This window comes from Triticum urartu, chromosome 4A (genome assembly GCF_056163025.1).
Source record: "Triticum urartu cultivar PI428250 chromosome 4A, HENAU_Tu73, whole genome shotgun sequence".
NCBI lineage: Eukaryota > Viridiplantae > Streptophyta > Magnoliopsida > Poales > Poaceae > Triticum > Triticum urartu.
In genome coordinates, this window is record NC_141876.1 from 609,309,013 (window position 1) to 609,381,101 (window position 72,089).

Here is a 72,089-nt window from a genome sequence, read left to right on the forward strand (position 1 = left end):
TGGAAAGCACATCCTGAGCTGCTTCCGTTTTTAGTTCAGATTTTGGCAGCGAATTTCTAGAATCGGACTTTGCTGGGTTCACCCTTTGGTTCAGATTCTGCTGCATGACAGCGGAATTCGTTGATAAAAGCTGAACCAAACAGGGCCTTAGCAACCCTAATAAATTGGCAGCCGATTTGTTTGTTGGGGTCCAATTTTTGGCACTTCTTCAAATCAAAGACTAGGAGCCAATTTTCTTTTGGTGACCCTTATAAATTGGCAGCCGATTTGTTTGCTAGGCTCTAGTTTTTGGCTGTTCCTCTGATCAAACACTAGCGAAAATTTGTTAGATGTTGTCATTTCCTCAAAAACATTAGCCAAATGTTGGCTCTAGGTTTAGAGCTTCACCAAATTATGGCTCCAAACCAATCAACAACTTTTTTTTTTGCGATGAAACCAATCAACAACTTAAAGCCTATCGTCTAACATGTGACCAAAGGCGAATTCATGGTTAAGCACCCCTTATACTTTTTTTTTGCGAGAACATCCCTTATACTTATACTTGTTAAAAGAAAGATAACTCTGTTTTACCCTTGCAAAGAAAAAAAAGATAATTGAAATATACGCAAACCATATCCTCCATACAAAAGCAAAGGGATGCACATTGACGTTCATAATTTGCACACATGCGTTGATTTTTTTAGCACAGTACAGATATAAACGCTCATAAATACGTGCATATGCTCATCCTATGAACGCACACACGCACAACCTATCCCTATGAGCACCTTCGAGAGACCAAGTCGGCATATCATCAAGCACTTAGGGCATCTCTATCAGCAACCCACAAATTTCCTCCTACATCCATCGCGGACAGGGGAGGACCAGTCCAGGGACATGGATGCGGGAGACAGCCATCCAAAACTATAATGTATATGTTCGTCAGTAAATTTCTTCTAACCTTCTTCAGCAGTTCTTGGGTTGGGTCGGTAGGGTCACCGGTTTCCCTTGTTGGCTTGGGCGACGGTCTTGGCAATGAAAATGTTCCACTTAGGTTGTCCATTCAACTTCAACCAACAATGCATGACGGTGAAGAACTTCTTCTCCAACTTCTTGTACACAACACACGCACGAGTAGGCCACAAAGTTAAACATTGTCGACTGCATATCCGTCTAGTGAGCAACAAAACAATACATGTTCGGCTAGTGATCAATAAAACTAAGCATATCCGACTAGCGATCAACTTACTTGCTCTGTGATTTGCGCACCGCTAGGCCACCGTATGATGAGATGCTTCAAGTGCCCGCAATACTTAGATACGGCCTATTGGATGGCGTATGATCGATGGTTGAGGGACTTCCATTCACGATTACTGATGACCGCGTCGGAGTAGGGCGCGAAATGCTTGTGTTCATGGAACCATATGTGAATGTTCCTCCAAAAGGTTGTCCCCTTTTGCTCCATGCCATGGACAGGAACGAGGCTAGTGGCCAACCATGCATCACACAACAGCTTGTCCTCCCACGTGTTGAAGCTTTCTCCTCTACCCTTCTTCTTCGGATCGCCGCTTGTATCCTCCTCCTCCTTCCCCTCCGGCTGCTTCTATCTGACGACCCAATGCTGCTGTTGCCGTGTCCTGTATGCCATCACCGGTCTGGGTGTAGGATTGCTGCGTGGCCGTCTGAGTGTAGGACTGCTGCTGCTGGTAGTTACCGGACTAGGTGGGATCCGAGTCTTCCACCTGCCTGTCCTCATAGAGCCCTCCTCCTCCCTCGCCACCGTCGTGGATGATGTTGTGCATCCTCCTGTCCGGGTCATCGTACGCCGGCTCCCCCACTCTAGGCATCGCAACGAACAGCCTGCGGGAACCCATCCGCTCTGCGCCCGGACGAGCTGCGGCAAAGAATACTCGGAGAAGAGCGGCGTCGCTTTAACGTCAACGATGGAAGGCACCGTACCGGCGGGGTTTCCGAGCTGCTTGGAGGGGTAGTCGTACATAGGCTTGTAATGCCCCGTCTACGACGCCATCTGTACTGTGGGAATGCCCCGTCTGGCGGCGTCCGCCACGACCGCCTCGTCCGCCACGACCTCCAGGCCCAACGCCACCTCCAGGCCCATCGGAGCCCAACCATTTCTTGAGCTTCTCCTCTTTGCGGCCTTCGCTTTGACGCGATGGGTTTGCCGCGTAGCCGAGCTGATCTTCCGGGGGAGCATGATGCTCGGGTTCTCCGGCACCTCCATCGGCTCCATCTCCGACGATTCCATGCAGCGGCAACGGAAGGAAGGAGAGGGTGGGAGAAAAGAGCAGGAATTGGGTGGAGAGCGGCGGGGATGGAAGAAGAGAATGGGGGATTTTAGCATGGAAACAATGCGGGATACTCCAAAAGCGCGGGCTCTGTCTTCCTTTTGGGTGGGCTAGAAGGGCAGAGAGCAATGTTTCGCGTGCCCGGACTCCCACGAAGCCCCCACATTTGTCTCCGGTTTACGAGAGAAAACACGTCCGGACCGTGCCGCAGACTAATACAGGGTCATGTTGAATGGCTTTCTTTGTCCGGACATATGCGGGCAGTTTGCGAGTCGCCGTTAGAGATGCCCCTAGAGCTTGTTTGGTTTGGAGCCAAAAAATATTAGCGAGCCTAATAAACTGGCAGCCGATTTGTTAGGCTCAAAACTTTGGCAACTGTTTTAATCAAACACTAGCCGCAATTGTCAAATGTTGACAATTCTGTTAGAGCTTTACCAAAATTTGGCTTCAATCTTCTTCAGGTTGGGCAGAAATGGTGAGCGCTGAGGGCACTAGCGTTTTTGTGTGTGTGACATACTGGCCCGGACTGAAAATGCTCCGCTGGACTCGATGGGCACCTGACTTCTAGAGGCTAGCTGTTCCACAAGTGGCTAGGATCCATGAGGATGAACATGACAGGGAAGAGAAGAGGCGGATCGAACGGCTCACGCGTGTCCCAGTGAAGCGGCAAAATCGGGGCCGCACGTCTCTCTCACCTTATCCTTCTCCTCCTCTAGCCTTATCTTTTTTTTTTCTCAACCGCACGTTTTTCTCTCTCGTAGCAACTGCATCGTCTTCCTTCGCAAAGTCATTTTGCACGGTTAGGTCAGGTACCGGTACATCTAAAATCATCCACTTGTTTTGAGATTTGTGAGATTGTATGGCCCGCCTAAATGTATAGCACTAGTATATTTTTATATTTTTTAGTCAAATCAGTAGCAGCATAATGAACCCCAAAGTACACCATTTGGCGGGGAAGATACCCATACAGAACAAATCCATATACTTTATTTCCTCTAAGACAATTTAACTCAACTCTATCTTTTAAACTATATACTCGTTTTTAAAACTTTTATATATTTGCACTCTTGGCACCAAGAACATTAAAATTAGATCAATTTTGGATACATTTCAAATACATTTAATTTTTGACGATTCACATTTCATATGAGAAATAAATCCATTTCACTAGAAAAATCTGAAACAAACCTATTTCACCAGAAATATGTGAAAATAACAATTTTTACATAAACCTATTTAACCCAAATATGAAAGTCAAATGTCAACTTGTGAAACAAATTATTTGGAAGTGTGTAACATTTTATTTCAAAAGAGTAAAATATGTTATTTCAAAAATGAACAATTGAAATAGATGTGATTTTGTGAAACAAGCCAGTGAAAAGTAAAATGCACCTACTAAAAGTTAAAAAAGTAATATGAAACTAAAATCTGAACTTGTGAAATTGAAAATTATGAAATGTGTGACAATTTACTTCAAAAGAGCGAAATATGGTTTTTCAATAACGAGAAATTGAAATAGATGTAATTTTTTGAAACAAGCTAGTGCAAAGTGAAATGTAGGTTCTGAAAGTGAAAAACAATATAAACTGAAATGTCAACTTGTAAAACTATTTTTTTCCGAAATGTAATAGTTTATTTCAAAGAAGTGAAACATCAACTTATTTAAAAAATGTGCAATTAAAATATATCAGTTTTTATAAAACAAGCCAGTGGAAAGTGAAATGTAGGTTCTCTAAGTGAAAAATAATATGAAACTGAAATGTTAACTTGTGAAAGTGATTTTTTCCCAAATGTGTAACCGTTTATTCAAAAGAGTGAAACATGCTATTTCAAACATGTGCAATTGAAATATATGTGTTTTATGTGAAACCAGCCACTGGAAAGTCAAATTCATGTTCTGAAAGTGAAAACAATATGAAACTAAAATGTTAACTTGTGAAACCGATTATTTTTAAATGTGAAACAATTTATTTTAAAAGAGTGAAACATGTTATTCCAAACATGTGCAATTGAAATATATGTGTTTTCTGTGAAACGAGCCAGTGGAAAGTCAAATTCATGTTCTGAAACTGAAAACAATATGAAACTAAAATGTTAATTTATGAATCCGATTATTTGGAAATGTGAAACATTTTATTTTAAAATATTGAAATATGTTCTTTCAAAAATGTGCAATTGAAGTAGATATGATTTTTCTGAAACACGCCCGTGGAAAGTGAAATGACAGTTCTGAAAATGAAAAACAACATGAAACAGAAATGTCAACTTGTGAAACTGCTTGAAATCAATCATTTATTTCAAAGATTTCAAGCGGGTGAAATATGTTTCATGAATTTTAAACTCATTTAAAATGTATCAAAATCGTTCTTGTTTTAAAGGTCTTTGCGACATGACTTCAAATATATAAAAAAGTTTTTAAATCATAATATTGGTCTAAAAGATATGAATGATTTAAGTTAGCAAACATAAAATAAATGGGTATATTTGTTTGGGAGAGAGAAGGGAGAGAATGGGTGTATTTTTGTTACTAAGATTAGAACTTACACTACCTACATATTTCTAAATAAAGCTAATAGGAGCAAATGGGGCAGACTGACGGCAACCCATTTCAGCCCCACAAGCTCCTCTATTCGACTATTCTGAAAAAAAGCACCTCTAGTCGACTACATTAACACAGGTATCCACTTAAAGATGCCAAGACGTGAATGGTGTAGGTGTCAGGACCGACCTTAACCGAACCAAGGGTCGCGTGTTCGATATGAGGAGCCCTCTAATTTTTTTTGTGTTATAATTTTAGTATGTACACACAGGACCCACTGGCCGTAGAGTCGAACAAAAATGAAATGCCATCTTTCCAACGTCAACTGGGCTTTTTTGTGAGAAAAAATCGAGGGGGTTTTCAAAAAAAACCTGGCCACACGCCCTCTTTTGTCGTTGGGTCGCTGGCGGCGGGACCCATGTTGGCGCATCTAGTCAAGGGCTCAAACATACACAACCGAGATTTGCACCGTATTTGCACACCGGAGCCAAGTTATTACACCAGTTCGATGTATGCTGCGAGTTCTAACACCAAAGTGAGCGTTCGCGTCAAGTTCAAGCACCACCCGTGTAATTGACTCACGATGATGTATATATATATATATAGCCTGCGCGCATTAGTTCTTAGTGTTGGGGAACGTAGTAATTTCAAAATTTTTCTACGCACACGCAAGATCACGGTGATGCATAGCAACGAGAGGGGAGAGTGTTGTCCACGTACCCTCGTAGACCGAAAGCGGAAGCGTTAGCACAACGCGGTTGATGTAGTCGTACGTCTTCACGATCCGACCGATCAAGTACCGAACACACGGCACCTCCGAGTTCAGCACACGTTCAGCCCGATGACGTCCCTCGAACTCCGATCCAGCCGAGTGTTGAGGGAGAGTTTCGTCAGCACGACGGCGTGGTGACGATGATGATGTTCTACCGACGCAGGGCTTCGCCTAAGCACCGCTACAATATTATCGAGGTGGACTATGATGGAGGGGGGCACCGCAGACGGCTAAAAGATCAATGATCAATTGTTGTGTCTTTGGGGTGCCCGCCTGCCCCCGTATATAAAGGAGCAGGGGGGGTGCGGCCTGCCAGGAGAGGGGGCGCGCCAGGAGGAGTCCTACTCCCATCGGGAGTAGGACTCCCTCCCTTTCCTAGTTGGGATAGGAGTGGAGGGGGGAAAGAGGTGGAGGAGAAGAAGGAAAGGGGGGGGGGGGGCGCCGCCCCCCTCTCCTTGTCCTATTCGTACTAGGGGGGGGGCACATGGCCCTTGCTCTGGCCGCCTCTCCTCTCTTCCACCAAGGCTCACTATGGCCCATTAACCTCCCGGGGGGTTCCGGTAACCTCCTGGTACTCCGGTAAAATCCCGATTTCACCCGGAACACTTCCGACATCCAAACATAGGCTTCCAATATATCAATCTTCATGTCTCGACCATTTCGAGACTCCTCGTCATGTCCGTGATCACATCCGGGACTCCGAACAACCTTCGGTACATCAAAACATATAAACTCATAATATAACTGTCATCGAAACATTAAGCGTGCGGACCCTACGGGTTCGATAACTATGTAGACATGACCGAGACACGTCTCCGGTCAATAACAAATAGCGGAATCTGGATGCTCATATTGGCTCCCACATATTCTATGAAGATCTTTATCGGTCAGACCGCATAATAACATACGTTGTTCCCTTTGTCATCGGTATGTTACTTGCCCGAGATTCGATCGTCGGTATCTCAATACCTAGTTCAATCTCGTTACCGGCAAGTCTCTTTACTCGTTCCGTAATACATCATTCCGCAACTAACTCATTAGTTGCAATGCTTGCAAGGCTTAAGTGATGTGCATTACCAAGAGGGCCCAGAGATACCTCTCCGACAATCGGAGTGACAAATCCTAATCTTGAAATACGCCAACCCAACAAGTACCTTCGGAGACACCTGTAGAGCACCTTTATAATCACCCAGTTACGTCGTGATGTTTGGTAGCACACAAAGTGTTCCTCCGATAAACGGGAGTTGCATAATCTCATAGTCATAGGAACATGTATAAGTCATGAAGAAAGCAACAACAACATACTAAACGATCGGGTGCTAAGCTAACGGAATGGGTCAAGTCAATCACATCATTCTCCTAATGATGTGATCCCGTTAATCAAATGATAACCCATGTCAATGGCTAGGGAACTTAACCATCTTTGATCAACGAGCTAGTTAAGTAGAGGCATACTAGTGACACTTTGTTTGTCTATGTATTCACACATGTATTATGTTTCCGGTTAATACAATTCTAGCATGAATAATAAACATTTATCATGATATAAGGAAATAAATAATAACTTTATTATTGCCTCTAGGGCATATTTCCTTCAGTCTCCCACTTGCACTAGAGTCAATAATCTAGATTACACACTAATGATTCTAACACCCATGGAGCCTTGGTGCTGATCATTTTTCCTCGTGGAAGAGGCTTAGTCAACAGGTCTGCAACATTTAGATCCGTATGTATCTTGCAAATTTCTATGTCTCCCACCTGGACTAAATCCCGGATGGAATTGAAGTGTCTCTTGCTGTGCTCGGTTCTCTTGTGAAATCTGGATTCCTTCGCCAAGGCAATTGCACCAGTATTGTCACAAAAGATTTCCATTGGACCCGATGCACTAGGTATGACACCTAGATTGGATATGAACTCCTTCATCCAGACTCCTTCATTTGCTGCTTCCGAAGCAGCTATGTACTCCGCTTCACACGTAGATCCCGCTGTTGGGTTTCGTAGTAATTTCAAAAAATTTCCTACGCACACGCAAGATCATGTGATGCATAGCAACGAGAGGGGAGAGTGCTGTCTACGTACCCAGGCAGACCGACTGCGGAAGCGTTGACACAACGTAGAGGAAGTAGTCGTACGTCTTCACGATCCAACCGATCAAGCACCGAAACTACGGCACCTCCGAGTTCGAGCACACGTTCAGCTCGATGACGATCCCTGGACTCCGATCCATCAAAGTGTCGGGGAAGAGTTCCGTCAGCACGACGACGCGGTGACGATCTTGATGCACTACAGCAGCAGGGCTTCGCCTAAACTCTGCTACAGTATTATCGAGGACTATGGTGGCTGGGGGCACCGCACACGGCTAAGGAATAGATCACGTGGATCAACTTGTGTGTTTCTGGGGTGCCTCTGCCTCAGTATATAAAGGAGCCAAGGGGAAGGGGGCCGCCGGCCAGGAGGTGGGCGCAGGAGGAGTCCTACTCCTCCCGGGAGTAGGACTCCCCCCCCAATCCTAGTTGGACTAGGATTCCCCGAGGGGGAAAGAGGGAGAGGGGGGCCGGCCACCTCTCCTAGTCCTAATAGGAGTAGGGGAAGGGGGAGGCGCGCGGCCACCTTGGGCTGCCCCTTTCTCCTTTCCACTAAAGCCCATTAAGGCCCATATGGCTCCCGGGGGGTTCCGGTAACCTCCCGGTACTCCGGTAAAATCCCGATTTCACCCGGAACACTTCCGATGTCCAAATATAGGCTTCCAATATATCAATCTTTATGTCTCGACCATTTCGAGACTCCTCGTCATGTCCGTGATCACATCCGGGACTCCGAACAACCTTCGGTACATCAAAATGCATAAACTCATAATATAATTGTCATCGTAACCTTAAGCGTGCGGACCCTACGGGTTCGAGAACAATGTAGACATGACCGAGACACATCTCCGGTCAATAACCAATAGCAGGACCTGGATGCCCATATTGGCTCCTACATATTCTACGAAGATCTTTATCGGTCAGACCGCATAACAACATACGTTGTTCCCTTTGTCATCGGTATGTTATTTGCCCGAGATTCGATCGTCGGTATTCCAATACCTAGTTCAATCTCGTTATCGGCAAGTCTCTTTACTCGTTCTGTAATACATCATCCTGCAACTAACTCATTTAGTTGCAATGCTTGCAAGGCTTAAGTGATGTGTATTACCGAGAGGGCCCAGAGATACCTCTCCGACAATCGGAGTGACAAAACCTAATCTCGAAATACGCCAACCCAACACGTACCTTTGGAGACACCTGTAGTACTCCTTTATAATCACCCAGTTACGTTGTGACGTTTGGTAGTACCCAAAGTGTTCCTCCGGTAAACGGGAGTTGCATAATCTCATAGTTATAGGAACATGTATAAGTCATGAAGAAAGCAATAGCAACATACTAAACGATCGGGTGCTAAGCTAATGGAATGGTTCATGTCAATCAGATCATTCTCTTAATGATGTGATCCCGTTAATCAAATAACAACTCATTGTTCATGGTTAGGAAACATAACCATCTTTGATTAACGAGCTAGTCAAGTAGAGGCATACTAGTGACACTTTGTTTGTCTATGTATTCACACATGTATTATGTTTCCGGTTAATACAATTCTAGCATGAATAATAAACCTTTATCATGATTATAAGGAAATAAATAATAACTTTATTATTGCCTCTAGGGCATATTTCCTTCAGTCTCCCACTTGCACTAGAGTCAATAATCTAGATTACACCGTAATGATTCTAACACCCATGGAGCCTTGGTGCTGATCATGTTTTGCTCGTGGAAGAGGCTTAGTCAACGGGTCTGCAACATTCAGATCCGTATGTATATTACAAATCTCTATGTCTCCCACCTGGACTAGATCCCGGATGGAATTGAAGCGTCTCTTGATGTGCTTGGTTCTCTTGTGAAATCTGGATTTCTTTGCCAAGGCAATTGCACCAGTATTGTCACAAAAGATTTTCATTGGACCCGATGCACTAGGTATGACACCTAGATCGGATATGAACTCCTTCATCCAGACTCCTTCATTTGCTGCTTCCGAAGCAGCTATGTACTCCGCTTCACATGTAGATCTCGCTACGACGCTTTGTTTAGAACTGCACCAACTGACAGCTCCACCGTTTAATGTAAACACGTATCCGGTTTGCGATTTAGAATCGTCCGGATCAGTGTCAAAGCTTGCATCAACGTAACCTTTTACGGTGAGCTCTTTGTCACCTCCATATACGAGAAACATATCCTTAGTCCTTTTCAGGTATTTCAGGATGTTCTTGACCGCTGTCCAGTGATCCACTCCTGGATTACTTTGGTACCTCCCTGCTAGACTTATAGCAAGGCACACATCAGGTCTGGTACACAGCATTGCATACATGATAGATCCTATCGCTGATGCATAGGGAACATCTTTCATATTATCTCTATCTTCTGCAGTGGTCGGGCATTGAGTCTTACTCAACTTCACACCTTGTAACACAGGCAAGAATCCTTTCTTTGCTTGATCCATTTTGAACTTCTTCAAAATCTTGTCAAGGTATGTGCTTTGTGAAATTCCAATTAAGCGTCTTGATCTATCTCTATAGATCTTTATGCCTAATATGTAAGCAGCTTCACCGAGGTCTTTCATTGAAAAACTCTTATTCAAGTATCCCTTTATGCTATCCAGAAATTCTATATCATTTCCAATCCACATATAATATTAGAAATGCTACAGAGCTCCCACTCACTTTCTTGTAAATACAGGCTTCTTCGAAAGTCTGTATAAAACCAAATGCTTTGATCACACTATCAAAGCGTTCATTCCAACTCCGAGAGGCTTGCACCAGTCCATAAATGGATCGCTGGAGCTTGCACACTTTGTTAGCTCCCTTTGGATCGACAAAACCTTCCGGTTGCATCATATACAACTCTTCTTCCAGAAATCCATTCAGGAATGCAGTTCTGACATCCATCTGCCAAATTTCATAATCATAAAATGCGGCAATTGCTAACATGATTCGGACAGACTTAAGCATCGCTACGGGTGAGAAGGTCTCATCGTAGTCAATCCCTTGAACTTGCCGAAAACCTTTCGCGACAAGTCGAGCTTTGTAGACAGTGATATTACCGTCAGCGTCAGTCTTCTTCTTGAAGGTTCATTTATTCTCAATTGCTTGCCGATCATTGGGCAAGTCAACCAAAGTCCACACTTTGTTCTCATACATGGATCCCATCTCAGATTTCATGGCTTCAAGCCACTTTGCGGAATTTGGGCTCACCATCGCTTCTTCATAATTCGTAGGTTCATCATGATCTAGTAGCATGACTTCCAGAACGGGATTACCGTACCACTCTGGTGTGGATCTTGCTCTGGTTGATCTACGAGGTTCAGTAGTATCTTGTTCTGAAGTTTCATGATCATTATCATTAGCTTCCTCACTAACTGGTGTAGGTGTCATAGAAACAGTTTTCTGTGATGTACTACTTTCCAATAAGGGAGCAGGTACAGTTACCTCGTCAAGTTCTACTTTCCTCCCACTCACTTCTTTCGAGAGAAACTCCTTCTCCAGAAAGTTTCCGAATTTAGCAACAAAAGTCTTGCCTTCGGATCTGTGATAGAAGGTGTATCCAATAGTTTCCTTTGGATATCCTATGAAGACACATTTCTCTGATTTGGGTTCGAGCTTATCAGGTTGAAGCTTTTTCACATAAGCATCGCAGCCCCAAACTTTCAGAAACGACAACTTTGGTTTCTTGCCAAACCACAGTTCATAAGGCGTCGTCTCAACGGATTTTGATGGTGCCCTATTTAATGTGAATGCGGCCGTCTCTAGAGCGTATCCCCAAAACGATAGCGGTAAATCAGTAAGAGACATCATAGATCGTACCATATCCAGTAAAGTACGATTACGACGTTCGGACACACCATTACGCTGAGGTGTTCCGGGTGGCATGAGTTGCGAAACTATTCCACAATTTTTCAAATGTACACCGAACTCGTAACTCAAATATTCTCCTCCACGATCAGATCGTAGAAACTTTATTTTCTTGTTACGATGATTTTCAACTTCACTCTGAAATTCTTTGAACTTTTCAAATGTTTCGGACTTGTGTTTCATTAAGTAAATATACCCATATCTGCTTAAATCATCTGTGAAGGTGAGAAAATAACGATATCCGCCACGAGCCTCAATATTCATCAGACCACATACATCTGTATGTATGATTTCCAACAAATCTGTTGCTCTCTCCATAGTACCGGAGAACGGCGTTTTGGTCATCTTGCCCATGAGGCACGGTTCGCAAGTACCAAGTGATTCATAATCAAGTGGTTCCAAAAGTCCATCAGAATGGAGTTTCGTCATGCGCTTTATACCGATATGACCTAAACGGCAGTGCCACAAATAAGTTGCACTATCATTATCAACTCTGCATCTTTTGGCTTCAACATTATGAATATGTGTGTTACTACTATCGAGATTCAACAAGAATAGACCACTCTTCAAGGGTGCATGACCATAAAAGATATTACTCATATAAATAGAACAACCATTATTCTCTGATTTAAATGAATAACCGTCTCGCATCAAACAAGATCCAGAAATAATGTTCATGCTTAACGCTGGCACCAAATAACAATTATTTAGGTCTAATACTAATCCCGAAGGTAGATGTAGAGGTAGCGTGCCGACTGCGATCACATCGACTTTGGAACCGTTTCCCACGCGCATCGTCATCTCGTCCTTAACCAATCTTCGCTTGATCCGTAGTCCCTGTTTCGAGTTGCAAATATTAGCAACAGAACCAGTATCAAATACCCAGGTGCTACTGCGAGCATTAGTAAGGTACACATCAATAACATGTATATCACATATACCTTTGTTCACCTTGCCATCCTTCTTATCCGCCAAATACTTGGGGCAGTTCCGCTTCCAGTGACCAGTCTGCTTGCAATAGAAGCACTCAGTTTCAGGCTTAGGTCCAGGTTTGGGTTTCTTCTCTTGAGTAGCAACTTGCTTGCCGTTCTTTTGAAGTTCCCCTTCTTCTTCCCTTTGCCCTTTTTCTTGAAACTAGTGGTCTTGTTGACCATCAACACTTGATGCTCCTTCTTGATTTCTACCTCCGCAGCTTTCAGCATCGCGAAGAGCTCGGGAATAGTCTTGTTCATCCCTTGCATATTATAGTTCATCACGAAGCTCTTGTAGCTTGGTGGCAGTGATTGAAGAATTCTGTCAATGACGCAATCATCTGGAAGATTAACTCCCAATTGAATCAAGTGATTATTATACCCATACATTTTGAGTATATGCTCACTGACAGAACTGTTCTCCTCCATCTTGCAGCTATAGAACTTATTGGAGACTTCATATCTCTCAATCCGGGCATTTGCTTGAAATATTAACTTCAACTCCTGGAACATCTCATATGCTCCGTGACGTTCAAAACGTCGTTGAAGTCCCGATTCTAAGCCGTAAAGCATGGCACACTGAACTATCGAGTAGTCATCAGCTTTGCTCTGCCAGACGTTCATAACATCCGACGTTGCTCCTGCAGCAGGCCTGGCACCCAGCGGTGCTTCTAGGACGTAATTCTTCTGTGCAGCAATGAGGATAATCCTCAAGTTACGGACCCAGTCCGTGTAATTGCTACCATCATCTTTCAACTTTGCTTTCTCAAGGAACGCATTAAAATTCAACGGAACAACAGCACGAGCCATCTATCTACAATCAAACATAAACAAGCAAGATGCTAATCAGGTACTAAGTTTCATGATAAATTTAAGTTCAGTTAATCAAATTAATTAAAGAACTCCCACTTAGATAGACATCCCTCTAATCCTCTAAGTGATTACGTGATCCAAATCAACTAAACCATAACCGATCATCACGTGAGATGGAGTAGTTTTCAATGGTGAACATCGTTATGTTGATCATATCTACTATATGATTCAACCTTTCGGTCTCCGTGTTCCGAGGCCATATCTGTATATGCTTGGCTCGTCAAGTATAACCTGAGTATTCCGCGTGTGCAACTGTTTTGCACCCGTTGTATTTGAACGTAGAACCTATCACACCCGATCATCACGTGGTGTCTCAGCACGAAGAACTTTCGCAACGGTGCATACTCAGGGAGAACACTTCTTGATAATTTAGTGAGAGATCATCTTATAATGCTACCGTCAATCAAAGCAAGATAAGATGCATAAAAGGATAAACATCACATGCAATCAATATAAGTGATATGATATGGTCATCATCATCTTGTGCTTGTGATCTCCATCTCCGAAGCACCGTCGTGATCACCATCGTCACCGGCGTGACACCTTGATCTCCATCGTAGCATCGTTGTCGTCTCGCCAAGCTTGTGCTTCCACGACTATCACTACCGCTTAGTAATAAAGTAAAGCATTACATCGCGATTTCATTTCATACAATAAAACGACAACCATAAGGCTCCTGCCAGTTGCCGATAATTCGGTTACAAAACATGATCATCTCATACAATAAAATTCAGCATCATGTCTTGACCATATCACATCACAACATGCCCTGCAAAAACAAGTTAGACGTCTTCTACTTTGTTGTTGCAAGTTTTACGTGGCTGCTACGGGCTTAAGCAAGAACCAATCTCACCTACGCATCAAAACCACAACGATAGTTTGTCAAATAGACTCCATTTTAACCTTCGCAAGGACCGGGCGTAGCCATACTTGGTTCAACTAAAATTGGAGAGACAGTCGCCCGCAAGCCACCTGTGTGCAAAGCACGTCGGGGGAACCGGTCTCGCGTAAGCGTACGCGTAATGTTGGTCCGGGTTGTCTCGTCCAACAATGCCGCCGAACCAAAGTATGACATGCTGGTAGGCAGTATGACTTATATCGCCCACAACTCACTTGTGTTCTACTCGTGCATATAACATCAACATAAATAACCTAGGCTCGGATGCCACTGTTGGGTTTCGTAGTAATTTCAAAATTTTTCCTACGCACACGCAAGATCATGTGATGCATAGCAACGAGAGGGGAGAGTGCTGTCTACGTACCCACGCAGACCGACTGCGGAAGCGTTGACACAATGTAGAGGAAGTAGTCGTACGTCTTCATGATCCAACCGATCAAGCACCGAAACTACGGCACCTCCGAGTTCGAGCACACGTTCAGCTCGATGACGATCCCCGGACTCCGATCCAGCAAAGTGTCGGGGAAGAGTTCTGTCAGCACGACGGCGCGGTGACGATCTTGATGCACTACAGCAGCAGGGCTTCTCCTAAACTCCGCTACTGTATTATCGAGGACTATGGTGGCTGGGGGCACCGCACACGGCTAAGGAATAGATCACGTGGATCAACTTGTGTGTTTCTGGGGTGCCTCTGCCTCAGTATATAAAGGAGCCAAGGGGAAGGGGGCCGCCGGCTAGGAGGTGGGCGCAGGAGGAGTCCTACTCCTCCCGGGAGTAGGACTCCCCCCCCCAATCCTAGTTGGACTAGGATTCCCCGAGGGGGAAAGAGGGAGAGGGGGGCCGGCCACCTCTCCTAGTCCTAATAGGACTAGGGGAAGGGGGAGGCGCGCGGCCACCTTGGGCTGCCCCTTTCTCCTTTCCACTAAAGCCCATTAAGGCCCATATGGCTCCCGGGGGGTTCCGGTAACCTCCCGGTACTCCGGTAAAATCCCGATTTCACCCGGAACACTTCCGATGTCCAAATTGTTGGAAATATGCCCTAGAGGCAATAATAAAAGCATTATTATTATATTTCCTTGTTCATGATAATTGTCTTTATTCATGCTATAATTGTGTTATCCGGAAATCGTAATACATGTGTGAATAACAGACACCAACATGTCCCTAGTAAGCCTCTAGTTGACTAGCTCGTTGATCAACAGATAGTCATGGTTTCCTGACTATGGACATTGGATGTCATTGATAACGAGATCACATCATTAGGAGAATGATGTGATGGACAAGACCCAATCCTAAACATAGCACAAGATCGTATAGTTCGTTTGCTAGAGTTTTCCAATGTCAAGTATCTTTTCCTTAGACCATGAGATCGTGTAACTCCCGGATACCGTAGGAGTGCTTTGGGTATACCAAACGTCACAACGTAACTGGGTGACTATAAAGGTAGACTACGGGTATCTCCGAAAGTGTCTGTTGGGTTGACATGGATCAAGACTGGGATTTGTCACTCCGTATGACGGAGAGGTATCACTGGGCCCACTCGGTAATGCATCATCATAATGAGCTCAAAGTGACCAAGTGTCTGGTCACGGGATCATGCATTACGATACGAGTAAAGTGACTTGCCGGTAACGAGATTGAACGAGGTATTGGGATACCGCGATCGAATCTCGGGCAAGTAACATATCGATTGACAAAGGGAATTGCATACGGGGTTGATTGAATCCTCGACATCGTGGTTCATCCGATGAGATCATCGTGGAGCATGTGGGAGCCAACATGGGTATCCAGATCCCGCTGTTGGTTATTGACCGGAGAGTCGTCTCGGTCATGTCTGCTTGTCTCCCGAACCCGTAGGGTCTACACACTTAAGGTTCGGTGACGCTAGGGTTGAGAAGATATGTATATGCAGTAACCCGAATATTGTTTGGAGTCCCGAATGAGATCCCGGACGTCACTAGGAGTTCCGGAATGGTCCGGAGGTAAAGAATTATATATAGGAAGTGCTGTTTCGGCCATCAGGACAAGTTTCGGGGTCACCGGTATTGTACCGGGACCACCGGAAGGGTCCCGGGGGTCCACCGGGTGGGGCCACCTATCCCGGGGGGCCCCATGGGCTGAAGTGGGAGGGAACCCAGCCCAAAGTGGGCTGGGGCGCCACCCCCCCAAGGGCCCATGCGCCTAGGGTTGGGGGGGAACCCTAGAGGGGGCGCCCCCTTGCTTGGGGGGCAAGCCCCCCACCCTTGGCCGCCGCCCCCCCCTAGTAGATTCCATCTACTAGGGCCGGCGCCCCCCCTTGGCACCCCTATATATAGTGAGGGAGAGGAGGGACTTCATACACCAGCCCCTGGCGCCTCTCTCTCTCCCTGTTACGTCTCCCTCTTGTAGCATAGGCGAAGCCCTGCTACTGTGACGCCCTGCATTCACCACCACGCCGTCGTGCTGCTGGATCTTCACCAACCTCTCCTTCCCCCTTGCAGGATCAAGAAGGAGGAGACGTCTCCCGTCCCGTACGTGTGTTGAACGCGGAGGTGCCGTCCGTTCGGCGCTGGTCATCGGTGATTTGGATCATGTCGAGTACGCCTTCCTCATCCCCGTTCTTTGAACGCTTTCGCGCGTGATCTACAAAGGTATGTAGATGCAATCCGATCACTCGTTGCTAGATGAACTCCTAGATGGATCTTGGTGAAACGAGTAGGAAAATTTTTGTTTTCTGCAACGTTCCCCAACAATGGTATCAGAGCTAGGTCTATGCGTAGTTCTTCTTGCGCGAGTAGAACACAATTTGTTGTGGGCGTAGATTTGTCAACTTTCTTGCCGCTACTAGTCTTTTCTTGCTTCAGCGGTATTGTGGGATGAAGCGGCCCGGACCAACCTTACACGTACGCTTACGTGAGACCGGTTCCACCGACTAACATGCACTAGTTGCATAAGGTGGCTGGCGGGTGTCTGTCTCTCCCACTTTAGTTGGAGCGGATTCGATGAACAGGGTCCTTATGAAGGGTAAATAGAAGTTGACAAATCACGTTGTGGCTTTAACGTAGGTAAGAAGACGTTCTTGCTAGAACCCTAATTCAGCCACGTAAAACTTGCAACAACAATTAGGGGACGTCTAACTTGTTTTTGCAGCAAGTGGTTTGTGATATGATATGGCCAAAGTTGTGATGAATGATGAATGATCTATATGTGATGTATGAGATGTTCATGCTATTGTAATAGGAATCACGACTTGCATGTCGATGAGTATGACAACCGGCAGGAGCCATAGGAGTTGTCTTTATTCTTTTATATGACCTGCGTGTCATGGAGAAACGCCATGTAAATTACTTTACTTTATTGCTGAACACGTTAGCCATAGTAGTAGAAGTAATAGTTGGCGAGCAACTTCATGGAGACACGATGATGGAGATCATGATGATGGAGATCATGGTGTCAAGCCGGTGACAAGATGATCATGGAGCCCCAAGATGGAGATCAAAGGAGCTATGTGATATTGGCCATATCATGTCACGTTTATTATTTGATTGCATGTGATGTTTATCATGTTTTGCATCTTGTTTAATTAGAACGACGGTAGTAAATAAGATGATCCCTCATAATAATTTCAAGAAGTGTTCCCCCTAACTGTGCACCGTTGCGACAGTTCGCTGTTTCAAAACACCACGTGATGATCGGGTGTTTTATTCAGACGTTCACATACAACGGGTGTAAGACAGATTTACACATGCAAACACTTAGGTTGACTTGACGAGCCTAGCATGTACAGACATGGCCTCGGAACACAGAAGACCGAAAGGTCGAGCATGAGTCGTATAGAAGATACGATCAACATGAAGATGTTCACCGACGTTGACTAGTCCGTCTCACGTGATGATCGGACACGGTCTAGTTAATTCGGATCATGTAATACTTAGATGACTAGAGGGATGTCTAATCTAAGTGGGAGTTCATTAATAATTTGATTAGATGAACTTAATTATCATGAACTTAGTCTAAAATCTTTGTAATATGTCTTGTAGATCAAATGGCCAACGTAGTCCTCAACTTCAACGCGTTCCTAGAGAAAACCAAGCTGAAAGACGATGGCAACAACTATACGGACTGGGTCCGGAACCTAAGGATCATCCTCATAGCTGCCAAGAAAGATTATGTCCTACAAGCACCGCTAGGTGATCCTCCCATACCACAGAACCAAGACGTTATGAACGCTTGGCAGACACGTGTTGACGACTACTCCCTCGTTCAGTGCGGCATGCTTTACAGCTTAGAGCCAGGGCTCCAAAAACGTTTTGAGAGACATGGAGCATACGAGATGTTCGAAGAGTTGAAAATGGTTTTTCAAGCTCATGCCCGGATCGAGAGATATGAAGTCTCCGATAAGTTCTTCAGCTGTAAGATGGAGGAAAATAGTTCTGTCAGTGAGCACATACTCACTATGTCTGGGTTGCATAACCGCTTGTCTCAGCTGGGAGTTAATCTCCCGGATGATGCGGTCATTGACAGAATCCTCCAGTCGCTTCCACCAAGCTACAAGAGCTTTGTGATGAACTTCAACATGCAGGGGATGCAAAAGACCATTCCTGAGTTGTTTTCAATGCTGAAATCAGCGGAGGTAGAAGTCAAGAAGGAACATCCAGTGTTGATGGTCAATAAAACCACTAAGTTTAAGAAAGCAAGGGTAAAAAGAACTTCAAGAAGGACGGCAAGGAGGTTGCCGCGCCCGGCAAGCAAGCTGCCGGGAAGAAGCCAAAGAATGGACCCAAGCCCGAGACTGAGTGCTTTTATTGCAAGGGAAGCGGTCACTGGAAGCGGAACTGCCCTAAATACTTAGCAGACAAGAAGGCCGGCAAAACAAAAGGTATATGTGATATACATGTAATTGATGTGTACCTTACTAGTGTCCGTAGTAGCTCCTGGGTATTTGATACCGGTGCAGTTGCTCACATTTGTAACTCAAAGCAGGGGCTGCGGAATAAGCGGAAACTGGCAAAGGACGAGGTGACGATGCGCGTCGGGAATGGTTCCAAGGTCAATGTGATCGCCGTCGGCACGCTGCCTCTATATCTACCTTCGGGATTAGTTTTAAACCTTAATAATTGTTATTTAGTGCCAGCTTTGAGCATGAACATTGTATCGGGATCTCGTTTAATTCGAGATGGCTACTCATTTAAATCCGAGAATAATGGTTGTTCTATTTATACGAGAGATATGTTTTATGGTCATGCTCCTATGGTGAATGGTTTATTCTTTATGAATCTCGAACGTGATAGTACACATGTTCATAATGTGAGTACCAAAAGATGTAAGGTTGATAATGATAGTTCCACATACTTGTGGCACTGCCGCCTTGGTCACATAGGTGTCAAACGCATGAAGAAGCTCCATACAGATGGACTTTTAGAGTCTCTTGATTATGAATCATTTGACACATGCGAACCATGCCTCATGGGTAAGATGACCAAGACTCCGTTCTCAGGAACAATGGAGCGAGCAACCAACTTATTGGAAATCATACATACTGATGTATGCGGTCCAATGAGTGTTGAGGCTCGCGGTGGCTATCGTTATGTTCTCACCCTCACTGATGACTTGAGTAGATATGGGTATATCTACTTAATGAAACACAAGTCTGGAACCTTTGAAAAGTTCAAGGAATTTCAGAGTGAGGTTGAAAATCAACGTGACAGGAAAATCAAGTTTCTACGATCAGATCGTGGAGGAGAATACTTGAGTCACGAATTTGGCACACACTTAAGAAAATGTGGAATAGTTTCACAACTCATGCCGCCTGGAACACCTCAGCGTAACGGTGTGTCCGAACGTCGTAATCGCACTCTATTAGATATGGTGCGATCTATGATGTCTCTTACCGATTTACCGCTATCTTTTTGGGGCTATGCTTTAGAGACTGTCGCATTCACTTTAAATAGGGCTCCGTCGAAATCGGTTGAGACGACACCGTATGAATTATGGTTTGGGAAGAAACCTAAGCTGTCGTTTCTAAAAGTTTGGGGATGCGATGCTTATGTCAAGAAACTTCAACCTGAAAAGCTCGAACCCAAGTCGGAAAAATGCGTCTTCATAGGATACCCGAAAGAAACTATTGGGTACACCTTCTACCTCAGATCCGAAGGCAAGATCTTTGTTGCCAAGAATGGGTCCTTTCTAGAGAAAGAGTTTCTCTCGAAAGAAGTAAGTGGGAGGAAAGTAGAGCTTGATGAAGTATTACCTCTTGAACCGGATAATGGCGCAACTCAAGAAAATGTTCCTGAGGTGCCTGCACCGACTAGAGAGGAAGTTAATGATAATGATCAAGATACTTCTGATCAAGCTCCTACTGAAATTCGAAGGTCCACAAGGACGCGTTCCGCACCAGAGTGGTACGGCAACCCTGTCTTGGAAATCATGTTGTTAGACAACGGTGAACCTTCGAACTATGAAGAAGCGATGGCGGGCCCGGATTCCGACAAATGGCTAGAAGCCATGAAATCCGAGATAGGATCCATGTATGAAAATGAAGTATGGACTTTGACTGACTTGCCCGTTGAACGGCGAGCCATAGAAAATAAATGGATCTTTAAGAAGAAGACAGACGCGGATGGTAATGTGACCATCTATAAAGCTCGACTTGTCGCTAAGGGTTATCGACAAGTTCAAGGGGTTGACTACGATGAGACTTTCTCACCGGTAGCGAAGCTAAAGTCCGTCCGAATCATGTTAGCAATTGCCGCATTCTACGATTATGAGATATGGCAAATGGACGTCAAAACGGCATTCCTTAATGGTTTCCTTAAGGAAGAATTGTATATGATGCAGTCGGAAGGTTTTGTCGATCCTAAGAATGCTGACAAGGTGTGCAAGCTCCAACGCTCGATTTATGGGCTGGTGCAAGCATCTCGGAGTTGGAACATTCGCTTTGATGAGATGATCAAAGCGTTTGGGTTTACACAGACTTATGGAGAAGCCTGCGTTTACAAGAAAGTGAGTGGGAGCTCTGTAGCATTTCTCATATTATATGTAGATGACATACTGTTGATGGGAAATGATATAGAACTCTTGGACAGCATCAAGGCCTACTTGAATAAGAGTTTTTCAATGAAGGACCTTGGAGAAACTGCTTATATATTAGGCATCAAAATCTATAGAGATAGATCAAGACGCCTCATAGGTCTTTCACAAAGCACATACCTTGATAAGATATTGAAGAAGTTCAATATGGATCAATCTAAGAAGGGGTTCTTGCCTGTGTTACAAGGTATGAAATTGAGCTCAGCACAATGTCTGACCACGGCAGAAGATATAGAAGAGATGAGCGTCATCCCCTATGCATCAGCCATAGGTTCTATTATGTATGCCATGCTGTGTACCGGACCTGATGTAAACCTTGCCGTAAGTTTGGTAGGAAGGTACCAAAGTAATCCCGGCAAGGAACACTGGACAATGGTCAAGAATATCCTGAAGTACCTGAAAAGGACTAAGGAAATGTTTCTCGTTTATGGAGGTGACGAAGAGCTCGTCGTAAAGGGTTACGTCGACGCTAGCTTCGACACAGATCTGGATGACTCTAAGTCACAAACCGGATACGTGTATATTTTGAATGGTGGGGCAGTAAGCTGGTGCAGTTGCAAGCAAAGCGTCGTGGCGGGATCTACATGTGAAGCGGAGTACATGGCAACCTCGGAGGCAGCACATGAAGCAATATGGGTGAAGGAGTTCATCACCGACCTAGGAGTCATACCCAATGCGTCGGGGCCGATCAAGCTCTTCTGTGACAACACTGGAGCTATTGCTCTTGCCAAGGAGCCCAGGTTTCACAAGAAGAAAAGGCACATCAAACGTCGCTTCAACTCCATTCGTGAAAATGTTCAAGATGGAGACATAGAGATTTGTAAAGTGCACACGGACCTGAATGTAGCAGATCCGTTGACTAAACCTCTCCCTAGGGCAAAACATGATCAACACCAGAATTCCATGGGTGTTCGATTCATCACGATGTAACTAGATTATTGACTCTAGTGCAAGTGGGAGACTGTTGGAAATATGCCCTAGAGGCAATAATAAAAGCATTATTATTATATTTCCTTGTTCATGATAATTGTCTTTATTCATGCTATAATTGTGTTATCCGGAAATCGTAATACATGTGTGAATAACAGACACCAACATGTCCCTAGTAAGCCTCTAGTTGACTAGCTTGTTGATCAAAAGATAGTCATGGTTTCCTGACTATGGACATTGGATGTCATTGATAACGAGATCACATCATTAGGAGAATGATGTGATGGACAAGACCCAATCCTAAACATAGCACAAGATCGTATAGTTCGTTTGCTAGAGTTTTCCAATGTCAAGTATCTTTTCCTTAGACCATGAGATCGTGTAACTCCCGGATACCGTAGGAGTGCTTTGGGTATACCAAACGTCACAACGTAACTGGGTGACTATAAAGGTAGACTACGGGTATCTCCGAAAGTGTCTGTTGGGTTGACATGGATCAAGACTGGGATTTGTCACTCCGTATGACGGAGAGGTATCACTGGGCCCACTCGGTAATGCATCATCATAATGAGCTCAAAGTGACCAAGTGTCTGGTCACGGGATCATGCATTACGGTACGAGTAAAGTGACTTGCCGGTAACGAGATTGAACGAGGTATTGGGATACCGACGATCGAATCTCGGGCAAGTAACATATCGATTGACAAAGGGAATTGCATACGGGGTTGATTGAATCCTCGACATCGTGGTTCATCCGATGAGATCATCATGGAGCATGTGGGAGCCAACATGGGTATCCAGATCCCGCTGTTGGTTATTGACCGGAGAGTCGTCTCGGTCATGTCTGCTTGTCTCCCGAACCCGTAGGGTCTACACACTTAAGGTTCGGTGACGCTAGGGTTGAGAAGATATGTATATGCAGTAACCCGAATATTGTTCGGAGTCCCGGATGAGATCCCGGACGTCACGAGGAGTTCCGGAATGGTCCGGAGGTAAAGAATTATATATAGGAAGTGCTGTTTCGGCCATCAGGACAAGTTTCGGGGTCACCGGTATTGTACCGGGACCACCGGAAGGGTCCCGGGGGTCCACCGGGTGGGGCCACCTATCCCGGGGGGCCCCATGGGCTGAAGTGGGAGGGAACCCAGCCCAAAGTGGGCTGGGGCGCCACCCCCCAAGGGCCCATGCGCCTAGGGTTGGGGGGGAACCCTAGAGGGGGCGCCCCCTTGCTTGGGGGGCAAGCCCCCCACCCTTGGCCGCCGCCCCCCCTAGTAGATTCCATCTACTAGGGCCGGCGCCCCCCCTTGGCACCCCTATATATAGTGAGGGAGAGGAGGGACTTCATACACCAGCCCCTGGCGCCTCCCTCTCTCCCTGTTACGTCTCCCTCTTGTAGCATAGGCGAAGCCTTGCTACTGTGACGCCCTGCATCCACCACCACGCCGTCGTGCTGCTGGATCTTCACCAACATCTCCTTCCCCCTTGCAGGATCAAGAAGGAGGAGACGTCTCCCGTCCCGTACGTGTGTTGAACGCGGAGGTGCCGTCCGTTCGGCGCTGGTCATCGGTGATTTGGATCACGTCGAGTACGCCTTCCTCATCCCAGTTCTTTGAACGCTTCCGCGCGTGATCTACAAAGGTATGTAGATGCAATCCGATCACTCGTTGCTAGATGAACTCCTAGATGGATCTTGGTGAAACGAGTAGGAATTTTTTTGTTTTCTGCAACGTTCCCCAACACAAATATAGGCTTCCAATATATCAATCTTTATGTCTCGACCATTTCGAGACTCCTCGTCATGTCCGTGATCACATCCGGGACTCCGAACAACCTTCGGTACATCAAAATGCATAAACTCATAATATAATTGTCATCGTAACCTTAAGCGTGCGGACCCTACGGGTTCGAGAACAATGTAGACATGACCGAGACACGTCTCCGGTCAATAACCAATAGCGGGACCTGGATGCCCATATTGGCTCCTACATATTCTATGAAGATCTTTATCGGTCAGACCGCATAACAACATACGTTGTTCCCTTTGTCATCGGTATGTTATTTGCCCGAGATTCGATCGTCGGTATTCCAATACCTAGTTCAATATCGTTATCGGCAAGTCTCTTTACTCGTTCTGTAATACATCATCCCGCAACTAACTCATTTAGTTGCAATGCTTGCAAGGCTTAAGTGATGTGTATTACCGAGAGGGCCCAGAGATACCTCTCCGACAATCGGAGTGACAAAACCTAATCTCGAAATACGCCAACCCAACACGTACCTTTGGAGACACCTGTAGTACTCCTTTATAATCACCCAGTTATGTTGTGACGTTTGGTAGTACCCAAAGTGTTCCTCCGGTAAACGGGAGTTGCATAATCTCATAGTTATAGGAACATGTATAAGTCATGAAGAAAGCAATAGCAACATACTAAACGATCGGGTGCTAAGCTAATGGAATGGGTCATGTCAATCAGATCATTCTCTTAATGATGTGATCCCGTTAATCAAATAACAACTCATTGTTCATGGTTAGGAAACATAACCATCTTTGATTAACGAGCTAGTCAAGTAGAGGCATACTAGTGACACTTTGTTTGTCTATGTATTCACACATGTATTATGTTTCCGGTTAATACAATTCTAGCATGAATAATAAACCTTTATCATGATTATAAGGAAATAAATAATAACTTTATTATTGCCTCTAGGGCATATTTCCTTCACCCGCCACGACGCTTTGTTTAGAACTGTACCAATTGACAGCTCCACCGTTCAATGTAAATACGTATCCGGTTTACGATTTAGAATCGTCCGGATCAGTGTCAAAGCTTGCATCAACGTAACCATTTACGATGAGCTCTTTGTCACCCCCATAAACGAGAAACATATCCTTAGTCCTTTTCAGGTATTTTAGGATGTTCTTGACCGCTGTCCAGTGATCCACTCCTGGATTACTTTGGTACCTCCCTGCTAAACTTATAGCAAGGCACACATCAGGTCTGGTACACAGCATTGCATACATGATAGATCCTATGGCTAAAGCATAGAGAACATCTTTCATTTTCTCTCTATCTTCTGCAGTGGTCGGGCATTGAGTCTTACTCAACTTCACACCTTGTAACACAGGCAAGAACCCTTTCTTTGCTTTATCCATTTTGAACTTCTTCAAAACTTTGTCAAGGCATGTGCTTTGTGAAAGTCCAATTAAGCGTCTTGATCTATCTCTATAGATCTTGATGCCCAATATATAAGCAGCTTCACCCAGGTCTTTCATTGAAAAACTCTTATTCAAGTATCCCTTTATGCTATCCAGAAATTCTATATCATTTCCAATCAGCAATATGTCATCCACATATAATATCAGAAATGCTACAGAGCTCCCATTCACTTTCTTATAAATACATGCTTCTCCAAAAGTCTGTACAAAACCAAATGCTTTGATCACACTATCAAAGCATTTATTCCAACTCCGAGAGGCTTGCACCAGTCCATAAATGGACCGCTAGAGCTTGCACACTTTGTTAGCTCCCTTTGGATCGATAAAACCTTCCGGTTGCATCATATACAACTCTTCTTCCAGAAATCCATTCAGGAATGCAGTTTTGACATCCATTTGCCAAATTTCATAATCATAAAATGTGGCAATTGCTAACATGATTCGGACAGACTTAAGCATCGCTACAGGTGAGAAGATCTCATCGTAGTCAATCCCTTGAACTTGTCGAAAACCTTTCGCAACAAGTCGAGCTTTATAGACAGTAACATAACTGTCAGCGTTAGTCTTCTTCTTGCAGATCCATTTATTCTCAATTGCTTGCCGATCATCGGGCAAGTCAACCAAAGTCCACACTTTGTTATCATACATGGATCCCATCTCAGATTTCATGGCCTCAAGCCATTTCACGGAATCTGGGCTCACCATCGCTTCTTCATAGTTCGTAGGTTCGTCATGGTCTAGTAACATAACTTCCAGAACAGGATTACCGTACCACTCTGGTGCGGATCTTACTCTGGTTGATGTCACGCCCGAGATGCGACCCTATCCTAAAGGAACTCGAAGGTCCCACCAAGGATAGAAGCGCATCTTGAAGACACTTTTGCAAGGTAGATATCATTACATCGTACCATTACATAATAGTGGGGATACATCCAAGACATACAATGTCACATGAATACAACAATACATCATACATAAGATCAATATCCGACTACGGATGAAACATAAACAGAAACTCAAACGAAATCCACCCTGCTATCCCAGGCTGCCGACCAGGAACCTAACCCAAGATCAACAAAGAAGAAGAAGAACTCCAACACAAGTACACATCACTCTCGTGTCATGATCATCGTATAACCTGTACCTGCAACTATTATTGTAGTAATCTGTGAGCCATGAGGACTCATCAATCCCATTACCATGGGTATCAAGACTAGCAAAGCTTAATGGGTAAGGAAGGGGTAAAGTGGCGAGGTTGCAGCAGCGGCTAAGCAAAGTATGGTGGCTAACTTACGAAACAAGAGCGAGAAGAGGAGCTTAGCAAACGGTCGTCAACTAGAAATGATCAAGAAGTGATCCTGAACTCCTACTTACGTCAAACATAACCCAAAAACTGTGTTCTCCTCTCGAACAACCCCGAAAAGAGACAATCACGGTTATGCACACGGTTGGTGTATTTTAGAAGAGTTTACTTCAAGTTCACTACAACCGGATATTAACAAATTCCCATCTGCCACAACCGCGGGCACGGCTTTCGAAAGTTCAAACCCTGCAGGGGTGTCCCAACTTAGCCCATGATAAGCTCTCACGATCAACGAAGGATATTCCTTCTCCTAGGAAGACCCGATCAGTCTCGGAATCCCGGTTACAAGACATTTCGACAATGGTAAAACAAGTCCAGCACGACCGCCCGATGCGCCGACATCCCGATAGGAGCTGCACATATCTCGTTCTCAGGGCAACACCGGTTAAGCGAAGCGTACAGGTACCAATGTAACCCAAGTTGCCAAGGGACGGTCCCGCACGGTGCTCTAGTTCGGACCAACACTTAGAGAAGCATTGGCCCGGGGGGGGGCTAAAATAAAGATGACCCTCGGGTTAATTACTCCCAAGGAAAAGGTAATAGGTTGTTAGGCAAATGGTAAAACCAATGTTGGGCCTTGCTGGAGGAGTTTTATTCAAGGCGAACTGTCAAGGGGTTCCCATAACACCCAACCGCGTTAGGGACGCAAAATCCGGGAACATAATACCGATATGACGGAAACTGGGGCGGCAAGAGTGGAACAAAACACCAGGCATAAGGCCGAGCCTTCCACCCATTACCAAGTGTATAGATGCATTAATAATATAAGAGATATTGTGATATCCCAACATAAAACATAATCTAACATGGAGCAATCTTCATCTTCACCTGCAACTAGAAACGCTGTAAGAGGGGCTGAACAAAAGCTGTAACATAGCCAAACAACGGTTTGCTAGGAAGGGTGACAAAGGTTAGAGGTTCATGGCAATATGGGAGGCTTGAAAAGCAAGTGGTAGGAAACACGACATAGCGACAGAACGAAGCATCTAGCATAGCAATGATAGTAGTGAGATCGAAGGTGATGGTCATCTTGCCTGAAATCCCGCTAGGAAGAAGATCGAGTCCATGAAGAAGATGAAGCCACGAAGACGAACCAAGTGTAGACGAACGAATCCTCACGATCACAACGAAACGAGAACTATCGAGAAGAAGCACACAACATGGTAAACACACCACACATGAACAAGGCATGATGCTCAACCAAGTATGATGCATGACAAGGCTACATGAAGCTACTCATGGCAAGGGATGATGCATACAAGAACAACACAACAAGGCAAGTTTAAATGAGGCCGGAAACAACATGTAACAATTCCGGTAAGTCCCCATATGCAAAATTTCGACATTGGTCCAGATCTGAATAAACCTTATGTTCAAGTTGTTAAACAGCAAGTTAAGATGCACCACGATGATCTACACGAAATTCTAGTCAAGTTACATATAAAGTTCATTAGATTCGGAGCTACGGCCTAGAAGATATGAGCAAAACAAGTTAAACATGGCATTGATGCAAAATGCATTCAAACATCAAGCACACACCTCAAAACATGGATGCAACAAGGTAACATGAAGCTACATGCAAAACTAATCAAGTTTCATATAGAGCACACTCAAAACGGAGCAACGGTTCAACACATACACATGAAACAAGTTTAAAGGACAAGCTGTCCAAAACAGCAACTAGGCAACTTGCAAGTATCAAAACAACATTCTACAACACCTCAACATGAAAACAAAAGGCATGGACATGATTTACAGGTAAAGCATTACAAAACATGAACACTGAGCTATCTCCAGAAATCAGTAGAACATGCTCAAAAGGACATGGCAAGATTGCAAATAATAACAGTTCACAGACTTGGTGAAAATCACCGGGCATGGCAGAAATAACATCATGTTACAAAGTTCAGAGCTATCAAACAACATGCTACAGGAACTTATCATGGCAACCAAAAGGCATGGCATGAATCTACTAATTGCATATAACAAATGTCCCTTACTGATCATGAGCCAAAAAGGCACAACGGATATGATGGCACCCATGTAAACATAGCAAGTTTCATATACAGGTTCAGACTTAGCAGAAAAACTGAGCATGGCATAAACAGAATTATGAAGGCATCTTTGCGAGCTCAAATCACTCATCACAAAGCATTGCATGACAAGACAAGCATAGCATCAGCAAGAATACATGTTCATGAAGCTAACCATGGCAAGAGCAAGTTCATAGCATGCTTGGATCACTAACAACAACCATGGCAAAATTGATTAACATGTAAACAACCTGCCAGGAATATTTTATAGCAAAAGTAGAGCAAGATTAAGACATACTAGAGCATTCCAAAAATGCAGACAGGGGCATGGATGGATAGAGCATAACATGTGTAACAAAATTCCATTAGTGAACATCTCCAGATAATGCATAGAACTCATGGTATCAACAGGTTTACATAGCATCACAATATATCATATTCAGCATAGCAAAACAGTAACAACAAGTAGCCCACTTCACAAGCTTGATGCACTCACTACAGGGCATAACAAAATACATGGATGGAACCACTGTAAAGATGGCATGTTACAGCTCATAACACATGTAGACTTCATGCTCAAAATAAAATCACACAAAAGGATACAAAAATAACAAATGAGCAAGTTCTGTTAAACTACAACAGACAACATCACATAGCACTCTTGCAACGGTGATTAGGGCATCAAGATGAACTCAAACAAGCATGACCCAATGGAATGAAATGAAGAGCATCTCATGATGAGCATTTCGATACATTACATGCACAAATCGGAGCACCGAGCATGAAGTTATGATGCGAAGAAGATGCACACATAGTCTTGGAATCTGGGGACTTAGAGAAATTTACCCCGCGCAAAGAAAACGGGACGGAGCGGTACGGAGCGGCCGTTTGGTTGGAGGGCTCGGGGTGGACGAGGCCGATCCGGGATGAGGCGGTCCCGGTGGCGAGCTCGGGCTCCGGCGAGCTCGCGGAGCTCCAGCGGCGTGGCGGGAAGGCGAGGGGAAGGCCGGAGAGGGCGGGGCCAGCTGGATCCGGGCACGGCGTGGCGGAGGCAGGCGAAGGGCGGCGCGGGTCGGCGAAGGCGGCGGATACGGCGAGGCCACGCGGGGCGCGAGGTGGCGCAGCAGCGGAAGGGCGGCGCATGCGCGCGGCGGCGGAGGACGCGGGCGGCGGGGCGCGCGTCGTGCGGTGGCGGGACGGCACCGGGCGGGAGGTAGGCGGCGACTCGCGGCCGGAGTGGAGGTGGAGGGGGCGGCGTGGCGGCGCGCGGTCGCCGGGCGGCCGCTGGGGCGCGGGCGCGCTAGGGCGGCGACGACGCGATGGGCCGGGCGGTGGCGGTTCGGGCCCGCGCGGGCTCGCGATGGGCTCCGCGGGCCGGCGGCGGCGGGGTCTGGCTGGGAGGCCACGTGGCGGCGCGGGGTTGGAGGAGAGCGGCAGCGGGGTGACGTGGCGCTTCCTGGTTGGCCGGGGCGACGTGGACGGCGTACATGTCCGGCTCGGGATGGACAAGTACGTCGGCGAGAGGTGGAAGAAGACTAGAGTTTGGACTGCGAGATTTTCGGGGGGAGTCACATATTTATAGGTAGAGGGAGTTAGGAGAGTCCAAATGGGGAGCGGTTTTCGGCCACGCGATCGTGATCGAACGACCGAGAGCATGGAGGGGGTTTGGATGGGTTATTGGGCTGTTTTGGACGGGTGTTGGGCTGCAACACAAAGAGGGCTTTTGCGGTTACCCGGTTAACCGTTGGAGCATCAAACGGACTCTAAATGGCACGAAACTTGACAGGCGGTCTACCGATGGTGTACCAAGGACGCTTGGCAAACCTCGGTCCATTCCGAGAATGTTGAACACCCACTCACAACAGAGACAAAAGGGGGGACGGAGCGGAGGATATAGGAGTGTCGGAACTTGAAATGGACAACGGGGCAAAGGACCGGATGCAAGTTTTGAAAAACATGACGATGCAATGCATATGATGACATGGAAAAATGCAACGCGCAAGCAAATGACATGGCAATGACGGCAAATAACTGGAAGACACCTCACGCATCGGTTCCGGGGCATTACAGTTGACCTACGAGGTTCAGTAACAACTTGATCTAAAGTTTCATGATCATCATCATTAACTTCCTCACTACTTGGTGTAGGTGTTGCAGAAACTAGTTTCTGTGATGAACTACTTTCCAATAAGGGAGCAGGTACAGTTACCTCATCAAGTTCTACTTTCCTCCCACTCACTTCTTTCGAGAGAAACTCCTTCTCTAAAAAAACTCCGAATTTAGCAACAAAAGTCTTGCCTTCGGATCTGTGATAGAAGGTGTACCCAACAGTCTCCTTTGGGTATCCTATGAAGACACATTTCTCCGATTTGGGTTCGAGCTTATCAGGTTGAAGCTTTTTCACATAAGCATCGCAACCCCAAACTTTAAGAAACGACAACTTTGGTTTCTCGCTAAACCATAGTTCATAAGGCGTCGTCTCAACGAATTTCGATGGTGCCCTATTTAACGTGAATGCGACCGTCTCTAAAGCATAACCCCAAAACGATAGCGGTAAATCAGTAAGAGACATCATAGATCGCACCATATCTAGTAAAGTACGATTACGACGTTCAAACACACCATTACGCTGTGGTGTTGTGGATGGCGTGAGTTGTGAAACTATTCCGCATTGTTTCAAATGTAAACCAAAATCGTAACTCAAATATTCTCCTCCACGATCCGATCGTAGAAACTTTATTTTCTTGTTACGATGATTTTCAACTTCACTCTGAAATTCTTTGAACTTTTCAAACGTTTCGGACTTATGTTTCATTAAGTAGATATACCCATATCTTCTTAAATCATCTGTGAAGGTGAGAAAATAACGATATCCGCCACGAGCCTCAACATTCATTGGACCACATACATCTGTATGTATGATCTCCAACAAATCTGTTGCTCTCTCCATAGTACCGGAGAACGGCGTTTTAGTCATCTTGCCCATGAGGCACGGTTCGCAAGTACCAAGTGATTCATAATCAAGTGGTTCCAAAAGTCCATCAGTATGGAGTTTCTTCATGCGCTTTACACCGATATGACCTAAACGACAGTGCCACAAGTAAGTTGCACTATCATTATCAACTCTGCATATATTGGCTTCAACATTATGAATATGTGTATCACTACTATCGAGATTCAATAAAAATAGACCACTCTTCAAGGGTGCATGACCATAAAAGATATTACTCATATAAATAGAACAACCATTATTCTCTGATTTAAATGAATAACTGTCTCGCATCAAACAAGATCCAGATATAATGTTCATGCTCAACGCTGGCACCAAATAACATTTATTTAGGTCTAATACTAATCCCGAAGGTAGATGTAGAGGTAGCGTGCCGACCACGATCACATCGACTTTGGAACCATTTCCCACGCGCATCGTCACCTCGTCCTTAGCCAATCTTCGCTTAATCCGTAGCCCATGTTTCGAGTTGCAAATATTAGCAACAGAACCAGTATCAAATACCCAGGTGCTACTGCGAGCATTAGTAAGGTACACATCAATAACATGTATATCACATATACCTTTGTTCACCTTGCCATCCTTCTTATCCGCCAAATACTTGGGGCAGTTCCGCTTCCAGTGACCAGTTTGCTTGCAGTAGAAGCACTCAGTCTCAGGCTTAGGTCCAGACGTGGGTTTCTTCTCCTGAGCAGCAACGTGCTTGCTGTTCTTCTTGAAGATCCCCTTCTTCTTCCCTTTGCCCTTTTTCTTGAAACTGGTGGTCTTATTGACCATCAACACTTGATGCTCCTTCTTGATTTCTACCTCCGCAGCCTTTAGCATTGCGAAGAGCTCGGGAATCGTCTTATCCATCCCTTGCATGTTATAGTTCATCACGAAGCTCTTGTAGCTTGGTGGCAGTGATTGAAGAATTCTGTCAATGACGCTATCATCCGGAAGATTAACTCCCAGTTGAATCAAGTGATTGCAGTACCCAGACATCTTGAGTATATGCTCATTGACAGAACTAATCTCCTCCATCTTGCAATCCAGGCATTCTTCTGAAATATTAACTTCAACTCCTGGAACATCTCATATGCTCCATGACGTTCAAAACGTCGTTGAAGTCCCGGTTCTAAGCCGTAAAGCATGGCACATTGAACTATCGAGTAGTCATCAGCTTTGCTTTGCCAGACGTTCTTAACATCGTCAGTTACATCAGCAGCAGGCCTGGTACCCAACGGTGCTTCCAGAACGTAATTCTTCTGTGCAGCAATGAGGATAATCCTCAAGTTACGGACCCAGTCCGTGTAATTGCTACCATCATCTTTTAACTTTGCTTTCTCAAGGAATGTATTAAAATTCAACGGAACAACAGCACGAGCCATCTATCTACAATCAACATAGACAAGCAAGATACTATCACGTACTAAGTTCATGATAAATTTAAGTTCAATTAATCATATTACTTAAGAACTCCCACTTAGATAGACATTCCTCTAATCCTCTAAGTGATCACGTGATCCAAATCAACTAAACCATGTCCGATCATCACGTGAGATGGAGTAGTTTCAATGGTGAACATCACTATGTTGATCATATCTACTATATGATTCACGCTCGACCTTTCGGTCTCCGTGTTCCGAGGCCATATCTATTATATGCTAGGCTCGTCAAGTTTAACCTGAGTATTCCGCGTGTGCAACTATTTTGCACCCGTTGTATTTGAACGTAGAGCCTATCACACCTGATCATCACGTGGTGTCTCAGCACGAAGAACTTTCGGAACGGTGCATACTCAGGGAGAACACTTATACTTTGATAATTTAGTGAGGGATCATCTTATAATGCTACCGTCAATCAAAGCAAGATAAGATGCATAAAAGATAAACATCACATGCAATCAATATAAGTGATATGATATGGCCATCATCATCTTGTGCTTGTGATCTCCATCTCTGAAGCACTGTCATGATCACCATCGTCACCAGCGCGACACCTTGATCTCCATCGTAGCATCATTGTTGTCTCGCCAATCTTATGCTTCTACGACTATCGCTACCGCTTAGTGATAAAGTAAAGCATTACAGGGCGATTGCATTGCATACAATAAAGCGACAACCATATGGCTCCTGCCAGTTGCCGATAACTCGGTTACAAAACATGATCATCTCATACAATAAAATTTAGCATCATGTCTTGACCATATCACATCATAACATGCTGTGCAAAAATAAGTTAGACGTCCTCTACTTTGTTGTTGCAAGTTTTACATGGCTGCTACTGAGCTTAGCAAGAACCGTTCTTACCTACGCATCAAAACCACAACGATAGTTTGTCAAGTTGGTGCTGTTTTAACCTTCACAAGGACCGGGCGTAGCTACACTCGGTTCAACTAAAGTTGGAGAAACTGACACCCGCCAGCCACCAGTGTGCAAAGCACGTCGGTAGAACCAGTCTCGCGTAAGCGTACGCGTAATGTCGGTCCGAGCCGCTTCATCCAACAATACCGCCGAATCAAAGTATGACATGCTGGTAAGCAGTATGATTTATATCGCCCACAAATCACTTGTGTTCTACTCGTGCATATGAGATCTACACATAAAACCTGGCTTTGATGCCACTGTTGGGGAATGTAGTAATTTCAAAATTTTCCTATGCACACGCAAGATCATGGTGATGCATAGCAACGAGAGGGGAGAATGTTGTCCACGTACCCTCGTAGACCGAAAGCGGAAGCATTAGCACAACGCGGTTGATGAAGTCGTACGTCTTCACGATCCGACCGATCAAGTACCGAACACACGGCACCTCCAAGTTCAGCACACGTTCAGCCCGATGACGTCCCTCGAACTCCGATCCAGCCGAGTGTTGAGGGAGAGTTTCGTCAGCACGACGACGTGGTGCCGATGATGATGTTCTACCGACGCAGGGCTTCGTCTAAGCACCGCTACAATATTATCGAGGTGGACTATGATGGAGGGGGGCACCGCAGACGGCTAAAAGATCAATGATCAATTGTTGTGTCTTTGGGGTGCCCGCCTACCCCCGTATATAAAGGAGCAAGGGGGGGGGGGGTGCGGCCGGCCAGGAGAGGGGGCGCGCCAGGAGGAGTCCTACTCCCATCGGGAGTAGGACTCCCTCCCTTTCCTAGTTGGAATAGGAGTGGAGGGGGGAAAGAGGTGGAGGAGAAGAAGGAAGGGGGGGGGGCGCCGCCCCCCTCTCCTTGTCCTATTCGTACTAGGGGGGAGGGGCACGTGGCCCTTGCTCTGGCCGCCTCTCCTCTCTTCCACCAAGGCTCACTATGGCCCATTAACCTCCCGGGGGGTTCCGGTAACCTCCTGGTACTCCAGTAAAATCCCGATTTCACCCGGAACACTTCCGACATCCAAACATAGGCTTCCACTATATCAATGTTCATGTCTCGACCATTTCGAGACTCCTCGTCATGTCCGTGATCACATCCGGGACTCCGAACAACCTTCGGTACATCAAAACATATAAACTCATAATATAACTGTCATCGAAACGTTAAGCGTGCGGACCCTACGGGTTCGAGAACTAGACATGACCGAGACACGTCTCCGGTCAATAACCAATAGCGGAACCTGGATGCTCATATTGGCTCCCACATATTCTAAGAAGATCTTTATCGGTCAGACCGCATAACAACATACATTGTTCCCTTTGTCATCGGTATGTTACTTGCCCGAGATTCGATCGTCGGTATCTCAATACCTAGTTCAATCTCGTTACCGGCAAGTCTCTTTACTCGTTCCGTAATACATCATTCCGCAACTAACTCATTAGTTGCAATGCTTGCGAGGCTTAAGTGATGTGCATTACCGAGAGGGCCCAGAGATACCTCTCCGACAATCGGAGTGACAAATCCTAATCTCGAAATACGCCAACCCAACAAGTACCTTCGGAGACACCTGCAGAGCACCTTTATAATTACCCAGTTACATTGTGACGTTTGGTAGCACACAAAGTGTTCCTCCGGTAAACGGGAGTTGCATAATCTCGTAGTTAGAGGAACATGTATAAGTCATGAAGAAAGAAATAGCAACATATTAAACGATCGGGTGCTAAGCTAACGGAATGGGTCAAGTCAATCACATCATTCTCCTAATGATGTGATCCTGTTAATCAAATGACAACCCATGTCAATGGCTAGGAAACTTAACCATCTTTGATCAACGAGCTAGTTAAGTAGAGGCATACTAGTGACACTCTGTTTGTCTATGTATTCACACATGTATTATATTTCCAGTTAATACAATTCTAGCATGAATAATAAACATTTATCATGATATAAGGAAATAAATAATAACTTTATTATTGCCTTTAGGGCATATTTCCTTCAGTCTTCCACTTGCACTAGAGTCAATAATCTAGTTCACATCGTAGTGGTACTTGGTTTACCATGCGCAGAATCGAAGCATCTCTAATTTTTTGTTGTTATTTTTTTCATTACCATCCACTCCATCCTTTTTACTGCTGCCAATTAGTGAGCATGCAGTAATTCGTCACTATATGTTAACAAGGTTTTACTATATTGTGGGATCAAACCATTGATAACCCTTTTCCTAGTAAAGAATCTTTGTCCATTACCATGTACACTATCCTTATTACTACTGTCAATGAATAGTCACCTCAGAATCGGGATGGAGTGAACCACACATGGTAACAAAATTAAATGCATTACTTTTTCTTGTATAGACCGTTACCCTCAATAAATTAGTGGTGTAGAGCAGCCCTTCTCCGCGTGACCTGTCCGCATAATTAGGACCGACCGGAGCGTATGCTAAGCTCATTCTGCGCGCTCGCTCAAAATAGCGCCACCGTGTGTGTATATATATATATATATATATAGGTAAAACTGTGTCTATCATAGCTTGTCACAAAACTAGTTAAGGGTCGCTAAACTTTTAATAGTTTAAAAGTTATCAAAAAATATGAAATAAATATGGGAGCATCTCTCTAATGTAATAAGATGCTCTCTCTCTCCCTCTCTCTCTCTCGCGCACAAGATATACGAGATGTGTGGCTACCTGCTTGCCATGTCATCGATCCGTGACACTGACTTCCAACCAATCAGAGACATGCACACTTTACCGAGTGTTGCTCTCGAACAAAACCTGGTTAAAAAAATCAACATAAAGTCGGTGCTGGAGCTCCAGGCTGCGTGGTTGCGTGGCGTGTAGGAGGCGTGAGGGGTAGGAGGGCTCCAGGCTGCGTGGATCTCGGCGTGGTGGCGCGTGGTGACCACGTCCAGTTCGCGAGCGCAGGCGGTGCTGGAGCAGCGAGGCTCCGGCCGCGGTTTGGATGCGGAGTGCAGGACCCGTTCTGGTCTCTGCAGGCCCGTCGTCGGGGAGGCTTGGTGGTGGCCCGACATAGCGATGGCGCGCTTGCTGTGTGTGGGGTGCGTGGTCCAGTGGAGGCACGGGTCGTTTTTGGCCTGCTGCGTGGGAGTGGCTGCCCGGGGTGAAAGCCTGGCCAGTTCTGGCCGGCCGGCGGCGACGGCGCCTGTGGGCGTCGCTATCCTCCTTGGAGGCGTCGTCCGGAGTCTCACAGTCAGATCTCCCGGATCAAGTACTTCGGGTGAAAACCTAGATCCTGCTGCAGGGTCGGGCGGTGGCGCCGTCTTCGACGTTGTTCCCCTCTTTAGGACGCCGTCTTGAAGACTTTGATCCCTGTGGTGCTTCCTATGACTGGACGTGCACGGTGGCTTCTGTGGCAACGGTGACGGCGGTGAGCAATGTTGGATGTGTGGCTCTGGTTGTGGTAGTCGGCTCTTCTTCTCCGGCGTGTCCGAGGGAGTGCCTCGACTGTCTGTTGCTGTGAAGTCGAAGCCGCGGTGGGGGCCGGTGGTATACGATGACGCGTGACAGGTGGTTCGTTCGGCGACCCTCCGTGACGCCATTCCTGCCCAGTTTCCTTAGTAGTTCATCGTCGGAGTCGGAGCTGCGGTGCCTAGTATGGTTTGTATGGAGTGTGGTGTTGCAGCTTTTAGGCTGCTGTTTTTCTTTTTGTCTTTGATCTTCGGATCCTCTGGTCCTAGGACCTTCATCACCTTGTTGTTTTCTGTTGCTTCCTGCTATTATCAATGAATGCCAGCGATGCTGGATCTTTCAAAAAAAAATCAACATAAAGTCATTTATATTGTGAAAGTAGCTAGAAATCCAAAAAATTCGTGAAACATGGGAACTAAGCATAATATAATGTCAACTTACTGTGAAAATTGGAATGGTACCATTTTGCACATTGTTTTTTGTACTTGCTTCACAAAAAAAACCATTTTTGACACTTCAAAAATGAAAAAAAAATCTTTTACAGAAAAGTTCGAAAACCCATTTGACAATATTGTTTGTAATGGCAATATGCACCTGTATGTTTAATTTGGTCATATTATAATAAATTATGCAGTGGATATGGCCATCACGTTGGTCATTTGACTTAAAAGTGATGAAAGTTCATACACGACAGCCCGTTTTGTGAAGGATTTTTTTCTTCAAATTAGTTATATTGAAAGTTTGGTATTTTTCCTCGCAGTTAGTACACATAAAAGGACTCGATACGAAAGGATTGCATATTTTTAAACATGTATTCTTTTTCTTTTATTTTGTCTAAAACAGGGTCAAAATGGTCAACATGGCTATTCATCACAAGGGGTTGAATCTCTGAAAACACTAAGTGGTTCTCCCATATAATGACTACTTGTGTACCTACAAATATTTTTTGCTAATTTTTATTACTGGGCTATCACACACTTGCAATTCAATTTTGAATTACTTTTGGGAAATTGACATAAAGTCACTTAAATGTGCGAAAGTAGCTAGAAAACTAGAAAATTCATGAAACTTGGGAATTGTGCATAAAATATGGTCTACTTACTGTGATAATTGGAGTGGCGCCATTTTGCACCTTAATTTTTGTACTTGCTTAAAACACACACCCATTTTTGACACTTAGAAAATGAAAACCATTTTTTGTACAAAAAAGTAGGAAACTCTATTTCGCAACATTGTTTGTGTTGTCAAGATGCACCTATCCGTCTAATTTGGGGACATTATAATAAACTATGCAATGAATATGACCATCACCTTGGTCCTTTGACTTGAAAGCCATGAATGTTTATACACGATAGCCCGTTTTGTTAAGGATTTTTTTTTCAAATTTATTATATTGAAAGTTTGGTATTTTTCCTCGCAACTAGTACACATAGAAGGACTCCATGCGAAAGAATTGCATTTTTTAAACTTGTATTATTTTTGTTTCATTTTTTCCAAAATGGGGTCAAAATGGTCAACATGGCTATTCATCACAAGGGGTTGAATCTCACAAATAAACTCTAAGTGGTTCTCCCATATAATGACTATGTCTATCTAAAAATATTTATTTTGCTATTTTTTTATGACTGAGCTATTACACACTTGCAGTTCAATATTGAATTACTTTTGAGAAATTGACATAAAGTCATTTAAATGTGCGAAAGTAGCTGGAAAACTAGAAAATCCATGAAACTTGGGAATTGTGCATAAAATATGGTCTACTTAGTGTGCTAATTCGAGTGGTGCCATTTTGCACCCTGATTTTTGTAGTTGCTTCACAAAAAAACACCCAGTTTTGACACTTCAAAAATGAAAATTGATTTCTTTGTAGAAAAAAGTAGGAAACTGTACTTGACACAGCATTGTTTGTAATGTCAAGATGCACCTATATGTCTAATTTGGGAACATTATAATAAACTATGCAATGAATATGGTCATCACCTTGGTTATTTGAGACTATATTAATATTTAGCATACCAAAAAGTGTAATTAATATGGCCTAAAATGAAAAAGTTTTCAACATGAAAATTGTCCGTCCCGTCAAAATGAACAACCCTGTTTGCTGTGTTTTGTTGTTTTACCGAGTGTTTTATCCACGACGCTCAGCAAGGTGCCTGTTTGCCGTGTTTCGCGTTTTTACCAAGTTAGGTACTTGGCAAAGATACTATTGCCGAGTGCCTGACATAATGCACTCGGCAAAAAGGAAAATTCCAGTAGTGCCCCCTTATTTGTATCAAGTTTTCCCTGTAGGTTTGACTTTTTGGGACGAAGCTAATTAATCAGAAGGTTAAAAAAAAGTGCATCGGACGTACGCGCAGTGACCGGCTCAAATTTTGGCCGGCCGGCCGGCGCCTAGTACTGGCCTTGACGAATTCACTCATTTGAATGCGTCTTAGGAGATTTCGAGGCAGCGTGCGTAACGGGGAAGACCCGGCGCCATGTCTGAAACGGGTTGTCATCAAGTCTATGAAGCTGCTGGGTTCTTCTAACCTGCAGTACTACTTAAGTAGAGAGCAGCTGGCTTATAGATGGTAGTACCAAATTACTAGTCCTCTGTGAGCACCACTCTAGCTAGCTAGCAGCATGGCCCATCCGTTACGTTCTCCCATCATGCTACTCTCCATCTCTCTTCTTGTGATCACGAGCGTGGCTGCTGCTTCCAGCAACGACTCTGACCTTTCAGCTCTGGTGGCCTTCCAAGCCGGGCTCTCCGATCCGCTTGGCCTTCTGTCTAGGAACTGGACAGCCGGCACATCCTTCTGCTCTTGGGTTGGCGTCTCCTGCAGCCGCCGCCGGCAGCGCGTCACTGCTCTTGTGCTGGCAGACGTTCCTCTCCAAGGAGAGATCGCTCCTCATCTCGGTAACCTCTCTTTCCTCGCCGTCCTCACTCTTTCAAACACAGAGATCACGGGCACCATCCCATCCGATATAGGCCGACTACGTCGCCTCACCGATCTTGATCTTAGCTCTAACCGCCTCTCAGGCGCCATCCCCGATACCCTAGGAAACCTCACAAAGCTTCAACGCCTTTCTCTACGCCGAAATGCTCTCTCCGGACATATCCCAGATCAACTCCTCCACAACTTGAACAGCCTGAGGAGGATACATCTCGGGCTGAACCAGTTAAGTGGCCTCATACCAGACCAGTTCTTCAACAACACGCCTTTATTAACCCATCTTGACTTCCAAAACAACAGTCTATCTGGGCCAATACCACAAGGTATTGCCGCATGTCCCATGCTTGAATGGGTCAACTTTGAATATAACCAGCTGTCCGGACTTGTACCTCTTACCATATTCAACAAGTCTAGACTTGACGTGCTTGTCCTCACATCTAACCAGTTCACAGGAACAATCCCTGCCAATGAAAGCTTTAAGTTGCCCATGTTAACTGTCTTCTTCATTGGTCTCAACAGTTTCACAGGTCAATATCCCTCAAGCCTTGTATCCTGCAAGTTACTAGTGCAACTTTCTCTAGCTGGAAACTCCTTTGTGGACAATGTCCCAGAATGGCTCGCTCAACTATCACGACTCACCTATCTTACTATAGGTGGCAACGACGGTGTTAGCGGGTCAATTCCAGGTGTGCTCAGAAATCTTACTCTTCTCCGTGTTCTTGACCTCTCATTCTGCAACCTAAGCGGAAATATTCCAGCCGAGCTAGGGGAAATGAGTCAGCTCACAGATTTACGTCTTACATCAAACAAACTAACAGGTCCGTTTCCAGCTAATTTTGGCAACCTATCCCAACTATCTGATCTGCTAGTTGATTGGAACCAATTAACTGGATCTTTCCCCGAAACTATTGGGAACCTCAGGTACCTTAACCGTCTCCATATTGGAATGAATCAGTTCAATGGGACCCTTGAGTTCTTGGCCACTATGTCAAACTGTAGACAACTCCGATTGCTTGCCATGTTTTATTGCTCCTTCACTGGAAACATTCCTGCATATATTGGTAACCTCTCCACACAATTGACATACCTCAGTGCAGCCGGGAATCATTTAACCGGGGCTCTTCCAGTGACAGTATCAAATCTAAGTGGTCTTAGGGTAATGTCCTTTGCAGAGAACCAACTAAGCGGCATAATCCCAGCACACATTGCATTATTGGAGAATCTTGAGCAGCTAAACCTTTCTAGTAACAAGCTGTCTGGCCCAATCCCGTTAAAGATTGGTGCCTTGACAAGATTGCACAGGCTATCCCTCCAGGGCAATAAATTATCTGGCGCCATTCCGGATGGCATCGGTAACCTAAGTAACCTAGAATATATGTCGCTTGCAGATAATCATCTCTCGTCAGCAATACCTGAAAGATTGTTTCATCTTAGTAACCTTCGTGTGTTAGATCTATCTCACAACTTCTTTACAAGTGCACTGCCCTCTAATCTTGATTCCATGAAGCAAATATACATTCTAGATATATCAGCCAACAGCTTGGTTGGTAGTATTCCAACTTCATACGGGAATCTTGGACTATTAAGCTTCCTGAACCTATCACACAACACACTCACAGGTTCAATCGATGGCTCGTTCAAGGAGTTAATCGTTCTAACACGGTTGGACCTATCTTGTAACAACCTTTCTGGTACCATTCCAAAGTATTTAGCCAACTTTACTTTACTGACTAGGTTGAACCTTTCTTTCAATGAGTTCCAAGGTGAGATACCAAGTGGAGGTATTTTCTTAAACACCAGTGCAAAATTATCTTTGATGGGAAATGCTGGGCTGTGTGGTGCCTCACGTCTAGGATTTTTGCCTTGCCTAGACACTTCCTACAAAAACAAGAGACACTTGCTAAGGATTGTTCTCCCAGCTATCTTGGTAACTGTAGGAGCTATAGCAATTCTCATTTACCTAATGATCATGAAGAAAAGTAAAAAGCAGCTACAAGTTACGACTTCCATTGGCATGGATAATATTATCAGTCATAGACAAGTTTCCTATCTCGAGATTGTTCGTGCCACTGAAAATTTCAGCGAGGACAACCTGCTTGGAGTTGGAAGCTTTGGAAAAGTTTTCAGGGGCAAATTACAAGATGGTTTGGAGGTTGCGATAAAAGTGCTCAACATGCATGTCGAGCAGGCTGTGAGGAGCTTTGATGCAGAATGTCAAGTGCTAAGGATGGCTCGGCACCGCAACTTGATACAGATATTAAGTACTTGCTCCAACTTTGAATTCAGAGCAGTACTACTTGAGTACATGCCCAAAGGTAACTTGGATGTACATTTGCACTCTGAAAATGGAGAATCGATAGGATTTATCAGGAGATTGGATATTATGCTTGGTGTATCAAAAGCAATGGAGTATCTGCACCACCATCATCATCAAGTTGTGTTGCACTGCGACCTCAAACCTAAAAACGTGCTATTCGATGATGAGATGGTGGCGCATGTTGCGGACTTCGGCATTGCAAGATTACTTGTTGGATATGACAACTCCTTGATTTCAGAGAGTATGCCAGGGACTATTGGATACATGGCACCAGGTACTTGCATCGATAACTCTTTGAACACCTAGTTTGTCAAGTTATGTGTTGTTAGATTCTATCATAACAAATATTTTTCATTCTTCAATAGAATACGCATTCATGGGGAAAGCATCACGAAAGAGCGATGTGTTTAGCTTTGGAATAATACTGCTTGAAGTTTTCACAGGGAAAAGACCCACAGATGCCATGTTTGGGGGAGAATTGAGCATTAGGCAATGGGTTTGGCAAGCATTTTCAGCAAACCTTACTGGCATTTTGGACGTTAAGATAGCTCAAGCTGAGGAAATAATTTTTTGCTTAAATCACCAGACCAGCACTTCATTGGCGTGCACGAGCAGTGACTTGCTTGTGCCAATATTCGAACTGGGTCTGATGTGTTCGAGTGAATCACCTGACCAGAGGCCAAGCATGACAGACGTGGTTGTGAGGCTCGAGAACATCATGAAGAGTTACTCTGCTACCATGCCGTCACTGGAACTGGCTCAATGTTAGTTAGTTCTTTGTTTGGGTTTCATAACGGTGTATTTTTACTTGATTTCATAACAGTGTTGTGTTAGAATGCATGGTATGCATATGGGCATAGGAGGAGATTGTATCGTAACTGTACTTCTCGGTAGCTATACGCGCCACACCCTCGGTACTATAGGGAGTGGATTTTCTACCAAATCGTGCATGTATGAGTTGTTCATAATATCACAATTTTGGAGTCAAATTCACCAAATAGTGCCACTTTACGGCGCCAGAAATTTTCAAGGTTTTTGCAGAAAACACTGAACACTGAGACAGAAAACCGTCATAAATATGCGGGCAGACAAACATCACAGTTTCATCCCGCGTGGGCCTGTTCGGCCTGTAAGCAGGCTACCAAGCACACCATTTTCGTCTTTCTGGATATACCTTTGGCTCAGCCCATTGTCTCACCCCGGTTACATAGTGCAATCACACAAAACCCAGACAACGCATCTCAAGGGTGATAGATATTACCTCCATCCCAAATTACTTCTTAGATTTTTCTCGTCCTCGGCGTCTCCGGTCGGCGTGGCGGCTGCCCGGCGCGGCGTCCTCGTCCTCTCGCAGGTGATGGGCTACCGGCTGCTTGTGGCTGCCTCGACGCGACGGTGTCCCGAGGTTTCAGATCTGGCTGTGGCGGGCTCGGCCGATCTGTCCCGTTAGCTTCGGCCGGCGGTGAGGTTGGTGGTCGTGCGTGGTGATGGCGCCGCCGCCGGGCAAGAGGTGCTTGGGCTAGTGGGCTCGCATGCTGGCGGCGTTGGGGTTCCCCCATCATCGTCCGGCAGCGTGAGGGTGCGGAGGTAGGGTTGCTCCGGGCGAAAGCCGACGGCGCGGTGTCTGCGGATGTTGCTCTCCTCCTAGGGGCCGTTGTGGAGTTCTCCGACCTCCTCCGCTCTCGGGTCACTTTCTTCGGGCGAAAGCCCAGGACCTACTGTGCAGGACCAGACGATGGCGTGATATGTCGCTTCCCCTCCTGAGGGCGTCGTCTTGAAGATCGTGATTCCCTGCGTGCTTTCCTAGAGCTGGACTTGCACGACATCACGGCAGGTGGCCGGCGATGCGCCCAGAGGTGGAGCGGTGTTTCCTCCTCTGCATCGAAGACGGCGGATCTCGGCGGCGTGGCGCAGCGGAGACTTGGTGCCCGATGCGTGTAGATGGACTCGCGCAGGAGGAGGTGGCTGTCTGGCGTCATGGTGGCATCGATGGCAGAGTGACCTGACAAGGTAGAAGCCTCAATATCTACTCTGAAGACGGGCCTGTGGAAGATGGCGGCGACGACACATGTGAGTGCGTCAGACCAGTTTGTGCCCCGGACCTGGTATGTGGCTTGGCTGGGGCTTCCGGCTTTTGATGATAGGTTAAGGTGAGTGGTCTGTGTATTTGGCCCAGCTAGCATCCCTTTATCATATGGATAGGAGTAGTGGCATATGTTGCCAAGATGACGGATTCAGGCATATTGTTGTAATACTTTGTAAGGTCCTCGAGAATAATTAATAAAGTGGCCACATGCATCTCCGAGATGCAGAGGCCGGGAGTCGCCCTTCTTTTCTAAAAAAAGAAGATAAAGATGTATAATGTTACATACATCTGTATCTAGAAAAAACAAGTAATTCGAAACGGAGGGAATACTAGATTATCATCTCATCATTATTCTACCAGCGAGTCTACAACAGAGCCTAACAAACCGGCCTGCCAGCGTAATTTGTGTCAATACAAATGGTCCATCCCAATTTTTTTTTATGTCAACAGATGACGACAAACTCTTCTTCTGTGCTAAGTAAAAGAAAAACAGCAGCAGGAAAATGCGAAGACCACAGTCAAGCCGCTGCAGCCAGCCCGCTGTTTCTTGGTCTGGTACTTTGGGTGTTTCCCTTTCCACCCTTTCTTCTTTGGCTGCTCCTCGGCTGGCGATGGCTCCTCAGCCGTCTCGGCGTCGGCGGCGGTGAACGGGGAGCAGAGGAACTTCTTGGTGTTGCCGACCTGTGTGCAGGAGAGCTTGATGATCCTCCTCCCCCACATCCACTTCAGAAGGATCTTCATGTGGGTCTAACTGTTCAGGCCGTCGATCGCAGCATCCTGTTCATGTTGCCATCAGCAGATATTTTGCAACGAGTGCAAAGCACTTGATTAGATTAGGGCTGGACGAAACGAGCGGTCTTTTGGACCAGCTCGTGGCCCGCTCGGTCCAGGCCGGCTCGGTCCTGGCCCGTTAAAAAAAAACAGCCGGTCTGAGCTACAGATTTGGGCCCGAAAGTTTGTCGGTCCAATCCGGTTTTTGACCGAGCCAGCTCACAGGACCGAGAATACACTGCATCGCCGTGGCGGGAGCATGGCGGCAGCACGGTGAGCACCGAATGGGGCGTGGCTGGGGCATGCCGGCGGCAAGGCGGGGGTGTGGCGGGGCCGTGGCGGGTTCGTGGCGACCCAGGCATGGCGGGGGCGCAAGAAACCTCCTCGTCTACGTCCGTCACCGCGGGGCATCGTCGTCCGCGCGGCCACTGGACTCTCCAGCCCCAGAAACCTTCCATTGGATGCGCCTAACTCGGATTCGTCGTCTTAGACAAAAAAACGACATGGGAGGTCCTACATCGCCGCATCGGTCATCATCACTTTCATCTTAGTCCACCGGCCGTCGTGCCAGATTCGTTGCCATTGAGCAGCCATTGGTGATCTTCTTTGTTCCTCTAGCTTCCTCTGGTTCTTCTGAAGCTTGCGGACATCTCGTCGATGAGCTGTGCTTCCTCTAGCGCTGCATCCCCGATGAGCAGCCGCCGCCGAAGCTCCAGTGCGCGCTCTGCCTTGTCTCTTGGCCGGTCCTCTTGGTCTGGCCCGAGCTTTGCCATGACCGGTCCGGTCCCTGAAAACAGGACCACCACTCTTCTCGATCCGGTCTGGCTCAGACCGCCGGCGGCCGGTCCAAACGGCGGCTCGGACCGGGATCGGACCGGACCGGACCGTGTCCACCCCGGGATATAATCATATAAGCATTGGTATTATATGATATCAAAATCAATTGACCACTACCGTTGGGAGATAGCAAGTACACTATACCCCCCGCAAAAAAAAAACCAAGTACAGTATACATAATGTTATAATTGATAGACAGATTGTGAATGTTTTTAAGTACCATGCAACGAGCAAGCATGTAATCAGAATGGCAACTAAATTTCTGCTAACAGCTGATCGCCGGGAGGCATTTTGGCTCCCCCTATCAACACAAGCGCGTGATGAGACGAGACAGATGCAGAGTGATGTGGCCGACACCTAGTTTGTGGAGGGCTCGCATGACAGATGGACATATGTTTGGGGGAAGATAGAATTCAAAGCCAAAGACTACTATACGTTCTGTTACAAAGAGGTTCAAGCTCATGAGGCTTTGAAGTGGCTGTGGAAAACTAGCTAGTTGCATACCAAGAATCAAAATGTTTGTACGGTTGCTGCTGTCTGACAGAATAAACACAAGAAACATGCTGAAGAGACGTCATTTTAACGTGGAGAGTAATCTTGACTGACTTCTCTGCGGGTTGCATGTGGAAGAGACGGTTAAGCATCTCTTCTTCCATTGTAGTTTCAGCTCTACATGCTGGCGCTACATAGGGGTTGACTGGGCCAATCACACTCATAGATTGCAACTACTGGAGCATGCTAGAGCCACCTGGGGGAGACCAATGTTCATGGATGTCTTCTTGATTGCACCCTGGAGCCTATGGAAAGAACGCAACAACAATTACTTTAGAGACATCACCCCCACGCCTCCTGGAGGCAGAGATTTGTCAAAGACATCGCTGACATCTCCTATAGGGCTCCTGATCATATGAAAGTGCACCAAAATCGTATTGTAAACATGGTATGAATATTTTGGGCATACGGTGAAGGAATGTCCGAGCTTGCCGATCATTTGAAAGGGGTTCCTGATCATAGATACATTGAAAACATATTAAAGAGCTGCACGAGCGATCTCGAATATCCATGAACTGCGTATTTAAGACTTTATGGCCGGACAAAAACATCACTGAAGGAATGTCCGAGCTCGCTGATCATTTGAAAGGGGCTCTATGCCGATTACAAGTGTGGAAAGTCTCGGCCTGTCAAGAGGGTGCCCGAGAAGCGTGGGCTATGACTAAAACACGTTGTACTAAACTAGATACGAAACATCTTGCCGAGACCGGTCCGTGTGGGGCTGACGGGAAGGAAATACCTACTAGTTTAGTTTGTGATAACGTGATGCCAGCTGCTCGGCTGTCTCAACAAGATTGAAGCCTCCACTCCTTAATAGATGAAATTGAGTAATTGTACTGTAACAACACTTTATTGTGATGACTCTATGTATCAACATACTTTACATCATTATATATGCTCGGATTTGCAGTGTAATACTTTGTTAATTGGCCATCTGCTTCTGCCTCCCCGACCAGTGGTCGAGAGGTATTTCCTACTCTTTTTTGAAGGAGTATTTCCTACTCTTTGCCCAATTTTATTCAGGCAAAGTTGTCCAGAGAACAAGGCAAGCCGGCCATATGGTTCAAAGAAACGAAAGCGATGCAAAGAGGTATGTTAGACTACTATTTAACATAAGAACCATCTTTTGAGAAAAATAGTTCTTCTATCGGTTCCTTTTCTCAGGGTATCATATAAACCATGACGATGTAACCTATCAACCGACCCATTCGGAAAAATTTCTAAGGTTAAGCTTGAGGTAAACCCCTGTAATCTTGGTTTTAAGAAACCAAAATTTGCATCAACTCCAAGACGCCGCCATAAAGGACACGGCCGGTGTGGGAGTGGAGTTGAGGCAAATTTATTCGGCTGGGCACCGCTCCCACCATCCTAACGACGCACCACGGCCTACAAATTCAAACCCCCCCGTCCCCTCCCTCCTACCGCCGGAGCAGCAGCCGGAGGGAGAGGGGGCCAACACCCTGACCGGTGGAGATCGGATGGAAGAAGATCGCCTCCCTATTCCGACTTCGGCTAGAAAGGAAGAGAAGAAAACATGACCGACCGACCCATATACCATGCTTTGCGTACTCCCCCCCAACCATATATATAGGGCCTAATACAGTTTTCGAGGTTGACCATTGACAAGATTAACAATCCATGAGATGTTCGATATAAAAATTATATCATTAGAACTTCTTTCACATATGAATGTAACGGTATGCTTTGTGTAACACGCATGTCATATATTACTGCTCTAATCCATGGTCAAAGTGAACCTCGGAAAACGTATTAGGTTCTATATATATATATATATATATATATATGGAGGGAGCACGTACATTAGAGGCGAAAAGAATATAGTAGATTTTCCCTAAACAACAAACAATGGCAAACAAAGAGGGAACTTGCTAGATGAACCCTAGACACACCCATAATTATTAAAGATCTCCTGTTTCGGTTGTCGCTGAGGAGCCTCCCTCTTTACCTACTTCATTCGTTCCTAAATATAAGTATTTTTTAGACATTTCGATATAGACTACATATGGATGTATATAGACATATTTTAAAGTGCAGATTCACTCATTTTGTTCCATATGTAGTCCATATTATAATCTCTAAAATGACTTATATTTAGGAAGGGAGGGAGTATTACCTTCGTCCTAATTTATTAGTCTTCTTCGTATTTTGTGCTAACTTTTAATCATAGAAGTAAGTAGCAAAATGTTAATGCATGTCACGAGAAGTTATATCATTATACTCGTATTTGAACATAGTTTGCGATGATATGAATTACTACGTGTAACTTATATTTTATTAGTTAAAATTATGGTCAAAATATGAACCCTAAATACGATGCGGCTAAAGCAGTTTTTTTGTCTCTTTAGTTTCTTGTGCCATTGTTCTCCCTGTTGATATAAAAATATTTGGCAACTGTAGCAATCACACACTAACCAAAATTGCCAAATGTTGATCCTCAAATTTTTTTTTTGCCAAATGTTCAACTATGAGCTTTACCAAATTTGAGCGTCCATCCTCTAGGAACACGCAGCATTCATGGCGGTACACCTGTTTCTTGTAGTGGTAAAACGAAGAAAAATGGAACATGCCCGCCTTTGTCCCGCCGCTTATCTCCGCCACATCCGCCACCTTGTGTGGCTGCTCCTCCGTGCCGCCACTGCCGGCCTTCACCTCCATCGCCGCCGGGGCCTTCTCCTTCTTCTCGTTGTAACCGTCATCGTCGTCGCTTTCCTTGTCGGCGGCAGGGGCAGGGGCAGGGGCTGGGGATGGAGTGGCGGCGTAGTGCAGGGCCGACGATGGCGCCGGCGAGTGCACGGAGGAGGGGGCCTCGGCGGGGGACGTGTCGGTGGGCGCCAGAGGGGAGGCCGCCGCCGCCTTGTCCTCGTCGGGCGAGCGCGCTGGGGCGGGGGACGCAGCGGATCCGTTGTCGTCGTCTCAGTCGGCGTCGGGGCGGAGGAGCGGGGATGCGGTGGGCGCGCCGGGCGACGGCGGCCGCAAGATGGGGCTCTGCGCGGCGCAGAGCTCCGGCGCGGCCACCACCACCACGAGGAGGAGCAGGAGCACCGGGAAGGCCATCATCTCTGTCTCTCCTGGAAACTTTTTTGGCAACCCTAAAAAAATTGGCAGCCGATTTCTTAGGCTATTTTTTTTGCAATTTGTCCAAAATTGTCAAATGTTGGCCTTCCCTCAAAAGCGCTAGCCAAAAATGTTAATTCTTCACAATTACGTCAGAGTTTTGCCAAATTTTAGCTCCAAACCAGTCAACCCCTTGCCGTGTGACGAATTTGTGGTTGTACCCTAGCTATTTTACCCCAACAAAAATTACAGAAGCAACGGTATGCACATTGTACTGTACACAAAAAACAAGTCGTGGCACTCATAATTTGCACACACGCCATGGATTTAGCAGTGCCCAAAGCACTTACAGCCTGCTTGGTTTGGTTTGGAGGCATTCTTTTGGCAACCCTAATAAAATAGCAGCCGATTTGTTAGGCTCTAATTTTTGGCAAATCTTCTAATCAAACACAAGCCATAATTGTCAAATGTTGACAATTACGTCAGAGCCTTACCAAATTTTTGGCTCCAATCCAATGAATCCCTTGCCGTCTATCATCTAGCATGTGACCAAAGGGAGCGGTGCACCCCTTGCTTGTAACGGTAAAAGGAAGGGAATGGTTTCATAAAAAAGAAAAAAAATATTGGAAAGAGGTACTTACAAATCAAACTCCCTAGAGAAGCAAACGGATGCACATTGTACACATAAAGAGGAAGAACCCATTCCACCCAGCCATTCACCTTACCCTAACCGATCCTCGTTTTTTGTTTCAAAAAAAAAACTCATCCTCCTTTCTGGCCTCACCAATGCAGTCACACAAATCTCAGGCAATGCATCTCAAGGCTCATAGATCCCTCCGTCCCACGATGTAAGACGATTTTTGACACTATACTAGATTATCATGTCATCATTATTCTACCAGACAGAGTCTACAACACAGAGCCGAACAAATCGGCCTGCCAGCGTAATTTGTGCCCACCCAAATGGTCCATCACAAAATATATGTTTTGTTGTCAAACAGATATGGCGGTGAACTCTTCCGTGCTAAGTAAAACAGAAAAAGCAACAGCAGCGGGAAAATGCCCGAAAGAACGCTCAGCAGACCAGGGTCAAGCTGCTGCCGCAGGCTGTTTCTTGGTCTGGTACTTTGGGTGTTTCCCTTTCCACCCTTTCTTCTTCGGCTGCTCCTCGGCTGGCGATGGCTCCTCGGCCGCCTCGGCGTCGTCGGCGGTGAACGGGGAGTAGAGGAACTTCTTGGTGTTGCCGGCCTGCGTGCAGGAGAGCTTGATGATCCTCCTCCCCCACATCCACTTGAGCAGGATCTTCATGTGGGTCTTGCTGTTCAGGCCATCGATCGCAGCATCCTGTCGCCATCGTTAGATGATTTGCATCAGCACAAACACTTGATTAGATATAAGCAGTGGTATTACATGATCTCCAAATCACAAGCTCTTGATTACATATGAACAGTAGTATCCCATCATAGACATAAACAGTAGTATTGCAAGAGCTCAAAATCTTGCAGCGATAAGCATGTCCTAAACTGTTATTGGGAGATTGCACAAGTACTACAGGAATTATTTGAGTTGGTTGCACACGTACACAAGGGACTACAGGGACTAGTTTTGGGTTCTTTGCTTCGTACGCTAAGGAGATTGGCATGGCAGCAGTGGTGTGGTTCAACTAGCAGTCGGACGGGAACCGAGGATGGCGACGTGTGCATAAGGCTCGGAGGAGTCTGGAACATGTCGTGAAAGGATCATGCATACACAGGGCGTCAAGGCAATGCACGGATGTGCGAGGCGGACACGACGCAGGGTGGAGCATGGTGCAGTCGGATAATTTCGGCTGGGTCGGACTAGACTGTCTGACGGATCGACGAGGATGTCGGTCAAAGCAGAAGATGGTGGTGATTTCAGCGACAACGACATAGGAGCGTGATGCTGATGGTGACCGACTTCTGGGGCGTGGAAACACGTGGTGCAGGTCTAAGGGCTTGTGCGGCTTCGACAAGACTATGGCGCAAGATTGATTCAAGGCGGTGTACACATGAGAGAGCTTGAAGTCGACAGGGCGCATGGTAGCGTGGCCAGCTACATAGAGTCATGTTGAAGGTGGAGCTGGAGTCTGATGGACGACTTCACTCTATGCTGATGGAGGGGCTACGACGTAAATGCATGGAGAGTCGAAGCCTATTTCAGCGGGATAGCGAGAGACACGTGGATCGGATTGGGTACCAGTGGTCTGATGGAGGCGTGATACTCGGCATCGGTTGGTGATGATCGATGGTTCTCTACAGTGGGGGGTTGAGGCAGTGTGGGCTAGCTACCCGGGAGACTCGACCAGGACAGCAAAGGCTCGACGCGGTGATAGCGGCGAGGCGTGCGGTAAGCACGGGACACAGCGACAGACCAAGGCACTGGTGGTCATACGTGTGATCAGACAAAGTGTGCAAGGGTGCTGAAGCAGTGTTGACGAGTACTGGATTCAAGTTGGTGACTGGGTCTATCGGTGCTAGTTGATGGATAGGAGTTGACCATGGAGAATCTGAGAAAGTGGCGGAAAGTCTGAAATTGTCAAAAGCTGAGAGAGTACATGGTTGTATATTCTGTGGTGTTCAGTGCACATGGCAAAGTGCAGATGACAAGGCAGAAGGAGGCGGAGTGCTATAGCGATGGGACAAGTCAGAGACTATCCGAAAAAAGGATGAGACAACTGTGAATTTGACTGAGGGTGACACAAGGTGACGGTGAAATTCCTTCAAGTTTCAGACAAGCAGTCAAGAAAGAGCGGTGATGTTGAGTTCAGGTAACTCTTATATGTGGTGTCTAATATGTGAGTTGTTCATTTTCACGCAGACAATGTTCGGTGTGTGATGACGTTGAACGGATACTCCGGAAATTGGGAGCACAAAGTAAAGTAATGAGGAACTTAATTTTTGCTCGAGTGTTGACTGTGAAGAAGACGAGAAGGGACTACAGTTGCAGGTGGAGTCACATGGAGTCTGGGAGTAGCAGCGGTGCTCATGGTGTATCTCAAGTCCAATGTACATGAAGGTTCGACGCACGGATGAATTCAAGGTGGTGGAGAATATTCGCCAAGGTGGAGTTTGTTAGAATTATGTCGAATATTATTGTACAAGGTAGGTTACAATTGGACTTGGTTTTGGACTGTGTGTATACAGGGTAGGAGTTGTGTCCTAATAGGACACTTGTATCCTAGGCCTCTCATATATATCGGGGGTAGACACACGATGTAACCTATGCCAACATAATAGCACGGGCACGCGGGGGAGCCGGCGGCGTGTGCCGGCGCCCGGGCGGCCGGGGTGCGGTATTGTGACGGTGTCACGGGGAGGAGCGCCCGTAGTCAGGCCCCGGGGATGTAGCCATATCGGTGAACCTCGTTAACAAATCTCGGTGCCATGCTTGTGTGATTGCTTTGGTCCTCGGATGATCGATGGTGGCCTCGGATTTATTCTAACACATTGAGCATCTAAAACAGAAGTGGCATGAACAAGAATCAATTGTTTACCTCACCACCAGGTGGCTATCATAGCATACACATTCAGCAGCTTATTCGGTGCCAACAGACTAAAAGATGCCTGATTACAAACCTAATTGCAGAAATTTCCTACTAGCACCCAAATAGTCATGGCAAGATCACTGAGTTGAACATACACCATATTACATCTGTAATACAAGAGTATGGCTAAACGCGAAGAAGGGTAAAACTACTCTGTAATCACAAGACAAAGTTGATATACAAGAGCACGGCTAAGCGCGAAGAAGAGTAAAGCTATCTACTTTATTTGCTGCCCAAATGCAAGAAGCCAAGGCACTAAAAAGAGGGCAGAAGCTACAATCTTCCTGGTCTAAACATCATCTATCTGACCAATGAAGGAAGTACAGGCAGAGGCCAAGCTGTACTACTTGCTTCGGGGCATCAGTTCCATCAGCTCTTACTACTACTGCATCAAATTTATTTGCCGGCCACGGACGAACAAAGTTGCAGCAATACATCGAGCTCAACAGCTAGAGGTCGTTGACACACGCACGGGCAGCCGAGTGAGTTGACGCGCGCGTACCTTGGCGTGGTTCCAGGTGTTGCCGACGGTGAGGGGCCCGTGGTCGGCGAGGATCTGGAGGAGGCGGCCGGAGATGGCCACGGCCTCCTCCTTGGGCACCTTGGGGTTGATCCGCCGGATGTCCACCGCCCGCTTCCGCGAGAAATGCCTCCTGAACGCCTCCCACGCCGTCGACCCCGCCCCTCCTCCCCCGCCGCCGACGCCCCGGAGGAACTGCATATCGCCGCCGCCGCCGGGTCTCTGCTCGCTGAGCTGGGGTTTCGGCCGAGAGAAGCAGAGGAGAAGCCCAGTGAGTGGCCCACGACGGGAAGCCTAATAATAATATAGCTAGACTCTGGCCCATGGGATGCTATGTGGGCTTGGCCCAGTTCTGTTCCCCTTCACTGCCTCGTCGGCCACCGCAGCCCGACCAACCATCCCATATCTCTCCCCGCCGATGACAGCCGCCGGTGACACCGCCGCCGCCTGACGAGCTTGCCTCCTCCGAGGTAATCCACCTGCACCTCCCCCCTCCCCCTCTTTACGCTCGGGCGCGAGCTCGGTGAGTGGCTGCCGATCGAGACTGCCGACATATGAGCTCGGTTGGTCAGGTCCGATTTGGTTCCGATGTCTGAGAATTTTTTGGTCGAATTGGGCAGGGCACATGTCCGCTCTCCGTCTGTGCAAGGGAGCCGTCCAGTCGCCGCCGGGGCACCGGTGCTGGTCGGGGTGCTCGAGGTCGAGGAACCTTGTCGCCGCCGCTGCTGCCGCGTCCTCCTGCGCTCCAAGAGGGGCCGCCGCCGCCGCGTGCTGCCGGAACAAGCATCAGGGGAGCTTCCGCTTGGTGCGCGCGTCTCCTTCCTTCGGCAGAAGCACCAGGTAGCGTTTACTGTTAGTGTGTTACCACACCAAGAATATCCGTTCCAAATAATACAGAAATAAGTAGCTACAAAACCTGCAAGTTGTGCGATGTGTGTCGATTTCTCCAATGAAGATTGTTCGATTATCATTACAGTATTCAGTCAGTTTTATGTAAAAAAATGAGGAATTCTTCAGTGTAGGGTGGCTGGAGATTGTTAATCTTTGTTTGTTTCAATCGTATGCTACAAGCTTTCAGTGTAAATACTACTGACTATTTAGTCGCCAATGAAGATTGTTCGATGGTCATTTCAGTGTAAATACTAGTACAAGGTTTCACTGTAAATACTAGTACTTAAGTTTAGAACACCGTTGCAATGGCAAGGCAATGCAAGTGAATTGACTCACTAGTAGGCAGTGTGCCAAGTATTACACCGTAGAGAAATTTTTTATTTCATGCATATCTCACATAGTATACGCCCTCCCCCATTTACCATGAGGTTCTCAATTCAGTGAGTGTACAGTTTCATTCCCTTCTGTTCTGATATGTTGACTGAAAACATACATAATGGAAACTAGTTATCCCTAATCTAGGCATTCCAGTGTTGACATGTTCACTCAAGGTTGATGTATTTATGCTTGAAATGTCAACTTGGAAGAGAATGCATGATTTACTCATTAGTCGGTACTTGCACGGTTCCCACATCACAGAAGATGCACAATTCCCGAATTCTGTAGGTAGCGAATCCTAAATACTCCCTCCGTAAACTAATATAAGAGCGTTTAGATAACCATGTTAGTAATCTAAACACTCTTATATTAGTTTACAGAGGGAGTATGTGCTAGCACATTCAGTACACTGTAAGTGGTATGGGTTCAGAACTCATTTAAGTGGATCATTTTTTGGGGTGCCATCAGATGGTCAAAATAGATATCTTTGTTGGAACAGGACACTGTCTATCTTGCACTTGATGTAGTTAGTATTCAGTCAATTTTATGCAAAATCCGGGAAATTATTAGGTGTTGTGTTTTCTAAGAACAAGGATGGCTGGAGATTGTTAAAGCACTTTGTTTGTTCGAACCGAATGCTATATGGTTTCATTAGAAATCCTAGTGACTGGTAGTCTTTCTCATGCTCAGTTCCGATGTAAAGGTTGTTTAATTTAGATGCATTGTACCACTGAATTCAGATGCAAACTTGCAATGGCAAGGCAAGTGTATTGAATGGCCAGCAGGCAATGTGCCAAGTATTGCATTGAAGAGAGCAATTCGATTTCATGCATATATCACACGCAATATACACCCTCCCCTTTTACCATTAGGCTCTCAGTTCAGCGAGCTTACAATTTCAGACCCTTCTATTTGGATGTGGTAGCTAATTTACTAAATAATGCGATTAGTTATGCCTAACCTAAGTATCCTAGATTTAACCTGTTCACTGAAGGTTGATGTCCTTATGCATCAAATATCAACTAGGGAGAGAATGTGGGATTTCGGTTTATTCAGTACTGGGTCCTTGCACGGTTCCAGCTTCAGAGAAGCTGCATACTTCAAAAATTCTGTAGGTAATGAAGCCAAATTTGTGCTAGCTCGGTTAGTGCATTGTGAGTGGTATGGGTTAAGAATTCAGTTTTTTTTAGATGGTTAAGAACTCAGTCTTAATTAAGGGCTCGTGTTTTTTCATGCCATCAGATGGTCTTTGTTGCAACAGGTCACTATCAGTTGTATTTTATCTAATAATCTGCTCTGCGTGTTCCTCTGCCTTCCTTTCCTGAGTTATTGTTCTGTGTCTTGAAAGACAGCATGCTTTCTTCTGACAATGTTCAATAACATATTATCGGAAATATTTTGTTCTTTCTGTAGGGTGGTGCAATGGGCCATTAAGACTATGGCAGACGACAATCCCGACAATTCAGGCAATAGCACTCGGCTGTTTAATGCAATTCAATCTTTCTTAAAGAAGTTGTCTGGCAAGCTGAAGAAAGTGAGTAGAGGGTTTCCAGTAAAGATCCTATTCTTTCTGATAGGATTTTACTGTGCCACGGCATTTGCTACCGTCATCGGGCAAACAGGCGACTGGGACATACTTTCTGCCGGATTGGCCGTTGCCATCGTCGAGGTTATTGGCGCTCTCATGTACAGGGCTTCCTTTGCGCTTCTTGGCAGGATGAAGAATATGATTTCCATATTCAATTACTGGAAAGCCGGGCTCACGCTTGGATTGTTCTTGGATTCGTTTAAGTATGAAGTGGATGAACTCCTTGAATCATGTAGTCCGCTTAACTTTGAGATTAATATATTTACTGGGCTTTGGTAAGTTTTTGCTCCAGATTTTAGTACCTTGGTTCATCCGCCAAATGTTGCCCAAATTACGCCTGCTCCTGCATCCATAACGACCCCGATGGCGCATTTGCATCGATGATGAGCCCGATGGCGCTGGCGCATTCCTCATGTATGAAGCTGTGCTCCTGCTCCTCGTCATCCTCTCCCTCAGCGGGCATCTTCTTGTGCTGCTCCCACTAGGACAGGCTCCGCTCTCTCCTCTGGTCTTGGCATCCTGCCATGCTGCAAGACAGCCTGCACACCATCATCTCCATCGGATTGGTGCCGAGCAGGCAGCTTCTGAGCACAAGGTAGTATCATGGCGCTGGCGCATTCCTCATGTATGAAGTTGTGCTCCTGCTCTGTACAACTTATTCTGAATTTTGACACCAAACTTATTCTGAATTTTGACACCAAACTTATTCTGAATTTTGACACCATTCTGGAAGGTCATCTCTTGTAAACTTCAGCTGCTGACCAATGGTACCGTGCCTTGCTGTTTGCAGAGCGTGGAAGCGGGAAAAGAGTGCGGCTTGCCTGTGATCATGCCTGGGGATAACATCCTGAAGTTCTTCACGAGGCTTGGCCCACACAAGACGCGCTGACTTGGAGCAAGGGCGAAGTCGAGGTGCAAGTCAGATGTTCAGTTTTGTGAGACCGCTGGTATCTGCAAGCGGGCTTATGGTTGACTGATTGTAGTTAGCCGTTAGCGACTTATGATTGATGGATTGATTTATATATGCAAGCGGCTTACGGTTGACAGATTGATTGTATATAAGAAGTGCGTTCGTGGGTTTTCAGAGATGACGAAAATAATCTTTCATGTGTATTAGATATGGAATCCCAGTAGGCTTCTTTATTTTTCTCTCTCCATACAATCCCAAAATGGATCGGGTTCTACTGTGAAAAGAGATAACGGAACACAAAAGAGTACCCAGCATCCATAGGGTGGAATAATTCATCACCCGCAAAAAAAAGGGTTGAATAATTCATGGTTTTAGGGTTAAATCATTGTTTCTATCATGGAACTGGTTGAATAATTCATTTTAGATGAACTTGTTGAATGCTACGACATTGGGAATCTTTCTCCCCTGTCACCAGGGATGCAGGCGGGCATCCTGCAAAGTCCCGCATAAGTAGAGAATTAGTTCAAATTGAACTAAATCTGAGAGGAGCAACCATAAGTAAAGTAAATATGTTTTGCATGTGGAGCGGGGCGGATCGGCGCCGCTCTGCACCCCTAGCTGTCACACCCAAATCCTAGAGCTTAGGTGCACGACAATGAGCGTGTTAAGAGGGATGGATACATATTGTCGGTTCATTTGTGGGTTTTTTCGTCAATAATCAGGGGCTCACACCCCTAGCTTCATTTCATTGAAACGAAACCAGTTACAATATTCTACCAGACCAGGTCCAGCCACTAAAAACTAATAAGCACTCATCTCACCCTCTCAACTAAGGTCCAAAGTTGTCTTGCTACAAAACAAGGGATACAGCATGATAGCAACGTTATAACATCCCAGGCATAATCAAACATCAGCTCCACATAACATCGGATACACCACTCTGATCCTGATGTTCTCCTACTGCTCTTCATGCTTCATCAGGTACTCCAAGGTTGCGGCTCCATCATATAGTTCATAGGGAGATGTTACAGTGTCCTACCATACATACGTACGCCACCTCCAAGGTCGGTTCAATTGTCATCTCAGCAAGACCAAAGATACTTCATAGTAGTTTCCTTTTCAAATTATCAGGGAATTTGCTACCAACAGAAAAATTGCAATCAATGATAAATTATCATGGAATTTGCTAGCGTCTGTTCTTTCTGCAAGGTTTTCGGAAAGGAAAAGGGGGGAGGAAATTAGATTGCTGTTGAACCAAATAGTAGGAAATAGTGTCCCACTATACGGACGTGCCTTAAAGAACAACACAAGCATATGCACGATGGAGGAGGGGGACATGCATGGACCTAACATTCTTACCGGGATTGTGATCAGTGCAGGATTAATCAAGTCCGGCTATAATCATCAAACAAGAAATAGAAGAAGAAAAACGCTTCCATCTTTATCTCCTGCTATAATGTTAAGGTTCGTGTCACAAGAATAACCCTATATTGGGAAATGGGAATACTACAAAAGCATCTATTATTAAACCATAAGATAAGCGGAAAATAGGCACATTGATGTCGCTCGTCGATTTCACTCTACATTGGGCTCATTGTTTAAGATTGATATTACGCTGCATTACGAATGCATGGCACTAGCACATCATTATTAGAGTGACTCAAGAAGACAACCTCTTTGTATGGATGGAAGCCTAGGAAGCGGAAATCCCCACGACTCTGCTGCTCGTGGCTACATTCACCATACTCTAGGACATCATCATTATCAGAGTTCCATTCAGCGCTCTGTCGATTATTCTCCTGCTTCTCCCTGTCGTCATCATCTACGGTCCATGGCCTGTTGATCTCCTCAGAATATAAAGTGTTCATTCGATAGGAAAGAAGGTTGAGGCTGACATCATACTTTAGCACCCACTCTGGTAGGCCATGTGATTCTTCGAGGAGTATCCACACTCGAAGTCTATGGCCACGAAAACTTGCATAATGCATCCCCTTCTCTGATCTTCTGAAGTTGGATCGCATGTTTTCATTTTCATCCATGTTTGTTGGCGCTTTGATTACTTGGTAGCTACATTCGGAAGTGCAAAACCTGTAACCATCACACAATATATCGAGCTTGGATTAATCAGCTTGAGCTAGCGCATCCCACTATAGCTTTAGTGGACAACATATATATGTAGGGATCAATCGCAAAAAAAGAAAAAAAAAGACAACATACATAGGAATAAAATGATATAGTTCTTTCAAATGAAATGATCTTTTTGCATTAACAAAAGTTAATTAGGTACCTGGAAACAAAATCGCCGGCGCGACAATGCGCGTACAAGGCTCCTCTCCAGTACTCGGCGTAGCTATACCCCGTCTTCCAGTTGTGATCCACCACCATATTTGACCGCACGTCGGCTACGGTTCCCGCCGCCTCGCCTATGCGAACGAAGGCCCTCTCCTCCCATCTCCCGGTCCTCGACGAGAACACCATCAGCTGATGGCACGACGGTGGCCATTCCATCAAGTCCTCCGGGTCCTCCTCGTCATAGTCGGTGGTTTTCTCGGGCACGTCTGGGATCAACAACACCTCGTAGTGCAGCGACACGGCCGGGTCGAAGGCGAGGTAGGCGCCGGCGAAGCACAGACCTGGGAAGAGATCGAGGCCCGGAACCGACGGGAGGAGCGCCCAGCGCCGGGTGGCGGGGTTGCAGACGTAGAGGAGGAGGCCGTTGCAGTGGTCGACGATCGTGGACTCGTGGTGGTCAGGCCGTCTTTGCGGCGCTGGACGGAGTCGAACGCGGCGGCGATCCTCGTGCAGGAGGGACGGACGAAGAAGCGCGGGAAGTCAAAGTAGTTGCTGAATGCTGATGATGCCGGCGACGGAGTGCGGCCGGAGCGGCCTGAGACGGTCCACGACGGCGCGCCACGGCCTGCACACGGGGCGGGACATCGCGAGGCTCCGCCCGGGGAGGCGGCGCACCACCTCTCCGATCAAGTCCTCGGGGAGCAGATCCATCGCGCCACACGGCGGCGCACGCGCGCAGCACATAGCCAGGGTTTTCTTTTTTGACGGGACACATAGCCTGGGTTTTTTTTTTTGCGGGAAGCCTGGGTTTGTGACGTACATGTATTAAGATTTTTTCCTTTTTTTAGGGGTAATTAAGATTTTTCCTTTTGCATTGTGAAAACACAGGAGGTCGATCGGGTACTGATGGCAGGTTGAGATTTTGTTACCAGGAAAATATTCTGTCAGCCATGCATATCTATATCTTTAGTAGAAAGCCTCATAACTTTTTTTTGCGGGGAGAAACCCTCATAATTTACATACGAAAATTGGTCATCTTGCGAATCAACCTATGGTTGAGTTGGTTAGGTGGACAGTGGTATCCCCAACCCACCAGAGTTCAAATCCTGGTGCTCGTATTATTCCTGGATTTATTTCAGGATTTTCGGCGATGCGCTTTCAGTGGGAGGAGACGTTAGGGTGTGCGTGTGTGCCTTCATAGGGGTGAGTGTATGCGCGTATATATGAGCGCTTGTGTCTGTACTGATGCTCAAAAAAAAATTGGTCATCTTGCTTTACTCCATGGCAGATCGATACACGAGTATAAAATGCAGCTTTATTTCGAGTTTCCCAGCAAGTTCTTTTTCCCACACAAAATTATGTTCGTGCATGCAGGGCCGGCCCTGAGGGGGTGGCAGGGGGGCGGCCGCCCAGGGCCTCCGAAATCTAGGGCCCCCCTCCAGGGTTCGCAAGGAGCCCATGGCCCAGACCATAAGGAGGCATTGATCTAGACGCACACGCACGGAGAAATTCCTGTTTTCCTTCTTCCCATCGCGAGTTCGCCGCTTCGTGATGATCCTATTCCCGCGAGGGCTCCAATCGCGAGTCTCGACGCCAATGTAGATCGCTCTCCGTCATGCGGCCGGCTGGTCTTCCTCCAGGTCCCCGGTCCCGTTGTGTTATCCTTCGTTCGTGAGATGCCTCTCATGTGCAAGACGAAGCCACCCCACTTATAAGGTCATCCCTAACCTCCTCTTTCTAGTTGGTCATGTTCATATAGTGCAGCAGCAGTCAGATCCTAGAAGGTCTCGCATATGATGCACTACAAAATTTTAATTTCGTGTGCCCGTTGCTCTATTTCTTACTTCAATTTGGACTTTGTCAACACAACACCAATCGCCTTATCTATTGAAAAAGTTGCCTGCTATGTGTTTGATTGCTGTTCTTTGCATTCTCTCTCCAAATCATATGATTGCAAATTTAACTTAAAAATTGGAAGAAGGTCTCAGCTATACACACATAACTTCAATCCAAACATGGTTATATAATAAAGCCACTCAGACTCCCGTAGCCGTCGGGTAGGTAAATGATCTTTTATTGTTGCAAATGGAGCTTTTAAACTTTAAACCTTTCATCTTGATGTTTACCCTCTATCAGGTATTCGATTTGTCTAATTAAGTAAAGGAATACACTATTTACAATTCTCATTTTATTTTGAAATAATAGACAATAATAAGTTAGGTAAAGGAATGAATCTAAAAAGAAATGAGATTATTAGTATGATCTTTATAGTAGGGGCCCCGGGTTGCAGTTTCGCCATGGGCCCCTGAAATATCAGAACCGGCCCTGCGTGCATGTGTGGTGCATGGAACATGGTCCTGACCTTATGGAACACTTTCTCCTTCCTAAAATATAAGGCGCTCTTGATTTGCATGGTCTTTAATGCAGAACTTTGACTATCAATATATATCAATGCACATTTTTTTTAAAAGAAAAGACTTATGCCCGATTTTATAAATACAGTTTTGTTAAAGCACGTCTAGATGTGCCATAAGTATTGCACATCTAATCCTATGTCATTGATTTTACCCGAAGATTCGTATGGTATTTTCTTTCTGTTTACTTTTCATTTTTTATGCTTGATTGAGTCACTTAGGTGTGCAATAACTAGGACACATCTATCATGGCATGGTTCAAGATACACAGTACAGTAGCAACATAAGTAGTTTAACAATACAAAAGGCATCACTGCCACAAACAGGCCCACATGACCAAGCCATAGGACTCACATGTCTGGCACAAACAGAAGGTAAATAAACTTAGACAGCCGCCACCATCGGGTTTCTTGGGGGGGGGGGGGGGGGGGGACAGGGCGATGGCGGAAGCTCGGATCTTGGCAATCATAAGGGCAACATCATCAACATCCGCAGTGAGAGGGTTCCACTACTGAAGAAAGGCAGCCAATTTAAATAAAACATCAGGCAGTTTGTTACAGAATACATGTTCAATCATAAATTTGTTTCAAATATTCCACAAAGCCCATGCCATAGCCCCAAAAGAAATCCACAAAACTCTAGAGAATTAGTCGGGGAGGTTCAAGATAAGAGGGAGGAGATCATCAAAGGAAGATGGGTCCCAAGCTAGTTTAACCACGATCGAACACAATTCTAGCCAAGCTTAGCTAAATCACAGTTAAAGAGAATGTGTTCAGTGTTCCCGGTGCGGCCACAGAGAAAGCAAAGCGAAGACGCATTTTCATTACATTTAAGAATCTGGTCACTAGTCGGAAGCTCGCGCCCGATGGGCTGCCAAAGAAAGATATTAATCTTAAGCGGGATCCGAGCTCGCCAGAGGCCCTTGAGGCGAGGAGATAGGTTACCACAAGAGTGCTTTAGGTACAACGATTTAGTTGAGAGCTTGCCCGAGGAGGAGTGGGGCCAAGAGATTTGGTCCGGAGTCTCTGAGAGCACTGACATGATAGTTGTGAGAGCTTGCCAATCCGCCAACTCTTAGGGAGACAACGTCCGCCGCAGACCAAGATCCCAGTTGGACACAGCAAGCACCGAACCGAAATAGAGATTACCTGGTTGGAGCAGTAAGAACACACACACACACACACACACACACACAGAGAGAGAGAGAGAGAGAGGGAGAGCCGTCCCTCCCACGAGGCTAGCCAAAAGCGAGTCGAGGAACCAGATCCAACCAAGAATTTTACTAGATTGCAAAAATCATACGTACATGGATTGAGGATGTATAAATATGTCATATTTGACTTGCAAAATAGTTTTATTCCATGTAGGAGTATCTTTATACTAATTATGTAAACATACTACAAGTGAACATCTTAGTCAAAGTTGTAATTTTTCGCGTCGACAAGAGCCAGTACAAGGGATAAGGACAACACTGGTGCATTTTGTACGCACGGCGGCTTTGAACTTGAACTAGTGCTATATATCCACCGAATTGCTTGCCTTTGCTTTTTTCCAGGAACCCGCACAAGGGTTGCGTGCCTATGTATTAACATAGAGAGCAAACAATTTTACAATAGTTGCTTCAAGCGCCGACAGGCCGACAGGTCGTCTTTGTTATGCGCAGGAGGTTGAGGTAGGAGGTTTGTTGGATTAATGAACTCATCTCATGTTTCATTTTTCTGGATTATTTTACGGTGGATTCAGATTAAAATTTATATCATCGCAGCAGGGTACTGAGTATTATTTCAGCTCGAGCAAGTATCCCTCCGGCCGGGTGTACTTCCGGCAAAGGTACATCCGCTTCACATTTCACACTGCATGTGGTATGGTACATCAATATCATATCAGAAAATGAGTGCTTCCTTATTCTTGTTCTCTTATACAAAAAAGGATCGGATGGTACATGTTGGCTGTGTAGGACAGTAACAGAGGCACATCACATTGGAATCCTAATGATCTCTGGTGGTGGTTTCGATCCACACATAAGGAAGCAAATATGAGACATATGGCACGATCGAGTTCAAACATTCCAAAGATACTGTCTCCGATGTTATCCTCCGTTCTGAACAAGAACACACTATTTCCCGCAAGCGAAGATCAGGGAAATGACACATGAACTGTATAGAGAAGCTACTTCCATGGATATAGTAACGAACCGGTACCAGAGTGCAGAGTTACAAAGCACGGGCTCCATGGAGCCCGTTTTACAAAAAAAAAATCAATTTTTTTAAATAAATACATATGCATGTTATTCAAGTATGTATACAGTGTCTTCAATTAATTCAATTATTTGCATGCTACACAAAACAGAGAAATGTCTAGCCCAGATAAAACAAAGAAAAGGCCCACTTTAATCTATATATTTGTCTTTTTTGTACATAACATAGGAATTATGTGTTCAAGAAATTTTGTAGGTGTATACTAGTACTATAAATATAAGTCTATGTGTATATTTTTTCAAATTGTTTTGATGTGTGAAAATATTATTTTTGTTAAAAAAATAATAAAGTGTTCCGTGGAGCTCGGCCGTTGCATGCACTTTTTACCACTACCAGGGGTTTTAGGTACATGAGATGTCGATGCACCCAGTAGTTGGACATCGAGCGGCAGTTTTGTTTTAGTTACATGAGATGTCGATGCACCCAGTGCCAGCCGTCGTCGTAGAGGAGGACGCCATTGCAGTGGTCCACGATCACGCTGTACACGCCGTGTTGGCCGTGCTGCACGGGCGTGATGAAGTCGAACGCGGCGTCGATCCCCGGGCAGCAGGGACGGGCGAAGAAGCGCGGGCGTGAGCAGCCCGAATAGTTGGTGAAGATGCCGCGGACGGAGTGCGGCAGGAGCAGGTTCAGACCGTCCACGACGGCGCGCCACGCACTGCACACGCCACGGGCGGCCGCGAGGCTCCGCCCGGGGAGGCGGCGCGGCACCTCTCCGATCACTTCCTCGGGGAGCAGATCCATCGCGCCACACGGCGGCGCAGTGCATAGGCAGAGTTGGATCACGTACTATATAGTCTTTCTTTTTATAGTTGTCACAAAAGCATGAGGTCAATCGTGTGATGATGGAAGGTTGAGATTTCATCCCTGGAACTGGAAATCAACCACATTTAGATTTGGAAGTTGCTCATCTTAATTACGCCACTCAATCCATAGCAGATACCGATGGCACAATTACTCAAAATTAGTACCTACAAGTTGACATGTTTCGACTTTTCGACTATACAGGAATGATGAAGCTATAGTGGCTCCGAAAGTCCGAATCCAACTACTTTGGACGTATCATGTTCTTGCAAGTTGTGTATGTTGGTAATACATGGCATGCTCCCTCACATCCTATGACAGTCTTCCTTCTTTTTATTTTCATGAAAGCAGGAGGTCGATCATGTAATAATGGAAGGTTGATATTTTCATCCCTGCAGGAAATCAATCAACCTCATTTAGATACGGAAGTTGCTCATCTTACATCACTCAATCCATGGCAGATATCGACGGCACAATTAGTCAATTAGGGCATCTCTAACAGCAACCTCTAAATTTCTTCCCGCATCCGTCCGCGGACAGGGGGACCGGTCTATGACACAGATGCGGGAGGACGCCATCCAACCGTAGCCGCATACATTTTGACAATAACTCAAACTAACAGGACGGAATTTGATCAAACACGACCGGATTTGATATAAACACAGCCGGGTTTCATATAAACATGACAAATTTCATTTAAACTCGACAGATTTCATCTATACATGACGGATTTCATTATATTTACATCAACATCGCCACCATAGGGCCATGTTCTAGAAAGGAGTGAGTGAGTGCTTTGGGGGTGACTATCAGGTTGCCTGGCAGGATGCCTGTTGTCTCCGCTTAGAGGGGGGGAGGCTTGGCTTGATGGACATTGGGGTCCAAAATACATGCCTCCTTGTGAAGATGGTTCATAAAATCTTCAGTGGCGTTTGTAACCCATGGACTGTCTGGGTTCAACGTTGGTACCTGGGTGATCATCCGACTGCCTCGAGTCCTACCTGGAAAGTTTTCCTCCCTTGTCCCGCTCTATTGTTTGCTTATATCGATGAGGGTTGGCAACGGCGATCACACCTCTATCTGGCATGACAACTGGACCTGGTTGGTTCAATTGACAGCTGCTCTCCCCGTGGCTTATTCACACTGTCTCTGGCCCGACGCAACCTTGGGGGACTTTGGTCAGCTTGGTGCCGATTTAGTCTCTGTGTGTCGTGAAATTGTCATGGCAGATGTCCTCGTGAAAAGGACTTAGTCATGAGGCCAACACATCTATCTGGTAGCTTGAGAGGGGTTGAGCGGGACGAGAGACGCGAGGTTTTACCTAGGTTCAGCCCCTCACGGCGGAGGTAAAAGCCTACATCCTGCTTCATTGATATTGATGATGATGAACATGATTACAAGGGTGCTCTATCTTGAGAGCTATTGTCTTGTCTGTCTAAACCTAATTGTGAAAAACTTGTCCCTCTTGGGGTGCCCTGCCCCTCCTTATATATGTTGAAAGGGCGACTTACATGACTAGTCCTATTGGGATTAGGATTACTCTATTACAAATGGAGTCCTAGTCTTGCTTCCTTTGTAAGGGAATATTCCTTATGCTTTCCTCTTAAGTCGGCCCACCATAGCTTGAGCCGGACTTCCATGAACCGCCTTCTGGGCCACCGGGTCTTGTCCCTCCTCTGACCCGCCTGCCAGGTCACCAATGAGTCACCTGAATCGGCCGGGTCATCAGTGAGTGGAGAGATCCGGGCGGGTCAGTTAGTGAGTCGTCAAGTCAGGGCGGGTCACTAGTGAGTCGCCAGGTCCGGCCGGCTCATATATCCGGCCGGGTCATACCGCGGGGTATATCCCCGACACCGTGCATGACCATTTGTCCAGAACTGCAGAATTGGAGCTTCGCTTGCTTCGGTCGGCTCTTAATCACGTTCAGTTCTCTGAGGGGGTTGATGAGAGGATCCTTGCTTGGGGTGGGTGTCTTGAGTTCAAGGCGGCTGAGGTGTACCGCATGATCAAATTCTCCGGCCATGAGCTCCCCCTGCATGACCTCAATTGGGATGGATTCATGCCCATCAAGGTCAAGGTGTCTACCCAGATTCTCCTGCACCGGATCGACTTCCTCCAACATGATGACTGCCCCAGTCAATCTGAGATGATCGCGCACCTATTCCTCGAGTTCCCCCGTTTACATCCGATGTGGGCACGCGTCCTCGGCCGTGGTAGTATCCTCGTCGATTGCTGTGTAGGAGATGTTTGGCGTGCCTTCTCTGCCTGTCACCCCTCTTGGAGCCGCCCCCTTCTCAGCACATTATTTTGATGTATCCTTTGGGTTATCTGGAAGACCAGGAACCGGATGGTGTTCGATAACATCCAAACCTCTGATCTTGACTTGCGGGATTCGATCCAGGAACATCTTTGACTATGGGTTGTCCGGGCTCGCTCCCGCGTGGATTGTACCCTGTTGCTTCAGTGGTGTGACGTTGTCTATAGCTGATGCCACCTCCCCCTTTCATTTTTCTCTGTCTATGGGCTCCCTGGAGCCATGTAATAACTGGCCCACTGTCATATTATTAATACAAAAATGAGTTCAGGTGGGCGATCACCCCTGTCGTGGTTTTGTCACGGCAGATGTCCTAGAGAAAGGACTTAGTCGTGGAGCCATCGCGACGGGTTAGCTTGAAGGGGTTAAAGCGGACACAAGAACGCAAGAGAGTTTATACTAGTTCGGCCCCTTCAATGAAGGTAAAAGACTACGTCTAGTTGTGATGGAATTGATGGGTGTTTCGATGACTAGGGAGTAATAAGCTTCGCCTATGTCTCGAGTTGTTGTCTGTCCCTCCCTGAACCGCCGCCGGGTCGTCCCCTTATATACATGGGTGACGCCCGTCGGTTTACAGCATCCCAACACCGGCTCATAGATGTGTTCGGTTTGGTCTCTACTTATTCCTAACTTACAATACAAGTTACATATTGACGCCGGTTTACGGCTACGGGCTCTCAACCGATTATGGGTCTTGAGCCCTCATCTACCTTCATGGGCTTTAACATGCTTAACTACTGATGAAGCTAATCCGGCCCAGATAGGCCGGTTTACGCCCAGTAGTAATATCCCCAACATTAGGCCCCAGATTGATTTGAACAGGTTCATGTCAATCCTTAGCAAAAACTTCATTTTCAACATCTTCTTGTAGTTTGGTGAACCCCGTGATGTCATCTTCTTTGATTGCTGTAAATCGGCATGACGTCATCTATCATAAAGAAACTATCCGTGATACCTTCTTGTTTAATAGATCCGCGATAATCGAGGCGACCGCTCTGTTTCCAAACTTGCGGCTCCTTGATTTTCGCGCCTGACCCATGTCCCTTGCTTTATAAATAGGACCGAAGGGTCATTCCTTTTTTCCCCTTCGTGCCCTTCTACTTCCTCTTCCTCGCGTCGCCCAGTCTTCGGAGCTCCGCCGCCGCCATCGACCTCTGCACCAACCTTGGCCGCTGCATCACCCTGAACGCACCAGAGCACCGCGGCGACCTTCCGCTTCTTCCTCAGCCCCAGTAAGTCTTCTATCCTTTCCATCATAGATCTGTTCTAGGGTTTCCCTGTTCTTCCCATGTTCATCGCTTGCTTCTTGTTCATATGATAGATCCTTAGACGAGTCTGTGTATCTTCGCTCTGTGTAGCGATAGTTTTTATCCTCCGTTTTCACTGTCCGGCATACTAAGAGCATAGATCTTATCCATACCTTTGCTTATTGATTCGGTACTGCTCCTTTTGGGCCTTGAATATTTATCTCCTTTATAAACATGTTCCAGATCCAAAGCTGTAGCATAATGTTGTGAAATCTGTTTTTGCGTACTTACTCATCTGCAGTCTTGATTGTTCAATGCTTAGATCCGGCGGTTTAACTTTGTAGAAGAATTTTACAAACCGATATATACCATTAGTCCCCTTGTTGAACCGCCAGATATTGGTTGCTTCATGAAACTCCGGTTCAAATAGTTCTGCCTCCGGTTTAACAGTGCCCATACCAACATACCTTGATCAAATGTATTTTTGAACCGGTATCTTCCACCTTGTAGATTCCGTCATGGCCAAGCAAGTATATGAGTGCAATTGGGTCCCTTCCCGCGTCACAGAGGATCAACTAGAGGATTTAGTCCTTATTAGCGCCTTGGGCAGCAAAGACACCCTCCATTGGAGGGCTCCTGGCAAAGAATGCCCCCCCACACCTCGAGAAGGAGAGGTTGTTGTTTTCATAGACCACTTAGCCCGGGGCTTTAAACCGCCCGGTTCTAAATTTTACCGGGATGTTCTGGCTGATTTTCAACTCCATCCGCAAGACACTGGCCCCAACTCTGTTACAAATATGTGCCACTTCCAAGTGCTCTGTGAGGTGTTCTTTCAAGAGGAGCCCACAGTAGAATTATTCAGAGATCTTTTCCATCTAAACCACCGTACTGAGTTTACTGATGGCTCTAATACGGAATTGGGTGGCATGGCGATTCAAAAAAGGAAAGAGGTCACATACCCTCACGCCAAGCTGCACAGTCACCCCAAGGAGTGGAATCAGACATGGTTCTACTGCAAAGACACCTCCCCTGCTGGTGAGAATCCCTTGCCTGGGTTTCGTCCGGAGCGGCTCAGCAATACCCATCCTTTTCCTCAAAGATTGACTGCTCAGGAGAGAAGCAAATATGCTCCCCAGCTGTCAAAGCTTAGAGCCTTTATGGCCAACGGTTTAACAGGGGTTGACCTTGCTCGCTGTTGGATATCATGGAGCATACTGCCCCTTAGTCAGCGCTCCGATTTGATGTGCGAATATACTGATAGTGTGGATGACCCACTGCGACACTCAAGACTTCAGCTCTCCGGTGAAGAAATCACAGAGGCTGTGCGTAAGATACTGAATGAACCGGAACACATCTGCGCTAGAACCGGCCTGCTTCCCTTCTGTGCTACCAACAAACCGCCAGTTGTAAGACTTTGATTTTTCTCTTTGCTGAACCTGTTATTGATATGTCTGGTCATTGTTTTTAATATCAGTGTCTGCATAATCAGGGCGATGATCCGTTTTGGAGCAAAAAGCTGCCACAGGAGAAACCAGAGAAAACAGATAAACCGGAAAGAGCAACCCGGCAAAAAACTAAAGCTGTGAAGAAGACTGCCCACCGGAAAAGAACCACTGCATCTTCTAATCCGGCCCCTGATGACGAGGTGGATAATCCGGACCTTGAGGTAGAGCTTGACTCACTTGGTTTATTTTTCATGCATCTTATTGATGATGATATTTGTCAGGATGATGCCGAAGCCAGTCATGCGGATGTTGCAGAGATAATTATTCTCTCTTCCGATTCAGAAACTTTGCCTTCACAAAAAATCCGTCAGGCAAACCGGAAAGTTAAATTTTCTCATCCTCTTGCTTATTTGGATCCTAAACTTCTTATGAAGACTCAACAACACGAAGCTCGCCGCACCACCCGGCACAGCGGCCAGGTAGTTATTCCGCCGGTTTACCGAACAGTCCGGTTCGGAAACGTCATTCCGAGGTCTCTAATTCGCTTGTCAGTGCTTGTCCTAAAGCGGGCTGTTTTTGTCAACCTCTTAATCCGTCTGACTCCGATTATCAGGTTGTTTCCCACTCATCTTCTGGCGAGTCATCGGCTACTCAGCTCCCACCGCTCAAAACAGTGCTTGGGTAAGCTATATTTATCGTGATGTTTGCAGTATATTGCCTTACAACATATGCTGTATTTAATTTTGTTATTCTTTTCAGGGCCAAACCTAGGCCGAGCAAGAAGGCCCGCCTGGATAAAGCGGCCGAAGAAGTTGTCATTCTTGAACCAGGCACGACACCCGATCTTGAAGCGGCTGTCCCTGAAGATATTCCCAACGATCCACCGCAGCCAGATGATGATCTTACCGCTGAAGAGAGACCTACTGATACCTCAGGTCCTATCCATCAGCCCACAGGTTCCCTCCGGATTGAAAGCTCCACTGGTCCAGCAAAATCTACTGATCAGCCAACAGCTCCAGTGCAAACCGGCGGTACCCAGGATGATGAAGTTGTCATTACTGGCACTGGTCATACTGAGCCAAGCAATCCCGTGGCTTTATCCAAACATTCTGCCAAGGAAGAATTTGCTGCTTTTGGCAAAGGCAAGTGGAACGCTGATCTGACGGCTTACGCTGCTCTGAACGCCCAAGATATCCATTCCGGCTATCTAAAC

The 72,089-nt window shown here is 46.0% G+C and overlaps 3 protein-coding genes and 1 pseudogene across 5 annotated transcripts; 2 read left to right on the top strand and 2 right to left on the bottom strand.

Moving 5' to 3' along the window:
* The first annotated feature begins 40,298 nt into the window (after window positions 1–40,298).
* On the top strand, window positions 40,299–43,826 carry LOC125554430 (uncharacterized). The gene is made up of 2 exons (XM_048717990.2): window positions 40,299–43,203; window positions 43,295–43,826. The coding sequence occupies exons 1-2, from the start codon at window positions 40,299–40,301 to the stop codon at window positions 43,696–43,698; spliced, it is 3,309 nt and encodes a 1,102-aa protein (XP_048573947.2). The 3' UTR covers window positions 43,699–43,826.
* A 5,770-nt stretch (window positions 43,827–49,596) lies between these two features.
* On the bottom strand, window positions 49,597–50,253 carry LOC147977298 (uncharacterized; annotated as a pseudogene).
* Window positions 50,254–51,122: 869 nt separating this feature from the next.
* Window positions 51,123–54,596, bottom strand: LOC125553215 (tumor necrosis factor receptor family protein). The gene is made up of 2 exons (XM_048717011.2): window positions 54,318–54,596; window positions 51,123–51,594 (listed from the first exon to the last, which is right to left on the bottom strand). Exons 1-2 carry the CDS (start codon window positions 54,534–54,536, stop codon window positions 51,340–51,342), a joined length of 474 nt encoding a protein of 157 aa, XP_048572968.2. The 5' UTR covers window positions 54,537–54,596; the 3' UTR covers window positions 51,123–51,339.
* An 83-nt stretch (window positions 54,597–54,679) lies between these two features.
* LOC125529164 (YCF20-like protein (DUF565)) lies at window positions 54,680–58,312 on the top strand. 3 transcript variants are annotated; one of them, XM_087519255.1, is made up of 5 exons: window positions 54,680–54,805; window positions 54,956–55,175; window positions 57,018–57,395; window positions 57,485–57,787; window positions 57,983–58,312. In XM_087519255.1, exons 2-4 carry the CDS (start codon window positions 54,961–54,963, stop codon window positions 57,489–57,491), a joined length of 600 nt encoding a protein of 199 aa, XP_087375381.1. In that variant the 5' UTR covers window positions 54,680–54,805; window positions 54,956–54,960; the 3' UTR covers window positions 57,492–57,787; window positions 57,983–58,312. The 3 variants fall into 3 exon arrangements, with proteins under 3 accessions (XP_087375381.1, XP_087375380.1, XP_087375379.1); XM_087519254.1 differs by having other exon boundaries at window positions 57,018–57,817; XM_087519253.1 differs by having other exon boundaries at window positions 57,018–57,787.
* Window positions 58,313–72,089: the final 13,777 nt, after the last annotated feature.

Excerpts from the sequence above, each read along its gene's own strand:
- LOC125554430 (XM_048717990.2), top strand. The coding sequence starts at position 40,299 with ATGGCCCATCCGTTACGTTCTCCCATCATGCTACTCTCCATCTCTCTT. Across the intron at positions 43,204-43,294 it reads TATTGGATACATGGCACCAG|AATACGCATTCATGGGGAAA; the intron begins GTACTTGCATCG and ends ATTCTTCAATAG.
- LOC125553215 (XM_048717011.2), bottom strand. The coding sequence starts at position 54,536 with ATGCAGTTCCTCCGGGGCGTCGGCGGCGGGGGAGGAGGGGCGGGGTCG. Across the intron at positions 51,595-54,317 it reads ACACCTGGAACCACGCCAAG|GATGCTGCGATCGATGGCCT; the intron begins GTACGCGCGCGT and ends CGATGGCGACAG.
- LOC125529164 (XM_087519254.1), top strand. The coding sequence starts at position 54,961 with ATGTCCGCTCTCCGTCTGTGCAAGGGAGCCGTCCAGTCGCCGCCGGGG. Across the intron at positions 55,176-57,017 it reads TCCTTCGGCAGAAGCACCAG|GGTGGTGCAATGGGCCATTA; the intron begins GTAGCGTTTACT and ends TTCTTTCTGTAG.